Source organism: Eschrichtius robustus, chromosome 18, assembly GCF_028021215.1.
Source record: "Eschrichtius robustus isolate mEscRob2 chromosome 18, mEscRob2.pri, whole genome shotgun sequence".
Lineage (NCBI taxonomy): Eukaryota > Metazoa > Chordata > Mammalia > Artiodactyla > Eschrichtiidae > Eschrichtius > Eschrichtius robustus.
In genome coordinates, this window is record NC_090841.1 from 79,917,048 (window position 1) to 79,976,421 (window position 59,374).

The following is a 59,374-nucleotide window of genomic DNA, read 5'->3' on the forward strand; positions in this document are numbered from 1 at the left end:
TGTGGTCTTTTATGAAAATAAGCATGCAGGGATAATACTGTTAGCTGACAGCACTTTATACCTCCCCCTACCCCCAAGAGAGATCCAGTGAGACAATGTGTTCATAAAATTAGAGCATGTGAACAAACCAAAAGCGGTGAAAAGGACTACATGGGAGGATGAGAAGAGTAAATGGAATCTTACAAGCAAAATGAAAGGCAGCAGTAGAAGTCTACGCCTCCAGTTCCTCCCACGGACCACCCTCACACAGGGAAGCATACCCAGAGACACAGCGGGTGTGAGCGTTTGTTTATTCCATGTGTAAAGGACAATTTAAAAACAAAATGTTAGTAACACTCTGAGAACATTGGTTTTGTTCATCTGACACATCCTCTATCTTCACCAATTTTTATTACAAAAATCAGAAAAGTAAAAATTCATGACAATATCTGCACAGTGTAACCACTAGTTGCCTAAACAAAAGCTAATTTCTATAAAACCATAAACTTAATGCAGCTTTATTAAGAGAGATTCAAAAGTCCCTCAGTTAAATGGATATACATAGTGGTATATATTTTAAAGCAGAAAACCCCAAAAAACAAAAACAAGGAAAAAAGAAAATATAAGTCAAAAGAGTCAGTTAAATATTTTGACCTGACAGTCCCTACAAAGAGTAACTTCCACTACGTATAAGGGAAGCCATTATCTGTGGTAAAAATCCTAGAGTCCAAGTAGGAAATGTGGCATAAAAACACATCAAATCAGAAGCCAGTCCCAGGCTGCAGGTGCTTTCAGTGAAATCCAGGGCAGTGAGCTACACCATTAAAGAAGGGACCACTCATGTCCCCAAACCAATACGTGTGTCTACAAGTAAGACCTTCACCACACGGCACGTAGCAAAGTTTCAGTGAAAAGACTTTGAAAAAGACAAACGTTCTTTTCTTCATACAAATCACTGCAAGAAATCTTTGTAAGGCTGTACCTTGCATAGGGAAAGAGTTGTCTTTTGTCAAAAATTCTACTGGAAAGAGTAAAAGCAAGCTCTTCAAAATGATGCCCGTGTGCAAAGGGGTAAATTACCAGACACCTCATTTACTGTCTGCAATTTATCCTGGTCAGATACAATTTAATTTGAGGGAAGGAAAAATGGCAATCTATGGTGATGGTATTCAAAAGAAAATATTGAGATTGGCAGCAGAAAAATTAAATTTCAAAAGTGCATCCTGAAAGAGGCCCACTATCCCACGGAGAGACACCTGTGCGCTAAATAAGCCTACTTGTACTCATGCTAGGACTCAACGAGAACCTGCCAAATAAGAGTGCACTTTTTCAGAAAGCTGAAGTATAAAAAAATAGTACAAGTCGTGGCATTCCTTCAGGGTGATGCTACACTAGTATTCGGAGTTGGTTAGCAGGAGGCCTGATGTGTCCAGGAGGCGGCCTCGGCCCTAAGAGCCGTGGAACAGGTGCATGGTGCCCAGGACGGCGCTGTCGTACCCCTCCTCCACCTTCACGGAGTTGGAGTGCTCTATCACGCTGTTCAGCTCAGGGATGCTTTCGGCAGTGTCCCCAAACCCGTGGTAGTGTCCGTAGTGCAGGTTCTCCCCGATGTCTTCCGCCCAGGAAGGCCTGCTGGCTACGCAGCTACTCGGACTCCCGTTCAGGTGCAGAGAGCCGCACATCTCGGGGTTAACGCTCATGCCCTTTTCTGGCTCCTCAGTCCCATTAACACAGGGAGAACCCTGGCTGCTCGGAAACGGCGGTCCTGGAACTAGTCCACCGCCAATTCCATTAGGTCCTGTTAAGCACTGGCCACTCCTGCTCTCCATCCCACTGAGCTGTGTCGTGGAGGGGAAGTCCAAATGTCCATTGATGAGACATCCATTTGTCAGTGTATTCGATACGGAGCTACTGTTTTTCGTATCTGCATTAAGAAATACACCTGTCACCAAAATTCAGAACCAGAGGGGAGGAGACAGTATAAAATGCTTCATTCCTGCTACTGTTTTAAAGGATTTATTTAGTTTCCTTTCTTTAAACAAACCAGTTCCTCTTGCAAGGCAAAAAACGGTGCATAAGTGATTTAAAAGGAAAACACAACAGAAGCATTTGCCTGGTAAGATAGGAAACATTTATAAATTTCATTAGTGTTGGGGAACCAAATGAAAGGACTTCAGCTGACAAACATGCTGCATGAAAAATACCAACAGCACTGAACTGTTCTCAGTTTAAGACTACTTTGGAAAGCAGTTTTAAAAATCATCAGCTGTGAAACAGTCCATCAGAACTGAACATGTTCCCACAAAGGGCTAAAATAAACCACAAACTTCTCCAGCTTCTAAGAAATCAAAAAAAAAAAAAAGGAAAAGCAGTTGGTGAAGCATGTGAATTAAGGAGGCTCCCGGGACAAAGTCTGACAGCGCCACGGGAGGCTCCGCAGAGCGCTTCCTCCAAGCCCGGGACGCGCACACAGGCAGAGGAACAGGGAGCGTTCTCCTCAGCAACACTCGCATGACACAGCGCTTCTGCAGAGCGCCACAGGGCAGCGCTGGCCGACTGCAGGAAGGGCCGTGAATCCTAATGATTCCATGCACACAGTCCTGGGCCAAGAGCACAGTTCTGAAGAGCTTCTTCTGAGTTCAGCAATTACAGTGACTACGATCTCCAAGCTTCCACTTTCAAAAACCATAATCTGCACATATAGACATCTGTTAAGAGGGAGATGTCTTATGGGAAAAAAATGTCAATCACAAAACGTTTGGACACATGGGAATAGGCAATTACAAGGTATTTTCTGTATAGTGAAACTCAAGGATTAATAGTCACGTTCACAGGAATTCACAGAACAGTACAGAGAATGATCTCAAATTATGACGTGCTTAACGATGTTAAAATTTACCCCAATGTTCTGCACTATTCAAGTAAAGTGTGACATTAAATACAGAAGCACTGACTCTGTAACCTCTAGAATGAGGACGCACAGGTGTGTGTCCCATGACCCTAACACCCCGCACACTATGACCCCCGACTGGCACCCGGACATAGGTTTCTGTGTGTCCTGACAATCTTTCTGATGACAAAAAAAATCACATCTTGTTCAGTGAACAAAAACATCTTCGAAACATTCTATTAATCATCAATTTTCTGGCAGTTTAAGCGACACAGTTTAACAGCCGCTGTAAATTCTTCAGCGGATTATGGATTATTTCTTTTCAAATTGAACGACAGATTTTCTATTTCGTTAAACTTAAGGCTGGAGGACAAGTATTTCAAGAACTAAACATGAGGTAAAATTAAAAATAAAACAAGTTATTCCCAGGGAGATATTTATTTATTTTCCCAAAAATAAACAGCTTTTCCTGGGTAATAAAACTCATGAGTAGGATGTTGACCTCGACAGTTATTAAGACAACTATACTACTACTAACAAAGATAGAAATTATATTTTTAGGTGACTGGGCCTCAGAAATCCGAGTTAACTAGACTGATGTTTTTTTGTTTAACGTTCACTGCGTGTGTATCATTTTTCTCTGGTGCCCAGCTAAAGTAAATTAGCTCCCTTACGCATTCTCAAAAATCAAGGCTAGTTGTAACCCCCTGTCATTATGGAACATCTAGTAAAACTGAGCATGAAAGCAGCAAACCTCCCAGAGACTGGCTAAGACCTAACGCTGCTTGGCCAGCCCCGCACCTGCCGACGGTCTACAGGACCGCCCAGGGCCGCCCGTACACCGTGTTCCAACGTACCTTCCAGGACTCGCCTCCTCCACCCCATCCCCTCGCCCACCTACTGCAAGTAATCTCTAGCAATTTCATACCTTTTGTTTATTCAGTCAGAGAGTGTTATAAACGAAGTGATGAAAAACATGGGGAATGCTTACTTGGCACCTATTACATGGGATGAGTTGAGTTTAAACAATGGCCTTTTCAACGTTAGGTTCAAGAGCGGCATTAAATTTAACCTGAAAACCGAGGGAATTAATGTTTGAAGATTAAAGAGTGATTACTTCTGCCTTTTTAAAAGCATGTAGCAATGCCATTTTTTAAAAAGCTGGCTTTGAGTTCTGTTATTTATCTTTAGCCAAGATCTTTAAATGTATTATCCAATCAGAATTTCCCTTGGAAAATCTACCCATTTCATTTAAGTATTTGGCAAAATGGTGACTCCATCCGTAACAATTCTGTAGCTTCCAGAAAGATGTACACACTTTCTTTTCATCTTAGTGAACAAAAATGAATTTTTCATGTACCTCTGGGAAACAAAATATATAATCTTTTATCCCCAGTAAAGAATTTAGCATACAGATATAATAATAAAACTTTTAAAAAACCAGTATCTATTCCCAAATATATTAACACTTTAAAAGAATGGCTAAAATGTTTTCATGGTCACCTAGATAAAAGAGTGGTAGAAAAAAGCATTAGCTAAATGGCTAAATCTTTACTCTAAATAGTAAAAGAAACAAAGCCCTTACCTTTTAAAAACCAAAAATGACTATCAACTGTTTTAATATACTCAAAATTTTAGTGAGAAAATGTGTTTTGTGAGACAGCGTGCTCAGCATCTTAGTAGATTCAGAGTGAGCGCCACACAAACCAGAGCAACCGGGAATGCTGAGTTAGAGGTTTCACAGTGGCCTGACTGGTTACGAGTCAAAACCACAACATCTACTAGTTCTCAGTGTTGTTTACAGCCAGACATTCCTTTTGCTGCTTATCGCTTCGAAATTACTAGCAATAGATGTCCGTTTGGTATAGTCACCACAAGGTCCTATGTCAGAAAATGAAAAATGTGAGACCTCATTAAAATTAAACAAGGCACATTAAGCAAAAGCCTCAAATCAAAATAGGAAGATTGCACTTATATATTTCATATCCATAAAATGCACCAAAACACTTCTCCTTAGAGCTACAAACTTGTCCAAGATATGCAAATTATAGCATAACATTCTCTAAAACACTGGACAAAGTGCAAAAACTGCTTGAGCGAACGCATGTTAGAAATAACACGCATACTGGTTCTTGCAACGGCAGGGGGTCTGCATTGCTGAAACAGTATAGATTTCTATTTCTTTCGGTCCAACGGAACCACCCTCCTGCTGTTTGGTGTCTTCGACCATTGGACCGCTGCTGCGGCTAACAGGAAACCGTCCACTCCCACCTGTTACAAACTCTCTATCGATGTGCATGATGTCAGCATCGTCTTCCGCCTCGCCATTCACGAGCGGCATGGGGTCATCCGAGCTTTGAGCTGCACAGAAAACAAAGGCAAGTTTAGGTTCCCTACACCGAAGCAGAGGACTTTTAAACACAGATGCTTCTCATTCCTTGTTGTCAGAGCACTGGACGCTCCAAAACTGTCAGATAACTTTACAATCTACGGATCATTAATGGACTTGGCACACTACCGAAAAACTTACTTTCCCCAATAGAAAACAATTCCTCAAATGTGCAGTTTCGATGAAAAGTCATGGCATTTCAGACGCCTACTTGAGATTGACTTGTCGGCATAAATTTTCATTTAGGGCTGTTATTTGGACAATGTATAGCAGTTATACAACTCAGAGACATTTCTAAATAGTTTTAAAGATTCAGGACACTCTGTTACGCCCCCAAATGTTCCTTCAGTTGTTTTTCATAAAGAAACGACAATTCTTGAACAACATAAAAACCATTAAAACGGTCCTCAAATTTTAAAAAAAGTTAACTTATTTCATTAACAGAAAATAAAGTAAAAGCCAAGATCAAGACAGGTTTGTCCAGTACCACCCGAGAGCAGCTCTGGCCCTCTGCACCAAGATGCAACGCCACTGGAAACACCCACTAAACGTCCGGGTTCCAAGACATTTGGGAAGGACGCTACGCACGCACCTTTCTTATGAGACTCCCACTCCCACGTCTTGGAGAGCAGCACACTTGGCCACTCCTCCAGGGGTCACACACTCTGTGCAGCAATACCTCCTGCAACCCCCGGGCAGCCTACTTCTCGGGAGCAGCCACTCGCACGCAGCATATGGCTGGCTCTCCAGTCTTAAGGAGCACGCGTTTTTACAAAATTGAATCCAAAAATCACTTTCATGCCTCGCCTTTATTCATTTACCATGGCATGAATGCATCCCATCAACTAAATTCAAAAGGATCTTTCAAGTTGAATAATAACCCACTGGATGGCTGGATTACAGTTCACCCACCACCCAGCTCCCCACTGCGGCGTGGGTGGGTCCTTTTCTTTCCTATCATGAATATACCATAACTAACATCCCTACAAATGCACCTTTGCATACACTTCTGGTTCTTTCCCAAGATAAACTAGAATGATTTCTGGGTCAGAGGGTATATACAACAAATAAGTAACAACTTTCAGTGTAATTTCTTTCAAATAAACATTTAAAAACAGAGAAACCTGAACTGTGCAGCTTCAATTACTTCTAATTTTAGACACACACGAGTCATTTTCAGTATAGGAATGAGCATATCAGTTCCAGAGTATTCGCCAAACTGTTGAAACAGTTTTAAATGAAAAAAAGTCTTAATAAAAGATTAACACAAATTCTCAACGATCAGTATATGGAAGAAACAGAAACAGAGCCGTGTGATTTGCGCAGTTGACAAAAGATCTGCACAGGTATGAAGCCAAAAGCACCCTACAAAATAGAGGTGATTTAAAGCCAGAGGCAACAAACTGAGGACTTCAGTCTTTTGTGAAGCTTTTCTTAATCCTCCACAGGCCCCAAATCAGTGATAGGCTAGGCTCCATCTTCGCTTTGAAACAAGGTACTCTCAAAAATTGAGTCAGTGGTAAACAGGACATCTTAGAAAATGGGGGATTGGGGGGCTGGGAGAGGGACGTTCCAGGTACCAGTTGACAAAAGTCTCACAACCTTCAGGAGTTCTCGGCCAGTCACCGCAGAGATGAGGGGCCTGCAGTAGCAAGGCCCACGTTTGATGAGCCAGATCAGGCAGTTTACTGAGAACCAGTGCAGGTTATCCGGGCAAAGCCACAAACGTCCTCGTACAAAAGGTCAGACTTCACTGGGGATACAGTGCAGACAGCTTTATGTAGCCATACTCTCAATGCCTGGTTTTGTTCTGGAATTCAGGGCCAGTGTTCCTTGGGGAAAGTGACATCTAGGTTACAGCGGCAATTTCAGATCTCTGAAAAGCAGGTTTTAAAAAGAAAGCTGACAGGTGAGACACGAGGACCCCCCTCCTCCCCCAGAAGTGCAACAAGGAAACAGCTTCATGAAGGCAGGGAATGTGTCTCTTCACTCCCTAAGCCCAGTGCCTGGCAGTGTTCCATCGATGAATGATGCCCAGGCTCTAGCCAGAGAAGGCACACACACAGAAAGCAAGCAAAACTATTAAGAGTAACGAGAGGAGTCATCTCAGGTCAGACTAGCTATAAAATGAAAAAGGACAGGAGGGCAGACCTGCCACTAGGGGGCCAGACGAGCTGGTGGCAATGGCAGGGGATGCTGAAAATAAAAGCGGGCACAGAGGAGCGGGCACAATACCACCTTAAAGCAGAGACTGATCCCTTAACCAGAGGCCCATGCAGTGCACTAGGGACGCTATCCTTTCACACGTGTCTTTTGTTCATGCAGGTCGTTGCTCACCAACAGAGCGGGATAAAAATGAAACAGACCAAAGCTTTCAGATTCTAGTAAAGAAAACTCTTGAACGTGGGAGGCACATGCTAATACAGACAGCCTAGAATTTAATTACTCTCTCCGTAGATACGCAGTCTTTGCAAGGCGTTTTTCCCATACAGGCTCCATCTGCCAGGATATGCAGCCAGCCGGCTGCTAACCTAGCTGCCTAGAACCCTGGGTGATGTATTTTATACCGACGCCTTCACGTCTTCATTTCTAGCACCTGGAAACAGGAAGGGCTCAAACAGCTCAATGGGAGCACTGAGGTTGTAATCGTTTACCTTTTAAAACTGCACTATAAGCCGTGAAATTAAAATTGGCCTTTCAGAATTTTGAAGGACACTGCATCTGGACTCGACTCCTTTCTCCACAGCCACGGAGCACGCCACCTGCGGCATTTTCTCCCAACACACCTATCGCCATTGCCAAAGGAACTACCGAAATACTCCACACCGCGTCTGAGAAAAGTGGCTTGTAGACATTTCAGAAAAAACCATTTTCTTCCAAAAGTATCCATTTTGATTCTATTTGTTTTAGAAAAGAAGCACATTCCCTTCCCATCTTCCTATTCCAGTTAAAAGGAAAAATTACCGAACATTTGTAAAAAGCGTCCTTGTCTTTTACTTCGACTGCCAAAGCAGGTATTTGTTGACTAGACATGACTCCAATGCATGTGAGACGATGCGTATTTATGACAGAAAATCACCTAGGATTGGCTCAAAATAAACCCTCCCAGTTTTCTATCCCCAGAGGTGGAGTCACGACCAGGTGTGACCACTGCCTAAGAAGCCCCTCATCCTTGACCTTGCGGCCAGTAGAGATGTTCCATTCGGGAAGGTGCCCAGGGCAACACACAAATCCGCATCTGAATTTTCATCTAAGACTTGAGAGCTGAAAAAAACTCCTAAAGCCAGACATCAGTGAGATTCTAAAACGACATAAACTATTTCTGATCAAGGAGTTTTAAAACATCGGAAAAGCCTTCCTTAACTTTTAAAGACAGGGAGGGGTCTGCAGCATTACAGAAACTGTGCCATCGAGGAAGCTGATTTTTGCGCTGGCTAGGTCAACTTCGGAAGATGTGCCTTTACTGTGCAAGTGGCACCCCCCTCATCCCAAGATGCAGAACATGCACACAACAGGATTTTGATCGCCAGGCACATTTACAACACACATCTAGGGCTTATGAGAAACACCTCATCAGACTTGTTTTTTTTCATCAGACTTATTTTAAGGCAAGGAAATCTCTTACTAGGCAAAAACCAGTCTACACAGTCCTGTGCTTTAAGATGTGAACACTTAGGTAACAGGGCGCCACTCCCTAGACACAACCCACACAGCTGACACCGTGCGATGTGCGAACACTGTCAAGCACTTTCACTCAGCGGGTCAAGTGCAGTCTGGGGCGAGGGGACCAACTAGTTGTTCACCGTCCTCTGCGCCTCTTGAGGGGGCCAGCGTGGGAAATCCTAGGTGCTGACCCACAACCAAGGTTACCTCACACCCCTCTGGCCTTCCCACTGAACTGGGAGCTCTGACCATTGGGGAACCCTGTTCCCCATGAAAGGAACCAGGAAGGAAATGTTTCCTTAGTGGTTTCCCTGCATTACTAATTACAACTGTTCTCTTCTACTACGCGGTACACTTTACCCAGATAACTACCTTTGCAAAGAAAGGTCCTGTTAAAATCACAACAGCACATAAAGCCAGCAGGAAGGCGGTTCTACCACACGGTGACCTTTCGTGGGACTCCTGCCAGGGCCTCAACTGCAGCAGACTGGGGGTGGGGAAATTCAAGAAGGCAGGTTAGTGACGATACCAAGGACACGGAGAAGCAGTGACAGTTGTGGAAACACTAACGAGGGATCTGGGGTTCTGTTAAAAGAACACGGAAGGGAAGGTGCATGTGACGCAGACCACCCGGAACAAAGCGTGCCAGGACCTGGCCCTGGCTGATTCCCGCTGCAGCTGCCACAATGCGCAGAGGATGAAGTGCATGAGGTTTGCTGAGCTCAAGACTAAAACAGAAAATCACTTGGTTCTTAAATGTCATTCATTCAGATTGTACTTATAAAATGCTATGTCTTTGGGGATTGAGATAACACAATCATTTGTTACTGCAACGCAATTAGGAATGTTCTCTGGTCAAATTTTTAAAAGCAAATACGGCCATTTACTGCAAGTGTGAGAACACTAAAGATACACCAGAAGTTATTAAAGTCTTTTGTGTATGTCACATACATGGAACTACATTACCAATTTGATTTCTGTCATCTGAAGTTTTAAGTCATTAGCTAACCTGTACCACTTAACAAGCTCATTAAGCCAAACCCATCCTCCTTTCTCCTTGTCTTTTTAAGCCTGGTCAAAACGAACAATTCAGAGCAGAAAGTGGAGGGAGATTCTCTATGTTAAATTCATCTTGGGGATCATGTGCTGAGCAACTTCCTACTGCTGACTTTAAGCTAAGTCATGATGTATTTTTCCTAAACGGTGTTTTATGTTAAATACCTAACACGTGACATATGAGATGCTAAGCTCAGTAATACATCTATTTGACTAACACAAAACCACGAAGTCAACTTAACACGTGAGGTCTGGTACCACCACAGCCTCCTACTGATGGCAACTGTTAACCCAAAATAAAACTGTAGGTTCCTGGGTCAGTTTGTAACTCACACTGCCTCTCCCCAGTGAACACTCTGGAGCTGCACCCCAACAATTATGGATTAAAAACAAGATGAAAAGTTTCTCTCATGGATGGGAGTGGCATTCTTCTCTATTCTGGATCATGGATAATTTGGACAAGTTTTCCAGGAATACATTTGTGAATAATTGCAGTTACTCCTGAAGATTAACTAGAATGCTAAACAGACCTAACACAAATTTTACTGAGCAGCTGCAGCTGAAGTCCCGAGGTCCACCTGTCATTCCATCCTGAGCAAACGGTTGGTAAACGGGGAGGAAAAGAAAACCCAACCAACCCAAACCTAGTTATATATACTGATACTTCCTTGCACCATCCTAAATGAACAAAATCCATACCGGGGAAAATATTACCCCAAAGTACTTTTCATTTATATCAACCACCCACATAGCTTTGGATTTTATTTCACCTTCGAGAGGTCGTGGCCACAACTATCACATCTGTGTTCTGACCAGAGTGCATTCTGATACTGGTGTGAATGACCGCATGAAAGGCATTTAAAGTATCAATGTCTGTAGTACAACTTGCTTCCAAGGATAGTCTGTATTTGAGCAGAACAAATTATCACTGCATTACGTTCTCTTACATCAATAAGGTTGCCATGGGAAAAATTACTCCGATTACCTTAAAATATCTGAAAACAGTTTATTAAGAGGGAGATCCTACTCGCTATGGAGAAGAGTAGGTAACTTTCACATTCGTGATTCCAAACTTAAAAAAAAAAGTTAAGAGTCAATTTTACAGGACACATACGTCTTTAAGAGTTGGCTTGGCCAGAAATATTTCTGGAAGTTAATTGCTTTTGTGAATATATATTCCACACTAAAAACATCAATATGTGTAGTTATTAAATTCTAGTAAGACAGAATAGACTAAGTTTATTGGTAAGGTCCACGCTATGCATTTATGTAGCCAAGATAGTATTAACGGCATCTATTTTTAAAACAGCAAACTTAAATTGCCCCCCCAAAAGATTTACAATTTCTCTAAATACTTTTACATGTGAAGTTACTCAAAGATGTTATTTTATATGCATATGTTACACAATGGGGTAAACATATTTTTTTACTCTGGCATGACAACTAAAAACTTATCTACAAAATGAGTAATTCAGAACGAGCAAAACCTCAAGCTCATACATTTATATAGCAAATCAAAACAAGATGTCAGAAATTAAATGAAAATGAACTAAAGCAACATACAAAAAAATAAATAAAACCCACCCACACACAAAAACACCCCAGTCACAGAATGTGAATAACTATACAGCTATTGAGGCCAACTATTATTTCACTTAGAAAATTCAGGCAGTTGGGAAGAAAAACCTTGTTTTAGTAATTGGAGAATTACTGCCCCAATACCCCATTCACCGTGAGTATGTTATGGTAAAAAGAAAAAAGAGAAAGCTTCTCCCAGAGAAAAGAAAAAGGAGTGCAGGGGCAAGGGTGGGACGAAGGCCCGTCTGTTCTACATGCGCATTCACACACATGCACAATCCTGAGTGACACGTGGGCTGAACCTCAGGGGCCAGTAGCCAAGTGAGGGCCCGGAAACAGGAGCTGAGAAGTCAGGTGCACGAGCTGAGGGTGAGAAGACCCCCTCTCTCCACGTGCACTGGAGCAGCACTCTGGCTTAGGTGTGCGTAATCAGCACCTGCGAACTCAAACGCCAGGCTCCAACCCCATTTTCTTCTCAACTGGCATCCTCGACCTGAGCACCAGGAATGGGCACTTTGGGGAAGCTGCACTGTGAGTTTAATGTGCAAAACACCAGCCTCTAACCCAGTCAGCCAAGATGAATCCCTGTCTAGAGGAGGAAGATAAAGTCTCCCAAATGCCTGCGTGATTATTCAAACCCAAATTGTGCACCCCCGGGGTCTAGGAAACAAGTTCTTAAGTTTTAGGAATCCTTGGAAAGGCTTGAAAGAGATACTTCAATAAGAATATACTGGCCAATTCAACCGAACTTAAAACCTGATGAGACAAGTTTAAAACTCTTTAGGTACATTTGAGTCTTCTTAGAATGTTAAGTGACATCCTTTTTAAAAAACTAAACAGAATTTAAGATTTATCCTATACACTAACATGACGTGGACACCCGTCCCAATTCTTGCATGAGGTCGTAGAGTGAAGCTAACAATACCATCCCAAATTAAGCAGGCATTAAACAAAACAAGGAATATTTTTTGAAGTTTAGACATACCTTCAGGTTGTGCATATGATTTTTATACCTTTCTAAAAACTATTAGGCCCGTAACTTACAAAAGCTATGAATTTGAGAAACGATTACTTTTAAGTTCATACATTCATTTCTATAGAAAAGTCACATAATCACAAGTTTTTATACTGACCAACATTTTAAAAGTTGTGAAGGAGATGATACAATTTTATTGACTCTGTAGGAAAAATGTTTTTGTTTGGATAGACTCCAGTTACACACAAGAGGCACAGCACTGGAAAGAGGATAAAGCTGACACATTAAAGTCAACTGAAACTAGCCACTCAGGTTTTTCTCAGACTATACTTGTATAGTTGGTTTTTTTTTTTAAAGCCAAAGGGCACAACTTTGTATTTATCTTCGGCAAATCTTATCTGAGCGCATAATTTCACCATGATTACTTTTCACCGTCATCTCTAAACTTCCTTTTCCATGTAAGTGTGCTAAATATTCCTGCCAAGCTAGTAATTCTTAATTTTTTTCCCCCTAAATGAAAGGGAGATTTTTTTTCCTCAACAGTAAAGAGTGACTAGCTGACTCTGCTTATTTACAAACCCCGAAACTATCTAAAGATAAAAAGGTGGAAGAACACTTAAATCTAAAATAACTTACCTTAGAGACTTAAGTCCTCAATGTCAAAGTGGCACACCGGGCCTTGCTGTGACAAACACACACACCACACTGTGTCCAATGCAAACATCTACCTTCCCAGATGTGAAACTGTATTTTACTATCACACCAACAATTGTTGTAAGCCCAGGAAAATTCACAGGAAAAAAAAAATGAGGCACAGGGGCAGATTTTTTTTTTAATAGTTGTATTTCAAACAGGTACAACAAACGAGAAAAATCTAATTCATGGCAGGTAAACCTGGGTGTGCAGAAAGTTATATACACACATTTACACTTCAGCTGTCAACACTGCCCTCTCATATCCTCCCCTTTCGTTAAATGGCCAATCTTCAAAGTGGCAACACAGGAAAAACTCCTCCATCACTGCACCAGAGTCCTCCGGGCACAGTACCCCTTACGTGAAGGAGTCATCTCGAAGGCGCTTTCAGCCATAAAAAAGAAAACACGTTAAAGAAAGGAAACACATTTGCTCCTTCCCACCCACAAAGTGGTCTCACCTGTGGTTCTAGCTTTCTTTGCTCCAAAGGGTTCCGACTCTTCCAAGCATCTCTTGCGATTTGTTCCCACACTAGTGTGATTAGGAAATACATTCGGATGGCCCCCATTTAAGGGGCCACTGTTATAGAAAGGATTCAGATGACAATTCTGGAGGTTCAAGAGAAACTGGGTACACTCTTGGAAACCCTGGGTTTGAGCAATGTCTGCTGCCGTCAGGCCACTGGCATTTCTCAGGCTGTACGACACAAAAACACTGAATTACATCCCATTACCATTTTCATCTGGTCTCTGCTCCTGCTGAACTGACTAACTATCTGAAGGTGATATGAAAGAGCATACAGATTTACAGCAAGTCTGAATTAAAGAAGGAGTTACTCATCCTAGCTCTGTAACTAACTTCTCTCTTATGCACATTTGATTACTAAGCAAGATTTGGGAGACAGTAATTTAAAAATCAATATACTAAACTTTAAAAAAAAGGCATCTTCCTATTTAACTTCTCAAAATCATTTTTTATGTTAGTCTGAAGAATGTAAATTTATGCTAACTTCAGACTTAACCTGAAACTGAATTCTATATTATCTGCACTTAATTTTAATAATCCATTCCTTTAGCTCGAGTAAAATCATAACAAACAAACATGTACTGAATTGTCCATGGCATTTATAACAACTGGCTTCCTAAAAACAAAGCCAACTGGCTTAATGACAAGCCAGAATTTGTGCTAACATGTGACACTATAAGTGGAAGTTTAGAAGGATGTCCTGAGACTAATTTATCATCAGACTGGAGATCTGAAAAGCTGAGGTTTTTTTGTGTTTCGTTTTTTTGGCCTTAGGAAAACTTGCAGAATTTCAGAGCATTTGAGTGGGTGTTTCCTTCTAATACTGTCCTAGGAACTCATCCCCCTAGGCTGAGTCCTACCATCAAAAAGAATCAACATCATCCTACGTGGCTAATAACATTAACAAGGTCCGATGTCCTCTGCATTAGCTAAGAGTCAGACTAAATCAGAAGTGGTGGCAGAATATAAATGAAAGCTCTAAATAAGATGAATACGAAAGAACCAGTTGAAATTGTAAATCTTAATTAGGAAACAAAACTGAGGGAACAAAAGCAACTCCACGTTGAAGTTCCCCTGGAAGACAAGAAAATACACTGCTCTGTGAAATAAATCTGTAAATAAGCAAGACAGGTTGTTAGCTGCAGGCCGATCCACTGAAACTGGAGAAGCACCGAAGGGCCGAGGCAGCACCACGCCTCCCAGCGAGCTCTGCCGCAGAGTGCAGTTGTGACCAAACACAGGCCTCGTCTTGTTCCCGAAAGAACAGGGCACAACCCTGGATGCTTTTTCCCTAGACTAACGTTAATGGGAAAAAAAAGCCATTTCAGAGAGAAAACTACAGAATCAGGGACAAATAAGGATTTTCCATTTTAAAGATAACAATAAGCCCTGTATTCCTATTTCCAGCCATCATACTCAGAAGGTTCCAAACTCAGAAACGAAAACTCTATATACTTTTGGACAATCACTAAATATGTCTCCACTTTTAAAAGCATGAGATAAAGAAATGTATCCTACATTTTGAAGAAAGGCAAAAGCCCAAACTCAATCTGATCAAATATAAAAGAGACAAGACTTGAAAATCCCCAAAACCAACAATATTTTCTTAAAAATGTAAGGCAGCTGTGTGCAGGGCTACTGGGAACTAAAACTGACATTTTTATTTGATTTCATGGCTATGATTTCTGATAAACATTATTCTAAAATTTCACAATATTTTGATATATGAATTAAATAGAGAGGAAATATCAAAGTCTGGGTAGAGTGAATTACATTAGTTACGTGTACAGAAAATGATCACATACTTGATTTTTAATATCAACATGTTATAGAAATTTAACATTCAACCAAGTGTAAAACGGGATAATTTTTTTAAATGGTGTATTTCATTTTCAGAAGATATGAGTGAATGGTCCACAAAGGTCCACTCTATCAAGAATGTGAACAGAATAAGTAGCCGCATTAAAATTAAAAAAAAAAAAAAATTAACTCTACGTAATTTGAAAAGACAAAGACCCAGAACATAAGCAAAGTTTATAAAATGATCATTTCTATAGATAAATATGAACTTGCTCTCCAAATATTAAAGAATACAGAAATGAGAAGCTGCTGCTTAAAATCAGGACAAATAACGCTGACAGTAAAGATTACTCCTCAGTGGATGATAAAATAAAGAACAGCACACAGATTTTTAAAATGGCATTTACCACCCTAAACGCCAATTCACTGAAGAAAGCTGAGATGCTCAGGGAGGATGTCAACTTTTCTAAGTCATGGAAAACAAGAACATCCAAACTACACTCAATTCCTTTACTCTTAATTCAGAAACTGAACAGTAGACTGAATCTGAGTTAGAATAGCAAGTTTACTGTTCTTCCAAGGAAATATAGCCTTAAAGAAAAAGAGTAAGTGCACGCCAGTATCCGGAGACTGTAAATGTCCGAGTGGGAGCGCCTGCCTGCACCTGAGAGAAAACAGGCAGCGTCTCCTGCCCTGTGTCCCACTACCACGAGTGGTCCCAACACTTGCACATCACTGGGCTTGGACGAAGCCAATCAGATTTCCAGGTGGTATGAGGTATTATCTTCAAAACTCGAAAGAACAGTCACTAGAGTCAACTCATGCTATGTACCCCTCATGTGTGGACCAAGCAAGTAAGAACAATCACAAGCCGAACTGAACTTCAACTGGTTCCTCATATAAGTCTGAGGGATCCAAAGAGTGATCCAAAGGGGAGTTCAAAACATTCCAGCAAATGTATGGACAGATATCAGAATCTGGGACATAAGGTAACTGGAAAAATTAATTGGGAGATTATAATTTTGGCACTATCCCTACAGTAGTAGTATTAGAAACAGGGACATACAGTACCCCTTCTCCACTTCTGGTGAAACTACAGAAGTTTTCAACTATATTATTTCTCAGTTACTAAGGACTGAATGTAACATTCAGTTTAATAGTGTTTATGTTCCTCTAAAGCAAAAAGATCCGTCAATACCTGACTCTGGTACAGGACAGCAGAACCTCCCATTTCCCTCTCCTACCTCCAAATGTTTTCCTTCCCATCTCCTTTCCTACGTACCCACATTCATCCCTCCTTTCTTTATTTGTAGTTTAACATGCTAATTCTGCCCTGCTCATATTTAAAAACTTGCAAGTGGCTCTGCAATCGTATGGTGCACAAAAACTGGGTGGAAAGGAATGACTGGGGTCACCAATCCAGGGCAGGCACTTCTTCTGCAAAGGGCTGGACAGCAGCTCTACAGGCCACAGTCTCTATTATCTCGTTGCAGCCTGAAAGCAGCCTTAGATGATGTGTGAACACAGCACTGGCTATGTTCTAATAAACCTTTAGTTACAGGCACTGAAATTTGAATTTCATATATTTTTACATGTCATGAAATATTATCCTTTTGATTTTTTCAACCCTTTAAAAACATAAAAATCATTCTTAGTTTATGGGCCATACAAAACCAAACAATGGGCTGGACCAATTGAGTAACATTTAACCAACAGATGATACTGGTAACTAGTCCTCTACTCTTTTTAAAAAAATTTTATTTTATAGAAGTATGTTGATTTACAATGTTAATTTCTGCTGTACAGCAAAGTGATTCAGTTATACATACATACATATATATATATATATATACACACACACACACACACACACACACACACATACATATTCTTTTTGTCACAGGATGCTGAATATAGTTCCCTGTGCTATACAGTAGGACCTTGTCGTTTATCCATTCTATACGTAACAGTTTCAACTGCTAACCCCAAACTCCCAATCCTTCCCTCCCGTTCCCCCTCGCCCTTGGCAACCACAAGTCTGATCTCTATGTCTGTGGGTCTGTTCCTGTTTCGTAAAAGTTCATGTGTCATATTTTAGATGCCACATATAAATGATATCACATGGTATTTGTCTTTCTCTTTCTGACTAGTCCTCTACTCTAAATAACAGATGCCTATGGGTTCCTGAAAACTGTCTCTCTGGTAATTTTATGCACAGTTCAATTCAAACAAAAAAATAACTTTTTAAAAGTTGCTGAATCTGTTAAATCACAAAATGTTAAATATCAAGAGACTATCTAAAGGTAAACTTTAGAAGAATGTAAAATAAAAGACTTTGAGAGAGCATGCATGCAGAAGAAATAATCATTCCTACTCCATCTGAGTGTTTTCTGTTAAAAGTTCTAAGTGTCTTACGACTGAATTAGGCGACATGCTTAATATGAATGAGGCGGAAACTGTCTTTACAGGTCTGAATTCCTCGTCGCCTCAATACTTAATAAGTAGAAAGGGTTTTCAAACGTATTACACAGAGGCTGAAAATCACGTGGATTTCTAGGTGAAGAGCAGCATAAAGAATAATCAAGCAGTATAGTTCTTAAAACACTTTAACAAAAGAGGCTCAGGTCTTTAAATGCATTCTTAAATATATGCTCTCCTATTTGTTAATAAGCATGTTTCAATTTTAACGTTTTAAGAGTTGAAACAGTTATCCTGGTTAAAATGTATGATCAATTTATTAAGCCTTCAGCTCTATTTAGTGCTACAAGTTTAAGCAGGTATTAAACCTAAGCTACCCTCCATGATTTTCCTAAAATCCAATGGGAGCTGGGCACATGAATGTGATTTAGGATTTACAGGTTCTATGATAATTTCACATTTGAATGTGGTCTTTCTTCTGTTACACTACTTTTTAAACAGTCAAGCCTTCGCTCTTCAATCCCGAGGCATTCACTGCGGGCGTGATATGGCCACACTGCACTCACTGCTGGCTCCTCCTACCAACCCCAAGTGAGGGGCTGCTAAAGACAAAGTTAATCTGAACTGTGGTCTTCACACACTAGTCCAAATGGAAATTTTCAGTATCTGGAAGATACTGTTCAAAATTACTCTCAAAAACTGCATTTTGCATGAAAATTGGGGTAGTAATGAAAGTGTACACAATATTTTTAGACTAAATCTTTAAAAAACACACACGTGAATTTCGTGTCTTTGGTTTACTGCACTTGGGCAGATGATGCCTGATCTAAAATGTACCTCTGTCCATTTCTGACAGCAAGAAGCCCCATGGGGGACGTGCTGTGAGGTTGTTCTAAAGCTCCAGTTCACCTTTCTGGTCCCCTCTGGTATCCGTTTGAAAAATCTTTGAAAATGGGCAGAGATTTTAAAAAATCAGACACCAGTCAACTTGATGTCCAAATTGGGTCTAGTTTGTTGAAGTTTTAAAGCTGACTTTCTTTAAAAGTTGACACGATCAGATTCTTAGACTAGTAAAAATCAAATTGCTACAATCTGTTACGGAAGCTATGACAACTTTCACTGAGACTACGAAAAGTCATTTTTTGGGCAGGCTACCCATTTTCTCCCAGTAGTTCCTAGTGTTCTTTCAAAATTGTAATATGAAAACATGGGAAGACATAGGTTAATATTTACTGTGAATTATTTATTCTGCTGAATAACTGGCAAAATAAACTTTTTAAAAACTTTACTAAAGTTAAAACATAAAGGCTCATATACTATATTTTCTGTAATAAAATTCTGAATAGAATATTAAGACTCATTATACCTAAGAATGTCTCCCCAAAGAACTTTAAAACTAAACTCCACTCTGCTGCCAGCTAATCCCCCATCTATTTTCCACTTATAGTGTCACAACATCAGAATATGAGAAGCCGTTCTAATAAGTTTTTCTTTTTTTTTTTTTTAATTTGCAAAACCACGGATCAGGAATTATCTGAAATATACTTTTCAGAATCTGAGTTGTCACATCACCTTCAGGATGTTTTCTTTTTTGTTAATGCCATGTGACAATAAAAGATAACCACAATTTTTATATAAATAATATTTCTGTTAAAATTCTGATCTCAACTTAACTATTGTTAGTTTACAAGTAAATAGGTAGATATCATAAATTAGGGTAAGCAAAGCATGCAAATCTAAAGAATCTATATCTGAACTCCTAGATTAGCATTAAAACCAATCACCGCAACAAATACCTCAACAGTATGCCTCGAGTGGAGAAAGGAAGCCATACTGAACATTCAATGCCACAACTGTAAGGTTTTCGGAGAAGCACCTGTGGCAGTTTCAGCAGTTTCTATATGGAATGCTCCCCCTTTCTAGGATTACTTGAAAAAATCAAGTCAATTCGAATTACGTAGCTGTAAAACATTGACATGTGTAGTTTTTACAGATTCAGAATCTTCTGTGTGATTTAAAACGGGCAATGGTTCATAAAACAGGAAACTTAAATAATAAGGGATCACATATTTGCAGGCAACATTTTGATTAAAAATACATATACATACATGAGGTGCAGAAGCACATTTACTGAGCGTAAGCCATTGTCATGTGACCACCTTGACCAAGAGCTATTGCTCTAAAACACTGCCTTTTCAATTACTTCTAGTAATTTTTAGCATGAAGCCAATTTAATTATGTCAGTTATTTCAACAAAAGTTTAACAGTATGGACTAAAAACCATTAACTCACGATTCTGGTTACTTTAAAATTTGGTATGCTGTATCTCAAATACATTAGTAACTATTCCTAGATGGAAATAAGCAAATACATGGAATCATTAAAAAAAAAAAAAAAAAAAGATAAAAAAACATTACTAAATGTCCATTTGTACAGACAAAACATTACAAACATCTAAAATTTCTTCAGTAAAAGGAAAACGTGTATTTTTAACCCTTTGGTATCCAAACTCTTAAATACGTAATTATGAAGACTTTCTTAAATATATTCTTCAGGTAACAATAGGAAGAAACTATTTTTTAAAGTTTCTACTTGAATAAATTTGGTGCCAAGTTTTCAATTCAAGTTCAACATTACTGAGGATAGTTTTATGTTGCAACTGAACCCCAGTTATGTTTGCATACATTAAAAATATAACAGCATCATTCAAAGAGTCTGATGAAATATTTAACCTGCTCCCACTGTAATTTAGCAAAGGAAAAGACATTTGAATTTAGAAATCATTGGTTTTACTTGAAAGCACTATATAAAAGCAGTGCTTAAACAAATATTAAAACCTATATATTATTCAAGCTGTCATGAAAAACAATCAAAATTCTAAACTGAATTTGTCAGCAACTCTAGAATACTGTCAGCCTGCCATCTATCTGCTCCTTTCCAGCAGGCAGAACTTCATCAGCTATCTCGGGAAGTAATTCCTCCACCTTGCCTGCAACAGTTTAATAAAAGGAAAAAAGAGCCAGGAAATTGCAAGATCAGACAAGACTGCTGTAGTGACAAGCAGGTCAGGGAGGGAACGCTAGGTCAGGACTGGAACGCACAGGACCCAAGATCAGAAACCACTAATCCAGAGTTACACTGCTAATAAATTTCATGGTTGGACTGTTATTCTGAAGGGCAAACAGGTGAACAGATGAAAAGAAACCACAAACTTCAAACATGAATAAATGTCTAATGAAGTTTGCCAAGGGCAAAAGCTGCAAACCAACTTCCGACACTAATATTAAATATGCTCATCACATGATTTGCCCTAATGAAAATTTTGCTTCTAGACAGAGCTCTACGGGTAAGCAAATAAAGGTGGGTCATAAACATGGACCACACTAAACCAACTCCATTTCAATTAAGAATTTTTAAAAGTTCAGCAAAATACTTTTTTCTGCAACATTCAAAAAAGTCTATTATGATCACATTTTAAGACTTTTGTTACTAAAGCCAACTGTGTCTATTTTCTAAATTAGGCAAGAAAGATTTTTTCAGAGTGCATCACTGAACTTGCTTATATAAGGTTATAGATGCTTCTCCAGCTATCTGATGATCATAGTTAAGTTCCTCTTGGGATGAAAAGAATTAAGTTAAAATATATGTAACCCACTGGAAGATCTGGTTACCACAGAATCAATGGCTTCTACAGAAATGCCCTCCTACAGAAAGCTATGGGACTTTGTCACAACGTAATTAAACACTGGCACCTGGTATAATGTAGTATTAAAATGGACTAGCAAATTGGCCTTAGATGCAAGCAATTCTGAATCTCTAAATCCCACTAAATCCCTTTATTTCTACTCTGAGGCATTAAAAAAAAAATCTACTTTTATATCTGGTTGATATGGAAACATTCTCCACTACATCTCTCAAGAAAATAAAGACAAAAATAACCAAAATCAGTCAGTGCCAAAATGCTGAAAGGAAAGATAATTCAAGGCTAGAAATGTGTACTTTACAAAGTTGTTTGTAAAAGGTCTTTTAAAAAAAATTTATATATATATATATATAAATATAAATATATATATATATAAATATAAATATATATATATATATATAAAATTTTTCTTTTGTAAAAGTAAATGCAACACATAAACATTCAGGATTGATCCCAATCTTTTGGAGTCAAGGAGGAAATGTTTGATTGAATCACCATGCAGGTTACATTCATCTTCCACTGGCATGACTAGAGCCCCCAAGTCACCTGAACAAAACAGTGCCCAGCTGGCCTGTGGGAACACAAATTGGCTCTCTTGCTTCTCCTCATTGGTCACATAAAAGGTGGTCTTAATTATCAGCAGACAGCAAATTTTCAAGAGTCCTTCTCTGAAATCACATTAAAACTTAATTTTATATTGTTACTTATTTGATCATCCAAAAGAAAAATAAGGCAACGACTTATCCATGTTACTATATGTCCTTCTTCCAATCAAAAACCCTGTGTGTGTAGCAAGTAGCATTCAAATCTTGGCTGCAGTGAAGAACTGAACTGCCATATAAGCAAAGTTAAGGATGATGACAGTTTAACTTACTTAATGAAAACTCCCTACTTGAGAAAAAATGAGAGTGAGAAGCGTCTGTAGAGGTTTAGATCATTTAAAGTATACAAACATTTAGTCTGGTCACAGAACTGACACTTAATCCTGTGTGTTTTTTTATTTTTAGATGTAAACAGTGGCAAATAACAATGACAATCATATAAGGAGAAACAAAACCTCACATGAAAAAGAAAACTTGGCACCAAAACTCAAGATGTAAAATAAGAGAAGAAAAAGAAAGTCCATCAACATACTCACGTGTGGTGCTAGAAAATGTGCTACGATGCACAGCAGCTGACATGCGTTATCTTACAGATGCAGCCTACATTGACAAGTAGGTTATGTAACAAACCATTCTAGCCACAGATGCCTGGTACGCTTGCCCTCACCATTACCTACCCCATGACCAAAAAAGCAGCAACTTCAGATTTTGGCCACTTTACGTAGCAAATATATAAAAAGCAAAGTAGGAATTAGCAACAAAATTATTAATTACCACCAAGTGTGATAAAATACTGATACAAGACAGCTTTTAATCTGGTCACATAAAAAGGAAAAATTTCCACCAACTCCTAAACACTATAGCATGTAATATTAAAATTAATAATCTGGCTCACTTTGAACTGGAAACAAAATAAGTTAACTTTAAGTAAGTAAGTTAATTCTGTGCCCCTTGATGACCTTAAAAGAAAAAGGCATTTTATTGGCTAGGACTACACTTTACCATACGAGCAGCATAACAGGAAACAAATAAAAGAGATCTAAGTACCATAATTTGGGGGAACCAAACTATTATTTGTTGGTAGACTAAAAGTGTTAAACTATAAAAATGTGCAGAATAGATATTAAAAAGCAATGTACAATTCAGCTTACTGGCGAAACTGACATTTTATCTAGGTGTTAAAACTAAATAACCACATATACAATAGCAATAAATAATGATTACTTGTGCTCTATCTCCAGGCCAAAGACATATAATTTTAAAAATTGCTTTTGGCTAGGTGGCTCAGGCTAAATATTTCTTCCAAAAAATTTCTGAAAGTTCAGTCAAGGGAAATCACCATATGCAGGGTCTTGAGGGAGTGGCTCTTATACTGAGAAGGAAAAACAAACTGGCACTCGAGGCCATGCTCAGTCACACTTGGTGGGAAAGAGACACTCGAGGGTCCTGTAACAAGGACAGAATTGTAAATAAAATGATCTCATTTTAAAAAGACACCTATTAAAAAAGGACATAGCGCAAGAAAGATATTTATTGGTTCAAAGGATTAAGCTATCCATTAAAGTGAATAAAACTAACATCTTAGTAATAAAATGCTCAGGCCCCATTAGAGTATTGTTTAGAAAAATAAGTCACTGAAAAGATCAACTTCTAATTATTCATTATTTCAATAAATGACAGTTAAGGAATCGAATCAATTATTTTACGACTCTGTATTTTATAATCAAAGCTTCTGTTATTAAAATTAAAGATTTAAGTTTTAAATCTAAAAAACAGCTAAGAAAACTGCATCTACAACTTTGCTTTAAAGCAATGCAATGAGAATCATCTTGATGTTTTCTAAACTGTGTAAAATATATTCATATTATCAATTGTTTTTACATTACCTTAAGTTATAACTACGTATGAAGCCACAAGGCTCCCTGCAATGTAACAGTTAACACAGGTCATATTTATAACACTAAATGGCTACATAAGTAAATGATCCAAGCCCAAACTAACGTCTAATCTTAACAATAATACTTAATGAAACAGAAGCTAAGATACTAAGAGCCTAATGATAGCCCTTGGTATCAGACAAGCCTTTCATTAACCTATATGGTTCTGCTGTCCAGGATCTGTTTTCAATATTTATTATAATACAGAGTCAAAACAATGAAGTGGAAACCAAAGGGTTAAACTAAGTCAGTTTTGTGGGTTTTATTTCTCCCAAAGGCTAAATTTTCACATTTCCAATTAGAATAAAGTGGTTTGTAATTAATTTTTATGAAATATTCAAGACACTCAAGGTAAAACAAAAAAGCTGATATTATCATAGTTATTTTGGTTATTACAGCTCTATAGCTTACACTCAATATTTAAGGGTGAAAACCGCATCCATTTTGTTAATGCTGTGAACTGCAGAAGAAAAATTTTTACAATGAATCTTCAAGAGAAAGTTAATACAAATGAATTAAATACTGAAATAAATGTATAATGCCATGGCTAGCTAATGATTTGCATACAAGATCACATTTAAAAATTAATACACTTAAATGTTAATACTGTTCTCTCAAGCTAGAAATAAGCCAGTTGACGTAGACTGGGCCAGAACAAGGATATTCCAAAATAATGCCATCAGTATCAAAAACGCAGAGTGAGTTTTTAAGTCTTTAATGTGTACAGTTCCATTTTACAAGGCATTATAAAATCATTAAAGAATCATAATAGGTTTTAAAACATAAGATGTTCTCATATCTGCTAAAAGATGAGGAAACCATCTTTTTAGCAAAATTAAGAAAAGCTAACTGTCTGCAGGAATTTTTTTGAGCCAGAGAGGCCTGAAAAGATATTCTAATCCAATTCGAGGCACTCATTCTGAAATTAAGACTTGGCAAAGTTTGAAGACTTGCCCACGGTGACACAACTAGTTAATGGTAAAGTCAACAATGCCAGGCTCCAAATTTAATGAGTTAACTGTTCTTTCCACCCTAATATGCTCTCTCTCTCACGGCAAGAACGCTGAGGCCGCTGGGATTCAGCCCCTTCTGCTAGTGGTCAACTCAACTCACACAACAACGTGCTCACTAATGCCAACTGATCTAAAAAGCAAAACTCTATTACCAATATTGAAAACAAAGCTCAGCACTTTTGCTTGCTCTAAGTCCTGTCTCTAAACACGACACCCTTGACCACATCTTTGGTTGGCAAGAATAAACGAAGATGCTTACTCGGCATGAGCCCCGTTAGCCACCAGGGCACTAATGCAGTCCAGGCTCCCAGAGCGAGCCGCCTTGTGAATAGGAGTCTCGCCCTCACAGTCCTGAAACGACAGAAAGGCAAGCATTCAGATCCATACAAGACTTCCACATTCTAAAGGAATTAACAAAGGCCATGTACCATCTCATTCCTCTGAAATAGAATACGGAGAGCCAAACTGGAAGCAGAACACAAAGAAATGTCGATGTGAAGAGAAAATAAAAGCAGACCAAGGAAGGAGCAGTTTCTCCTGAATTCGTAGGTCAAGAACAACAAAATCAAGGGGCCTCTCCAACCATGACAGCACGTACACTCCAGGTAGCAATGTAGAAATAAGTTTTATGATGGAACACAGCACAGATGCATATAACACCCCAAACTATTATCCTCAGACAGGAAAATAGTCATCAAGGCCTAATAGCTAATGTCTGGTCTAGTCGACCCATGTTCATCTACGTCCACCCCAGGAGAGCCTGAGTCGAGACACGCCAGTGCCTCCCCTGGATTTTTTATCTCGAGCCTGAATTAGGGCTATACTTTGGACAAGACAGCTAAGGTTAAAGGGTCAAGAAAAAAATGGGAAGGGAGAACATAGGGTCAAACACAGGCGGCTCTCTATACAACTCAGGCTGTCTGTGATGGGGGATTTTGTTCAAGGACTTTTAGAAAGGATGCATTAGAACCTGACTGACCCTTCAGGAAACAATGTTGAAGGAGGCATAGGAAATGAGCAGACTCGGGGAAATGACTCTGAAGACTCATACGGGAATCAGAAAAAAAAAAAAAAAGAATTACTTTACACTGTATGAATGGACCAAAAAAAAAAGTGAAACACAATTTCATTCATAGGCTCTCAGGTAAAAAAAAGGTAAAGAAAGATACAGCGATTAAGAGAAGGAAGTTGTTTCCATTAGAAAAACTGATTTAGGACTTTCTGCCTCAGAAGTGCCAACTGACTAAGCAGCAACAGTTCCTGAATCACTCACATCCCATCACCACTGAATGCGAACTTGGCAGTAGAGAACTACACATAATTAAGGGATAAAGAGATAAAGCAGGAGTGGGGCAATGGTGCACAGTGCATGGCACTTGGAAACATTAACTCACGGGGGGAAAACTGAGGTGAGGACTAAACTAGAAAGAAGGAGTGGTAGAGCATCTCACAGAAAAAATATGAAAGACTCAACTGCTTACTGGAGGGAAAAGTCAGGTATAAGCTCAAAAGTGATGTAAAGTTCCAAACAGGACAGTCCCAATTTTGAAGAAAGAAACAAAATCATGAGGCTATACAGGGAACTATCCAGTGAAATCAGACTTAAAAAACAAAACAAAAACCTACCCTATTGTCTGAAAAGGGGAGGGAAGGGAGAGAGGAGGTACATAATAAGGACAAATAAAAATTACGTACACGTATTGCCAGGAAAAGTAGAACTAAGATTTAGGTGAGATTCTGCCATACGCCACAAAAACTCAAGAAAACCACAAAGGATTTTAAAAGCTATCTTTGGTACAAGAGGAAAAAGGTTTTCTATACTACTTTGAGAACAGGGTGGGATAGCAATAGATGCCAGAGAAAAAAGCAAAACTACCCTGCTCCTGGTTTAGCGCTATACGAGGAGACTACTTAAGCTGGGAAGGGCAGAATAAACACTATTTAAAGAAAACTGCAACCAAGAGAATGAGAGTAAAGAGCCATTTTAAGGTTGCTCACATCTCAAGTTCAGACCAGTCATATTTCAAAAATACCAAAGAGTCTGTAATATGATTCTAGAACTACTGCTGGCAAACTCTGAGTCATAAAGGACAGTGGGAGAGGTGCCAGAAATCTGAAGACGGACAAGTCACCTTGAATGTTAATTAAGAAAATCTTGCTTCTAATCTAGTTACAAGAAACTAAAGGCAATATCAAATGCCAGCACCATTCTAGAAGGGGTATTAAAGAGATGACTTACAAAAAGTGACACCCATGGGTAGCCACTATGGACTTACAAAAATAAACCACTTAAAAACTAACTTCACTTCCTCTTTGGGTAAACTTAGAACGCTGAGCCTCCAGACGGCACATCTGAGCTTCAGTAACCCCTCATGCCAACCTTAGACATGGCACAGCAAGTCTCTATTGAACTTAGAATGGTTAGAAACTAACATGCCAAAAGAAGAAAAGGTATGCTAAGGTTCAAAAAATTACAGGCACACCAAGAATAAGAAAAACCTGCACCTAGTTGTATAAGTTTATGTGGGAAATGAGAAAAACTGTCTACCTTGAGATGAGCCAACAGAAAGCCTACCGGGGCCTCAGGGTCACTGGGTGCCTGTCGCAGCAGCCCAAACCGACAGCCGGGACTCGGACGGGCCGAAGCTCCGCACGTGAGACCACAGCCAACCAAGGCCCTTCCGGGAGCAGGGCCGAGACACTTAAGAAACCCAAGCGACAGCCTCGTACATGGGAGGACGTGGGGATGCTGAGCCAGGTGGGCTGTTTAAACGCAAGAGGAGAGCTGTAAGGAGGGCAGGATCTGGGGACTCTTGCCCTGGGAGCAGAGCTGAGGAGGGATTCCCACGTAGTGCTGTCTAGAGCAGCTGGCGGGGGTGGCGGGGAAGGAGGAGAGTCTCAAACCTTTTATCTGTGGGGAATACTGAGCTGCTATAAATCATTACAGGAAAAGGGGGCTTCTGGGTTTAAAAAGATTTGAAAAGCAGCGTTAGACAATTTCTTTAGATCTCTCTAAATGTTATGTAACAATTTAATGAAAATCATATAGAAAATTTATACTTAAAACTCCACATGAATACTAATATTAATTACTGCTATTCATGGGCTATCCGTATTTTATTGACAGGGAGATTGAGTTACAACCAGTAAACCACGTGCCCAAGGCCAGAGAGATGAGGAAGCAGGGTGTGCCCTTTCTACCAGGAGAAAAGGGGGGGCGGGGGGGGGGGGGAGAATCCACGAGCAGGAAGGAGACTAGTGGGGACAGGCGACGCCTAGCACCACAATGGAACACAGTCGCCCACTTGTAACTCCTGAATTCACGGACCAAAGCAACAACGCAGTAGAGGAGCACGCGTGAAAGAAGAAGAGTGGAGGGCAGCAGGGGACCCAAAGAGCTGTCCCACATCCAGCTTCCAGCTTAGTAACAGGAACAGGCCTAAGATCCAGGGTTCTCCCCATGCGCCCTTCCCACCCAGTCTCTTAAAGAGAACAAACTGCCCCCTTATCCCTCACCCCCTCCCCTTTCTCACTGACCCTCGTTTCAAACCACTGCTGAAACACCTTTCCTCAATTCGGTGTCCAGGCGTCACTGCCTACAGGACACCTGGCTACCTCTCTGCGTCTCATCATCACCTCCAACCCGCAGCTGAAGCGACAACTCGTGCCGGTCAACCTGCTAACGCTAACTGAACCACACAGATGACTGCAGATGACTTAACTGCCGTTCTCTTGCTGGGAACAGATGTGTTCTCACCATTATCTGTGGAAATGGAGCTAAGGCAGCTGTGAGCAGAGGAGCCAGGAAACCTAGGCTTAAGGCCAGGCTCCTTCAGTCACCAGCTGTGACCTTGGGCAACTCACTGTGGATCACAGTAAGTCACATAACAGGCAAAAGCACTCTGAACACAAGGCATTGCTATGTGACGGGCCAATTACCCACAAATAACTTCATAAACCTAAGTTCCAGTTAGCCCACAAGTAAAGATATCAAACTCTAATTAACGCCTCAATTTAAAACTCAACACCACGTAATTAGAACTGGAAGAAGAAAACAAAAACCAACCACGTCCATCACGGGCACTCCCTTACCGGTTTGTTAATGCTGGCTCCTGCTTGGATCAACCAGACGAGGCACTGAGGATGTCCCCCAAAGGCGGCGATGTGGGCCGGGGTCTGTGCGTAACGGGTGGTGGAGACATCCAGTGTGGCTCCAGCTCTCACTAACTGTATTAAGCACTCCAACTTGGAGAACGGCAGGAGGGGGGATGAAACAGGCATAAACGTCAGTACACTATTAAACGTTACACAGATATTCTAAATTCTGTAATGGAGATGAGTGGCATTTTTTGTTAAATTTTTTTCTGTTTAAGAAAACAAAGTTAAGTCATTCCTTCCCAGTATCATACAAATTTTAAAAGGCTTATTTAAAGGAACATTTTCCCTCGTCCTTGTAAAAGAAAGTTGGTACACAGGAATAGGAAATCGAAACAATGGACACTATACAAGTTTAAATATTTTGTTTTTCCTACAACTGAAAAACCCCAAATCAATATAATACTGTAAATCAACTATACCTCAGTGTTTAAAAAAGCCGAAGTCAGAAAAGACTAGATTGCATATTCACAGACTTTTGTCAGAACTGAGCTTTGCCACTTGCACGCGCTATTCTAAAGAAGAAAAACGTTGCAGCGATTGGTCGGTCAACCCTTCACGGTCAAAGACCATTTTCTGCAGCCTGCACTGGCCGCGCTGGCTGAATACTCGGTCGAGGCCCAGCTCCAGGTTAGCTCCTTAGGGAAAACACGCGTGGAGCAGGTGAGAGGGCAGCGCTCCGTCTTTTCACACTGTTTGTACAGAACCACCCCCCCCCCATCAAAGATAAAAAGGCCTAGAGCACAGCTGAGCTCTGCCCCTAGCAGGTGACTAAAACAAAAAGCCACAGGAGGCAGGACAAGACTTTGCAGCCAGGCATCGGTGTCATACTCGCTTCTGGAAGAAGAACCAGCACACTCCACAAATATTTAGCAAGTGCCTCCCGTGTGCCAAGCATGGCGGGAGCAGACCTGCTGTCCTCAAAGGTTTACACTGCTCCGCCCAGCGTGTCCTCGGGTCCCGTTTCCCTCCCGAAGCACAATGCAGCTCGCAAAGAAAAAGCTCTCAGTGCCACCAGTTCTCCTCCTGAGAACAGACCTCAAGCGAAGAGCAGCTACACGCGGGTCTCACCCCGTGTCTCTTACCCGCTTCCAGCAATGTAAGCCCTTCCCTGTAAAGGACAGATCACTGCCATCAACGGTTGTGCGAGGTGAACACTCACAGGTGGTGGCACACTGATTTTTAACACATGACCTGTCTTCCAGGAGTCTGAATCTGAGGGTAATGGCTGATAAAGAGGTACCACTTCGGTATATTTTTATCTATCGCCTTTATCAATGCACTGAGCGAACAATGCCGGCCAATACCAGTGATAAGAGGAGCAGGTCTGGAGCCCAACCAAACGAAACAAGGATGAAAACCGCCTGGTACGCCAGAAGCGGTCAGCCTTCACATCACCTGAGAGCTCGCTGCACGTCAAGTCTGTTACCTGTGGGCTGGATGTGGAAAACCCGGTTTGGAATTCTGTAAAGATGCCGTTCAATAGAACAGCTCGTAGAGGCAAGGCGTAATCAGAGCTCCTGAATAACGGTCAGTCCTCTGGGAGCGGACAAGCCTCATAAACAGGTCAGGACCCTGTGCGGAGCGGCCCGCCTCTAGGAACGCGGCCTGAGGGCTGGGAGGGGTTCACCGCACGCGCCACGCCCGCCCGGCTGCCTCGCGCGCAGGCTGAGCACAGCGAACGCGTCCGGGCACACAGACGGAGGGAAGCTGCGGGCAGGGCGCGGGGGGACAGGTCAGGGGTGCGGCCCGGACGGCCTTTTCGCACACACTGAACGTTACTTTCTGCGGCCCCTTCCGTATCCAAGACTCTGCGGTCACTGTGATTAAAGACAACTGAAAACCCCGAAGTAAATGCCTCTGGCTGCAGCTTTTGGTCTAAGAGGTTCACCTGCCGCTCGCGTTCTACGGAAGCAGACACTCCGTGAACTCTTACCGTGAAATACACAGGCGTGAAATCGACCGCCCTAAGCGCTTACGGCTACTGTTAATCCCCAGAGATGCCCGAAGCAGCCTCGGACTGGGAGACAGTCTGAGTAACCGCTTGTAACGAGGCCGACCATTTCACAGGACGCACCGGGTGGTCCTACTGGGCGTCCGTCTCAACCAGGGTTGGGAGGATCGGAATCCCGAGGGGAGCCGTCTCCCAAAAAGCTGTGCCTCTGTCTCTTACAAGGGCGCCTGTCCCCACAGCACAAAAGCACAGGCGATGCTGGGAAGCAACGCTTTGAGCGCTCCCTGCAGCTTACGGTACAAGTGCACAAGGCGCCCTCGGCGGGGAGATCACCCCCCAGCCTGGGGAAGCCTGCGTTCACGGGCAGAGGGCGAAGGGCGGGAAGGAGGGCGCTTTCCCCAGGGCGCTCGCTCTCGGCGCCGGTACCCGAGGGCAGCAGCGCTGCGGGGCGCGCCGCGGGCTGTCGCCCAGCCCCGGCCTCACCCCTGCCGCCACGACTCCCCGCCTCCCTTCGCTAACGTAAACCTGCTTCCCTCTGCGAGCGCGCTCGGCCCCTGCGTCCCCGCAGTTCTCCCTGCACTGCGAACGCAGCACCTCGAGCAACGCGAAGCGGCTGCGTCAGGTGCAAGAAGGTAACTAACCACAACACAACAATTTCACCCCAAGCCGGGAACACGTTTCACCATCATCCTGCCTGTGTCTCTGCAAAACCGTTTCCTGACTTCAACCCAACCCCACCCTGTCAGGGCGAAACGTCTTCAGAAGGCCCCGAACGGGGGTCTCCGCCTCTTCGTCACGAAAGCCACTCTCGACAACAGCACCGTGCACCTGCCTCTGCGGCCACCTCTCCCGGCACACAACCCCCTTTACCGCACCGATGAGGAAGACGCCGCCGCAGCTCTTCAGAATTCAGAGCAGCACGCTGCCCTTCCGATCTCGTGACACTTCAGACACCACAGGTGTGCCTAAGCCGGGCGAGCCGAGTCCCAAGCGCCCGGACGACATTCCACACGGAGGCCCCCAGCAGCTCGGTCCGAGCGTCACCTTCCCCCGACGGGCTGACCACGGAAACCCTCTAACGCGACCTTCGGGCCGCGGCGGCCTCCCGCCCGGGCGTCCCCGTCGGAGGCGCGTCAGGAGGCCCCGCGGCCTTCCTCACAGAGGTTTTCCTCAGAGAGGCTCCGGACTCTCGCGCGCCGCCCCGGGGACCGCGTCTCCGCACCTCGACCCGAGCCGGCCGCCGCGGGAGGCCCGGCCCTCAGCACCGCCGGCGGCCAGGAACCCTCACCCGCCCGGGCGGCGCCTCCGCGAAGCCGCCCGCGTTCGAAGCTAGCGCCGCCGCACATGCGCCCCGGGCCCCTCCGGGCGCCGCCGCCGCCGCCGCCGCCGGGCCCGCTTCCGCCCGCGCTCCCGGCACTCCCCGCGCGCCCCTCGGGGCCCAGACCGCCCGCACCGCCGCACATGCGCCCCGGCCCCTCGGGGCGCCTTGGCGGCCGCCCCCGCTGGCGCCCCGCGTTCCCGACACGCCCCGCGCCCCCCACGCCTCGGCCCCCGCCTTCTCCGACCCCCCACGGCAAAACCGCGGAAGATGGCGCCTTAAAGCGCCCGCGCCCACCTTGCCGAAGTGCGCGGCCCAGTGCACGGGCGTCCACCCGTAGAAGGAGTCCTCGGCGGCCAGATGGGCGCGCGGCGTGTGCTGCAGCAGCGAGCAGAGCGCGGCCAGGTCCCCGTCGCGGCAGGCGCGGTGCAGCGGGAAGCGGAGCGACAGCAGCTCCTCGCTGGAGAAGCCCGCCTCCACGCCCGCGCCCGCTCCCGCCGCCGACATGGTCCGTCACCGGAGAGCGCGGGCTGGCGAGCAGAGAAGACGCGCCAGTGAGGACCCGAGAGGCCGCCGCCGCCGTCCGAGCACAAAGGAGCGAAGGCAAAACCACCACCGCGTCCCGCCGGCTGCCGAGCAGAGCGCGCACAGGGGCGGGGCGGGGCGGGGCCTGCGGCGCCAGGACTGGGGCTGGCGCCGGGAGACGCCGGGCCAGGAGGCGGGGCCTGGACCGTCGGGGGCGGAGGCCGGGGGCCGTGGGGCGGGGCCTACTCCTGGAGCGGCGGGGAGGGGGAAGAGGGCGGGGCCAGGAGCAGGGGGCGGGGCAGGGCGTGGTGAAGGGCAGGGGACGGTGCCAGGCCACTCCCGGGGCCCTGCAGGCGGCGTGGGCTCTGCGCCGCGCCTCCTGTCCAGACCCCAGGCCCGACAGTGTCCCGACCCCCCTTGATGAAAAGCTCCGGGAGGCGCAGGTTTGGGGTTTGGGCCCGGCCCTCTGAGGTTTTGGCGGCGCAGCTCTAATTCGCTCAATTAATCAGGCGGGGCGTCTGCGGGGACCTGAGGGCAGTTCCCGCGCTTTCTGTCCTGCTTGTCTGGCGAGGTGGGCTGCACGTTTTCGAGAACCCATGGCAAAAACACTGAGAAACATGGCAGCATGCAAGGAAATACTAAATTCTCTTTCAATGATCGAGGATCACAGATTTTTTAAAAGATATTCTTTTCTGATTATGAGTAATACGTCAAAATCATCAATAATTTCACTGTCAAGGGATAACCACTATTAACATTTATGGCTATTTCCTTACAGTACTTTTGTAACCTTATGGTCTGTTTCACTTGTATATATTCGTTTTCCTTGTGTATATTGCTTTCCTTTTTTCTTCTACAAAATTCTAAATCACTGTAATTCGGCTTTAAGTAGGTAACCAGATGTCTGGGAAGATATTGATGCATACGGTAGCACATTGCAGCATTAGTTAATAAAACAAGAAATTAGAAACCTAACGCCTAGCAAAGGGAAATTGTTAATTTATGGTATAAATATGCAACACGGTCATCTACGCATCACACAACAAACGTGGGTTGAGTACAATAGTGGATGAAACGCTGGGAAATGCTCCAGACACAGCAAAGGAGACAACATAGCGGGGATCTCACCTTAGTGAGCGAGTACTCATGGATGGGAAGTGTGAACGAGACTTAGAATCTGTCTCCCATCAGTTAGATGAGGCAAGAAAGGAAATTTCAGTAATTCGAGCAATACTTTTTTGTTTGGACCGAAAAGGTAGAAGTATGCTATAAACCCATTTCGAGCTTGGTCCACTCCAGAATTCAATTATTTTTCTTTGTAAACACCATGATGCTTTTAATCTAATTATCTCTTTAAGATGTATACCTGGGACTTCCCTGGTGGCGCAAGTGGTTAAGAATCCGCCTGCCAATGCGGGGGACACGGGCCCGAGCCCTGGTTGGGGAAGATCCCACATGCCGCAGAGCAACTAAGCCCGTGCACCACAATTACCGAAGCCTGCGCACCCTAGAGCCCGTGCGCCGCAACTACTGAGCCCGTATGCTGCAACTATTGAAGCACCGGCACCTAGAGCCCACGCTTGGCAAGGAGAAGGCACCGCAATGAGAAGCCCGCGCACTGCAACGAAGAGTAGCCCCCGCTCACCACAACTATAGAGAAAGCTTGCGCACAGCAACGAAGACCCAACGCAGCCAAAAAAAAATTTTTTTAAATAATAAATAAATAAAATTTTAAAATTAAGAAAAAAAGATATATACCTGGGCGATGACTTCCACCCTTCCTAGGAAAGAGGCAGCCCATTTTGCAGAAGGACATAAGCACACCTTGTCATCCGTAATAATGAGAGGGGAGTAATCTTCCTTACCCTACCTTCTGCGAATGATGAAGCCGAGGCAGAGATAGGCCAAGGAACTTGCTCAGGGACAAGCTGCCTGCCTGTGGCAGAGCTTAGAATAATATCCAGACCAGTTTCCAACCCACAGTTAGACTTTTTTTAACCTTGATATTTATTTTGCATAGAGTCCTAAGGCCTCGGAAAACAAAGCAGGTTACAGTGATAGGGTGCTTAGAGTTCGTCCTTCCTCGGCTAAGATGACTTTCCAGTTTCTCGGGGCTACTCGGACCATATACATACTGGAGTAGCTGTCTAGAAATAGATTAATATGATGATGGACCCCTAAAATATGCTGCATGGTAATTGTGGGTATGAGACTGATAAAGCACAGTCTAGGGAGTACTGCTAAAGTCAACAGTCCAATTGCTTGGTCCCAGGTTTTATCCAACTCTTACAATTATTACTAATTACAGATTTTTCTTTAGGACTGTTGTTTTTAAAAAGCTCTAGGGAAAAAGAGTGCCTTCATGACTCACATCCTTTGTTGTTGGTTTTTTTAAATTTATTTATTTTTGGCTGTGTTGGGTCTTCGTTTCTGCGAGGACTTTCTCTAGTTGCGGCAAGCGGGGGCCACTCTTCATCGCGGTGCGCGGGCCTCTCACTGTCGCGGCCTCTCTTGTTGCAGAGCACAGGCTCCAGACGCGCAAGCTCAGTAGTTGTGGCTCACGGGCCCAGTTGCTCCGCGGCATGTGGGATCTTCCCAGACCAGGGCTCAAACCCGTGTTCCCTGCATTAGCAGGCAGATTCTCAACCACTGCGCCACCAGGGAAGCCCACATCCTTTGTTTTTTATTTGATAAAGCAACCATAAATAAATGACAAAGATTCTCTCCTTGACCGAACTCTACTCAGGATCCCCTGAATTTCAACGAGGCCTCAACTTTTGGACTTGAGTGTTCATCTCAGCATTGTCCAATTCTAGCAAGAATCCTGCCAAGTTGGTTTGGCTAGAATCCCCTGGCCCCCATCTCTGATAACCCTCCAAATCTAATTGGGTTCTTCGCCCTCCCACTACCCCCAGATGACCGCTCACCCTGGCTTGCCTTCAGCAAGAGTCCTCTTAGGTCGGTTTAGCCAGAACCCCGGATGTTTAGTTGACCCTGATGGCTCCTCTTAGTAACTCTCCATCCACCGACACCCACCCTGCTCCTTGGCTCTGAGTTCCCGCTTGCCCATGTGGCATTCAGAGTTCAGTCTGAGCTCTTTCCTCGAATGCAAGAAAAAAACAAGGTCTCACCAGTCCCATTGCAGGGGTCCCTACACCCATATGAAGGCCCCCCCCCCTTGGATCAAGTCTGCCTTTCCATGCTTTAACAAGTGTCTTTGAATAATGTCTTCTTTAACAGCTTGAAATAATTTTTTTCTTTAACATAAGCAAACTTGGGTATTTGAAGATATGATTCAAATACATGATGGAAAAGAGAAAGATTCAAAACTCAATATATGTATTAGAAACAAAACCCAACTCAAGCCTGCCTTTATGATTGGCATTGTGTTTTCCAAAAAAGGATTGTGTGGTGAGGAATTGCTCACATAGGCAGCACTCAGTGGAAGGAAGCTCCCGTGGGAAATGCACAGAGGGGCCCACACACTTGGTAGATGGCGGCGGGACTCTTCTGAGCGCTGCTGTCACCCTAGGAACGGGTCACGGTGAACAGTGTGTAATGGGAGAAGAGAATGGAGAGCAAGGCAGGCCCGCACTGTCTGCCACAGCTGGAGCTTCTGTAATTCCTGGAAGTGCCAGCCAGTGAGGGCTTTGCTGTGTTGGGTGAGGGAGGGGCGGGGCGCAGAGGGAGAACCAGCTGGTGGGCGTGCAGCTCGCTGGGGCGGGGAGGAGGGTCCACTCTGATGGCGCCCTCAGCCTGGCCTAAAGGCGGTACCAGAGCCCAACTGTTCTGTTCTCTCTGCTGCCTCTTCTCCCCGCCCCTCCATCTCCCACCACGCTGCCGGATCCATCTGTGAAGAAGGCAAATCTGCTTAAAATTGGATGTGAGAGTCTGGGTCCACTTGGGCCACCGTCAAAAGTACTGCAGACCGGATGGCTCAAACAACAGAAACGTGTTTCTCCCAGCTCTGGAAGTCCGTGGTCAGGGGGCCAGCTCTGTGGGTTCCGGGGAGTCAAACAACAGAAACGTGTTTCTCCCAGCTCTGGAAGTCCGTGGTCGGGGGGCCAGCTCTGTGGGTTCCGGGGAGTCAAACAACAGAAACGTGTTTCTCCCAGCTCTGGAAGTCCGTGGTCAGGGGGCCAGCTCTGTGGGTTCCGGGGAGGCCTGTCCTCCTGGATCACAGTTGCCTTCTCTTGTCCTCACGCTATGGACAGGGGGCCCCGTTAAACCCTCAGTACAAATTTGCTGAGTGATGATGTGCAATGCACACTAGACTCAGATCCGTTGGCCACTGCTTTTCAGAAAGAGAGACACGCCCTGGACCAGGGATCTTGGCTATAACCAACATTAAGGTTCTGGAATCTTACTGCTTGTCCTGTCTTACTTAAATCTTGTTAGAAAAGTGATTAGCACAGACGTTCTTAAAATGAAATAGAAACAGAAGGTCTGTGCTCCCTTTAGAAGCAGACTGTGAAAGCAGAACCATGGGGACGGAAGGTGAAGGTTTGCAGAAGGGAAAGGAAACAGCGGGCTGGCCGGCCGGCGCCCAGAGATGGGGGCAGCCGGGTTGGGCTGCTCCTGAGCAGGGTCCTGCTGGCCACTGAGGATGACCGCACGCGCCTCCTGACCCCTTGACCTTTAACTTGGCAACCACACAGTCTGTTAAAATGTTTTAGCTGATTCCTTAACTTCCCAGTGTTATCACTGGAGAGAAAAGCCCCAGCGAGTCATGACTAGTATTAAACATGCCCGGCTGGCCCCGTGGGTGGGGTTGGTGGCCCCTCCGTGGAGCAGGTTGGGAAGTCCCTGCGTGGCCACCCTGAGGCCGGCCTTCCAGGCAGAACCACAGTCTTTGGGCGGAAGCTGCTGACAGCTGCTCACTGGACCAGACCCAGGCACCTGGTGCGATGGGTGTTTGTCACGCCTTCCTCGCCCATCCTGACACTCCCACTGTTGGATTTATTCTTTAAGAATGTTCCAGAAACAAAAGCATGTAGCCAGACAGGAATCTCTGTTACCGAGGAGAGTATAATCCTAGCCCCCTGAGGAAATAACAGGAGTTAGGTTGTCAAATTAAAAGTACTCTTGCCCAGGAGGCCCGGTGGGAGAAAAAGCTCTGGTCACTTGGTCCCAAGGTGGTCTTTACCTGGAAGACCAACACGTGGGTGCCTTTTTCATCCCACTTCCCTGGAGCCCTGCACCCCGTTCCTGGGAGCATGGGGTGGAGGAGGAGGGAGGCCCGAGCAGCGGTGGCCCAGGGCACTGTGGCTGGTACTCCAGCCCTGCACCCTTTCTCTGTTTCTGTGGGCGAGGACGCGTGAAGAAAGTATATTAACGGGTCTCCTTGCTGGGGGAGCATTTCTCAGCCTGTTGGCTTAATCTCCTCATTCATTAAAGAAGATAAACATTACCCTGGCTCCGCAAAAGTGTCTTTGTCAGGGTCAGTGGAGGTTGTGGTTGTGAAAACGTTTTCAGATTGAGAAGATCTAGGTTACTAACTGTTCTCCAAAGTACCTTTATTATCTTCCCCACCGCCAGCAATTTATAAACATTTCAGTTACCAAGTCTTCCTGGTATATTACCTACTGCTAGATGTTTTGTTTCTCTTGAAGACTAAATGACAGTGTCCAGGCCCCCGGGGGTCTTGTTGTCAGAAACTGGAGTCACTCAGGACGTGTGCCAGCTGCCCTGAGTGTCCCCTTGGAGCTTGCCTGTCTCCCGGGCACCGCTGTCCTAGGGCTGCTGGTGTGACAGCGCACTGACCTGTGGCTGAGAGACACTGCCCTTCCCTGGCCCCTCCATCCCAAATGTAGGGTGGACCCTTCCTCTTAGTTCCTCAAGGCACAGCAGAGAACAGGCTGTCACTGTGGGCAGCACTTGCTGAAGGTTTGGGGACACCAGCAAGCGCTTGCTGCCCTCCTGAGAGTAGCTGGAGACCAAGGACTGTTGTCACTGTCGTTCATGTGACCGGCCCCGCTCCACTCCCTGCCTGCCTCAGTGGATGAGGGGCGAGAAGAGGGGTGAACCAAAGAGCTCATACCACACTCAAACATCTAGTTCCTGTGGATTAGACAGAAATGTGAAAGCAAAAGTGAAAATGGTTCAGAAGGAAACAGCTGACCATCTTTATGGTGTTAGAGTAGTGAAGGATTTCTTAACAAGACTCATGAAGCAACCCATAAAAAAAAAAGGACAGCTCTGACTATATTATAATTGATAATTTCATTTTGACAAAAGGCACCGGAAACTAAGTGAACGATAAGTGGCAGACCAAAGGAAATAGTTTGCAAGTCTTTCAACAAATAAAGCATTCGTATTCAGCATAAAGAGTCTACAAATAAACAAGAAAAGGTGAACAACAAAAGAAAGCAGGCAAAGGACGTGAAAAGGCAGCTCACTGAAAGGAAGTGTACATATCCAGTAAGCAAGTGAGCAGGGGTTTCTCCGGCCCTGCTGCATGGGTCAGCACCATGAACAGGTGAGTTGGCTCGGTAACGCTAGCGTGATGCTCTGCGTTGCAACGACAGCTCTCTTTCCCATGCGTACCTTTTCAGCCACTGCTCGTCCCTCTGTTTCCTTTCATAACCTAACTTCAAAGAATTTGCAGAGTTATTGCTTCATGTTCCCTCCTCAGCCCATTCCAGCTGGGTGTCAGCCCCCAGGACCCCCCTGGAAGAGCCCTGGTCAAGCTCAGCACAGACCTTCCTGTTGGCCAAGCCTGTGATCAATCCTTCATCCTAAGCTTACCTACTTGGGCGCTCAGCGGGTTGGCCCTCAGCGCCTTTTCCAATCGCCCTGATCTCCTGGCTTCCGTGACTCTCCAGCTCTTCTGTCCCACCTCCAGAGATTCAACAACCCCAGGCCTGGGTCCTAGACCTTTTGTTCCTCTCCACACTTCCTTCCTAGGCAATGTCGTCCCATCTCACGCCTTCCTATGCTGTTTATGTGCTGATGCTCTGGAAGTTCACATCTCCAGCCCTGCGCTCTCCCTCAGCCCCGTCTTATAAATTCAGTTCCCATCTGCATCTGGATCTCTGCTAGGCGTCTCCACGGATGCCCCAGATGAGATGCTCGGGTCGCCCCAGACCTGCTACCCACACTCACCCCCACTGGGTTCTCTGCAGTGGCTCACGTCCAGCACCGGGGTCAACACTCTCCACTCCCACACATGCCCTCACGTGGGTCCTGGTGGCCCTGCCTCCAGGGGACCCCCTTCCTTCCTCCTCCCCTCCTACCACCCAAGCCACACTCTCTCACTTAAACCAGCGTGACAGCCTCTCCGCTTTTCCTGCCCAGCAGCCAGAGGATCTTTTCAAGATGTAAATCTAACAACAGCACTGCCTTAAAACCGGCCAATACCTTTTCCTTGAATTTAAAATCCAAATGGCACAGACTTGGAATGTTAAATTGTATTTAATTTTAACTTATTTAAATTTGAAATCTTAAACTTGATTCAGTTATTGGGGAAATGCTGAGTATTTTTAAACAACCTGAAAACGACTTGGTTACGGGTAGCTTCTCTTTCGACTACAACTATCCTGAAATCTAAATGCAGATCAGATATTCCCAGTGAAAATCAAATTCTACGACTGAGATGTGCTGCTAATGCAAAGTGCACCTTGAACTGTAAAAACTTAGTAAAAGAATATAAAATATCTCACTAATAACTTAATATTGGGTACATATTAAAGTTATACTATTTTGGATACATCGGGTTAAATAAAATAGATTATTCAAGCTGGTTTCACCTGTTTATTTTAGTGTGGCTAGTGGAAAATTTTAAACTACATATATGTACCCTGTATTTTGTGTCCGTTGGTCAGCTCTGGCAGGTTGGAAGCTAATACATCATCTAGCAATAAATCAGCGGAACTAGCTGAGGATTTTTTTCTACTGAGAGAAGACTACAGGTTCCTTTGATTGAGCACCAGTCTTGACCGAAGGCCCATTTTCTTCTTTGGAAAACTGTCTATTCAGAGCCTTTGCCCATTTTTACTGGGTTATTTGTCTTTCTATTATTGAGCTGTAATAGATCTTTTTATTTATTTATTTTTAAATTTTTAATTTTATATTGGAGTATAGTTGATTAACAATATTGTGTTAGTTTCAGGTGTACAGCAAAGTGATTCAGTTATACGTATACAAGTATCTATTCTTTTTCAAATTCCTTTCCCATTTAGGTTATTACAGAATACTGAGCAGAGTTCTTTGTGCTATACAGTAGGTCCTTGTTGGTCATCTATTTTAAATATAGTAGTGTGTATATGTTAAGCCCAATCTTCCAATTTATCCCTCCCCTGCAATAGATCTTGTATATTCTAGATACAAGTCCCTTATCAGATATATGATTAAAACAAATTTCTTCTATTCTGTGGGTTCTCTTATTTTCTTCATGATGTAGCTGTAGATATACATTTTAAGGCATTCTTTTTTTTTTTTTTATTGTGGTTAGAAAAACCATAACATTGAATTTACCATCTTAACCATTTTTAAGTGTACATCTCCGTAGTGTTAAACATATTTATGTTGTTGGACAGCAGATCTCCAGAGAACGGGAGCTCAGCTCTCTGCCTGGGACCCAATGCACTGACTCAGCTGTTTTGGATACTGTCACTTAGATTGGGGACATTTTTGTGTGGTCAAAATATTAAATCATTACACTTTCAGGATTTGGAAACTGCTGTACTTAGAGGAATTATAAGGTTCAGAGGTGGACCAGGGGAAGGTCAAAGTCAAGCATCTCTTTAACCTACAGAAGGTCATGAAAAGGACTTGTAATATCTCGTCTTACCTGGGGGCAGCAGGGCTGTGTAAACTGATTACATCTATACATCCTGATTGGCAAAGAGTGATGGTCATGATTTTAGAACATTTAGTGAGAAGACCCTGGCCTCTGGTTTAGAAGGCCTGCTGGGGTATTGGGTCCACCACAGGCCATGTGATGGTGTGGCAATGAGAAAGTCACTTAACGTCTCTGAGTGGAGGTGACACCTCCCTCCCAAGCACTGTGGTGAGGGTTCAATGGCATTGTGTGCATGGAAACAATTCACAAATCACAAAATACTCTAAAAATGTTGGCGAGGCATTCTGGGCAGAACTGTGTCCCCTCGAAATTCACACGCTGAAGCCCTAACACCCAGGAACTCAGAATGTGGTTATATCCGAAGATGGGCTCGTAAAAGGATGGGTATGTTAAAAATGAGGCCATTAGGGTGGGCCCTAATCCATTCTGACTGGTGTCCTCTAAGAAGAGATTTGGACACACACAGAGGAAACACCTTGTGAGGACACAGGGAGAAGATGGCTGTCTGCACGCCAAGGAGAGAGGCCTCAGGAGGAACCAATGCTGCCCTTGACCTTGGACTTCCAGACTGCAGGCTGGGAGACAAAAAATTTCTGCGGTTTAAGCCACCCCATCAGTGGTACATTGTTATGGCAGCCCGAGCAAACTAATACTAGAGTCAAGTAGGAAAAAACCCCAGAAGTAATGACTCTGAAACATCCATTTATTGATAGGGAGCTGCAGAATGATGCCATAGAAATAAGAGAGGCTGGAAATCAGAGCTATTTGCTTCCTGCTCGGCCACCGAGTTACTTGGTGACTCGCGAGTCTTAGGACCTCTCTGTGCCTCAGCTTCCTCGTCTGGGGTCTTGGTGTTGGATTAAAGCCCTCATTCTCTGATTCCAATCCCCCAGTCCTCTATTTTACAGTCATATTGGTGACATCAGGGAATGAGGGGAGAAGGGTTTTGTCTGTCCTGAGAAGAGTGCACAGCTGGCAATTACAAATAAGATGGTTTAGTTTGATCCAATCTCCAGCTGCCTTTATAAGTGGGCTTTTAGAACAAACACCAATCCATTGCCAAGTCTGCACCACAGAACAAAAGTTCTCTCTCCTTGGTTGTTTCTAAAGCAGGATTCACGACCTTCTCCAGACCCACCTCTCCGGAGAAATGGGAGCACTCTCACAGGCCTGTTCCAGCCTGTTCACCTCAATGTGCTGAGCTTATCCACAACCAGAACCAGTTTGGATAAGAAGCCATGGAAGACACGCTGACAGTTGCTGAACGAAATTTTTCATCTTCTCCCAGAAAACGCTGGTGGGCCAAATCCTCTGTAGCTAAAACACTGATGGTGCAAAGTCGGGGCCAGCTCCTAGAACATGTCCATCTCTCTGTGCCGCAGCCAACGTCATTCTGATAAACCAGAATTCCAGTGCAGTGAAAATTACTTGAAATTGGGTCATTCCTGGGGATTGGAAAGCTTTCTTCTCTGTAGAGATCTTGGTTTCACTCAGGGATCAGATGCAAAATACTTAAGCACCCTCGGGGTCTGACAGTGGCTACATGGCCACGGGGAGGTAGGATGTCAGCCCCCCCCCCCCCGCCCCGTGAGGGTCAAACCACGTGGCTCCCTGGAAAGCTGGTTCATCTCCTCACGACAGAAACCCAGCGTGTGCTTTCTGAGCCTTCACAAAGCAATGGAACATACTCTGTGTGTCTGCATACTCTGTACACGTGCTTGTGCACCTTGCACGATGCTGCAGCAGGAGGGGGGCATGGAAAGGATGGCTGTCAGGACTTCATAGGCTCTGGTTCTTCACGGACAGATTGGACAGATGTGATGGTTAATTTTATGTGTCAGCTTGACTGGACCACGGGGTGCCCAGATACTTGGTCAAACATTATTCTGGGTGTTTCTATGAGGTTGTTTCTGGATGAGAGTCACATTTAAATCAGTGGACTGAGTAAAGCAGATTGCCCTCCCCGATGTAGGTGGGCCTGATCTGAGCAGTTGAAGGCCTGAACAGAACAAAAGTCTGACCCTTCCCCGAGTAAGAGGGAATTCCTCTTGCCAGATGTCCTTCCAACTGGGACATCAGCCTTTTCCTGCCTTTGGACTTGAACTGAAACATCAGGTCTTCCTTGGTCTCCAGACTGTCAGGCTTCAGACTCAGACTGGAACCACACCATCTGTTCTCTTGGGCCCAGCTGGCCAATTGCAGCTCTCGGGACTGGTTAGCCTCCCTAATCACGTGATACAATTCTTCACAATTATTGTACAGTCACTCTTTCTATATTTATATGCACATCCTGTTGGTTCTATTTCTCTGGAGGACACTGACGACTGCACAGCCTCTGACGTTATGTTTTTCTCAGAGCTCATCCTGGTAGACAATAGAAGCTTTGGACACTTATTTTTCAGGCTCAATTAGATTTTCATTTCTTTTTTTGTTTAAGGAAAAAAACCACACTGCCTCTAACTTAATACTTAAATAAGTTCATTTTATTTGGCACTCCTTGAATAAAACGATTCTCCTTTACACAGAATGGTTAGTAATTCTATTTTGTTTTTCTTCCTAGAGGCGGGGGGTGAGTGGGCAGTCCTGGTTTCTCAGGCTAGGTTCTGTGTCCCCTTGTGGTTTTTGCCTCCCTTGAACAAACTTTTATACTTCTTTCTTCTTTGCTTGAGAGAATTTCCTGTTTGGAAAGAGGAGATTTTCTTGAGAAATTCTAGGTGTTCCTATGAGCCTGCGTTGCAGACCCTCCCACGGTTCACTCACCCCTGTGAGCCCCAGTGAGGCTGGGGAGTGCGGGACCAGGGGCAGCGCTGGATCCCTTCTTTTGTGGTCCTTGACCCAGAACAAACGCCTTCCTGGGGTCGCGTGAGGTGCGACCCTCCCACAGGTCCGGGTGGGCGGGTATGTGTGCAGACCACGGGCTCAGCACTCAGCAAGCATCGCCTCGTTCAACCCCCTGCACCCCAATGAGACGGGTGCTCTGAATACCTCACTTTGAGGACGAAGATGCTGAGCCTTAGGATGTGCTGTCACTTGCCCAAGGTTACCCCAAGGTCACACAACCCACTGGGGGCCCGATGGGGATTTGAACCCAGCTTGGGGCGCTCTAAATCCTGCACTCTCAACTGTTACCCAGCCCCACCAGCTGGGAGTCAGAGCAGCACCTTAGTGAGTCCTTCTCGGTTTCCCCAGAGGAGCCCGGGGGCTGGAAGGACACGGGAGAGGCGGGCGTCCAGCGGGGGACGGAGGCCGGCCGGGCGTTCTGAGTTTAAGGTGCTGGGCGTCACCCCGGTCGGGCTCAGAGGATGTTAAAGATGCAGGACAGAACCCCAGGCGACCCGGGTGTGTTTGGACGGAGGGAAAGTGGGGAGCGTGGGTTGAGGGGAGATGGTCAGTGAGCGAGGAGGGGAGAGAGCCGGCAGCTCTGGGGGAAGAAGAGGCCTCGGCCAAGGTCGGGGAGGAGCCGGCAGGGAGGTGGGGGGAGCCGCCGGACCAGCTCCGGCCCCAAAGTCCAAGGCGGGGAGGCCCCACTTCAGAGCAGCTGGGCCTGTGCCTGACGACACCTTGAACCCCTGGGAAGTCCCGGTGCCGAGCCTGGAACCCCGTCCTCGGGGGCGTTGAGCCAAGGACGGGATGGAGGCCCTGCCGTATGAGATGGTGGGGGCCCGGAGGAGCAGCCGGTAGGAAGCGTCAGGACCCAGAAGCTCCCCCAGGCTGGGCCGCTGAGGCCCCCTGAGCCTCCCCGAGGGCCTGGGACGTGCGCTCCGCGAGGGCGGGGCCCTGGGTCGGGGCTGGAGGCGGTAAATGCCGGGAACTGAGACACTGCCTGGCGTGAGGCAGGTGCTCGGGGCTCGTCAGGTGAGGCCGAACGCGGGTGGCAGGTGCGCTGGAGGAGTTGCCTGGAGCCTCCACGCGGCTGCCAAGTCTACCTCGGCGAGGCCGGGAGGACAGGAGGCCAGCCTAGGGAAGAGGCTCAGAGGAAGGTCCCGGTGACAAGCGTGGGCCCAGGGCAGAAGGCGCGGGGGAATGCGGGGACCGACTTCAGCGGTGAGGAGGCCTTGGGGGGGGGCGGGGAAGCGGGGTCCCAGGCGGGGTGGGGGGCGCCTGCAGAGGAGGGCGCATCCCACAGGCCGCGCGGGACCTCCCTGGGCCCGGTCACGGGGGCAGGAGACCGCCACACGTGGCTGTGTCACGGGGCCCCGCGTCCCCGTTATTCCTGGGAAAGAGGCACGGCCTCGCTCGGTCCAGCGGGAAGGGAGGCGACGCCCGCAGGTGGCCCGGGACTCCTGCAACGTGCACGTGCTGGGCCAGGAGACCCCTGTGCGCCCACGCTGGTCCCCCCGGAATGGCGCCCCCTGCTCCTCCGGAGCTGCTCTCAGGGCACGCGGGGCCCTTGAGTGGACGCCTTACGTCCCTTCTCACCAGGTAAAAGAATCCCAGCACAAGCACCCGTCCTCCACACTTATCGATTGCCGGGTGGCCCCCAGTTCCCTTTACCTAAAGCTTTCTGAAGACTTTCAGTGATTTTTTCCAGAGCTGCTAGGCTTTTAATCTGATAAAGTATTTCTTGGTCCTCTTCTGTAGGAAAAGTTAAGCACAATGATCTAGATTTGACACACAGTTGTGGTGTAATTCCAAACTTGTGCTTTTCCTCTCTCCAGGCCATCTGGTGCTCCACCCAGGCTCTTAGTCTCTGCACCGTCTCCAGAGGCCCCATGTCCCACCATAAGCCCTTCAGGCCCCTTGCTAATGGTTCAGAAAGGTGCCCAGAGCATCAGCTGGTCTTCCTTTGTCAGCACAAACTCTGTCTATTCATCAACAGTTCCCACCCCCTTTTCTTATCTTCCGCCCCCAGGCCATGTGACATCCATCAGAGTAAGACAGGTATCATTAAGAAACCAGATATAAAACACTATGTTAAAAAAAGATCAAATGCCAGGAAAAGGAATAATTTCACTGTAAATTCCACCACGCCCCTTGTGGTGAGGAACCTCTTGCAGCCCAGGAAGGAGAGTGAGAGCAGCTCCCCTGCCGCGGAGCCTGGAGTCCACGTCACAGAGTCACCCCTGGGAGCCCTCCTTTAGAACCTCTCTGCCACGTGACTCCCAGGTCTGGATCATGAGGACGATGTTACGAGGCCTGTACGTTTGTGTCTCTGGGGGGGTCAGTGGTGGGTTCAGAGTAGCCCCGAACAGTGAGTCCAGGAAACGTGGGATCGCTCCGCTCGTGGAAGAAATGAACGCACCCCCAGCGGGTGTGAGGCAGCCTGTGTGCTGGGGGTTGTGTGTCTGTCTGGAGGGGAGGCCGTTGAGCAAAGGGGAGGCTCTGCTTGTGGTGACAGGGGCAGGAGGCCTGGCATCTGCTCAGCAGAGTGTGGGCGCCCAGGGGACCGAGGATGGAGAGAGGAGGGCGCGCCTCCCTGCGGGGACCCCGAGGGGCGGGAGCCCCCCTGGGGCAGGGGCCTGGAAGGCACCAGGGATGGGGTGGGGCCAGTGACGCTCCGGGTATTGGACCATGTTTGATCTGCACAAACAGGGATTTCCAACGACTCAGCCTACCCCGTGGTCCCCAGGAGGTGTTCTGACGTGGGGAGGTGGGAGGCGGCTGTGACGGGCGCTCCTGGACAGGCCACCTGGTGCAGCAGGTCCCGGCCTGAGGCTGAGGGAGGCCGCCTGCGGTGGAGTCCACTGTGAAAGCGTTGTAACTCAGGCGGCCACATCCCGGCCCAGGACCCCTCAGCCTGCTGTCCCCCGAGCCCCGGGAACCTGGAGGGTAAAGGATGCCCCTGCCCTGGGCAGCCACGGCGGCAAGGCAGAAGCGGGACCCGGCCCAGGCCCCTCCCCGCCCCCCTTTTCCCACTCAGTGCTTCCCAAACCACACGCCTGAGCAGAGGGCAGGGCAGCGCGGTGACCTGCAAGAGCCTGTCTGTGCAGACGGTACTGCGGCGATCGGGGGCGACGTTCAGAGCAGCCCCTTCCTCTGGCTTCCAGGGCAGAGGTGGCCCTTCCCCTCTCCCACCCGCAGCCTCAGCCTCCCCTGCCCAGGACCCACTGCCGCTGTGCTTCTCTCTGCTGTGGTTCCCTTCTGTCTATTGGTCACCAAATTCTTAACAACCCTTCCTACAAGATGCAAAAGCAAAACAGGTGTATTTTGATGTTAGTAATACGTGGGGTCCCCTGAAACGGGGAGCTGGGTCTGAGGGTGCCGCTGGTCCCGAGCTGGCAGAGGGCCTCAGCTCTGCTCCTGGACCGTGAGGTGGATTCTGGGTACTCAGGCTGAGCTCAGGGTGTAGCCAACGGGCCCCTGGGGTTGGTTCGTTTCCTAAGAAAGCGTGGGTGGCTGTGCATTGCAAAGCACCTGTGAAATGTGGGCAGAGAACCTGAGAAAGTCAGCCCCACCCAAGTCCAACACCCATCCCAGCCATCTGCCCAAATGGCTGAGGTCCCACCAGTAGAGATCCATTCCTTTGAAAGATTTTCCTAGTCAAGATTTCCCTGCTAGAAAGGCAATACTCACCAGCAGAACAGCACTTCAACCGTAGCCCTCTGACATATCAGGGGTTGATGGGCAGCGGTCCCAGGCCCAGGAAGTGGGACCCACCACTGACCTAAGGACATGGACTTGAACCTACTCTGTGTATCCTGCCTCCCTGGGATGAGGCCACTTGAATATTTAACTGTCTAAATGAGGTTGTTGGTTGGAAGAGAAAATGGAAAAAGGAGGAATCCAAGGAAAGGATGGAACACACGTGAAAATGGACTTTAAAGCCATTGTTAAAGTTATCCTAGAGCAAAGGGTAGATTTTGGGAGGTGGGCACGCCAGGGACCCTGCAGCCGGAGTCTGAACAAAGGCTCTCACCTGTTCCACCTCCATCTACCCCTTAATGTCCAGGAGCCAAACTAGGTTGGGGGCGTCTAACACTTCAGCCAGGTTTTCCTAAATTAAAAAGCTGACTCGGGCTGTGGGAGGAAGTAGGAGGTGGTCAAGCAGTACCTGCAGGTAAAAGGTCCCCAGGGGAGGTCACACTATGTAGCTCAGGCTCCATTTTGTTAGCACTTTCTCATGGGTGAAAGGTCTGCATTTCATGAAACTTCAAAAAAGCTCAAGTGGGAATCGGGTGTCCTCTTGGTGCTCTAAGTCCTATGTAAGGTCTGTGTCATCTCTCCCAACGATCACAACCGAAACCTCTGCAGAGTTCACAGAGGAACGACCTGAGGCTTTGGAGAAGAGAGCAGGTGTGGAAACATTACCCATGAGGGGATGAATTTCATGTGTCTGTGTTTATTTCTCTCCTGGCTTTGCCCCAAGGCTCAGCCTCAGTGGTGGTGAGATGCTGTGTCATGAGAACCAAAACTCAGATAGAAATCCATCTTCCTGGCCGTAGGAAACAGGCTAGGAGTCCCTGGGAGCAGAGAGTGCCTGAGGGAATTCAGGAGGGGAGAATGCAGGAAAAGTGGATTTCCTAATTCTATGTACGGAACCCCGCAAGTCCCAGCCTCACCCTGGAACTTGTATATACACAAGACACTCAAACCAGCAGAGCAAACACTTTAAGAAGTGAAAGATTTGTGGGAATTCCCTGGTGGTCCAATGGTTGAGACTCCGAGCTTCCACTGCAGGGAGCACGGGTTCCATCCCTGGTCAGGGACCCAAGATCCCGCAGGCTACGCGGCCAAAAAAATTAAAAAGTGACAGATTGAACCACCACCCACGCATGGCAGGACAAAATATACCATGTGAACCTAATCAGGTGGAATGATGGCTAAAATAAAAACATCAATGGTTCTCCAGAGGATTAAATCAAAACAACATAATATTTACAATGTCTAGGATTTGATACCCAACATATAGGGAACCAGGAAAATATCACCTTGTTATCACAAACAGCACATTGTTAGGATGGGAGCAATGTTCTTGGTAGCTTTCTGTATCCTAAAAGTAAGAAAAAGTTCTGAAGCACGCTTATTCTACACTGTGAAATTGTTCCATTATCTGAGTTTCCTGTCTAAACCTGCTATTTTTATTCTCCCCCGTGGTGCACTGCCTCTTTACATGTTTTGTATGTGAATTATAAGCTCATGTCTGGCAGTGCTTTTGACTGAGGAAATCATGTGTAGCTTGGTTGAGGCTGTTTCTTCAAAGTAGTTTTGCATTTGTTTCTACCAAGTGTCTCAGCAGTGTCAATGCCAGGGCTCTAAAGCTATGTTTCCCAGCTTGGCCAGAACATGCTGAAAGGACCAATTCAAACCATAACCCCCCCACAAGCCTGTGTTTATAAACTTTCAGGCAACATCAAAAGACAATTGACCAACTGGGAGAAAATATTTGCAATGTACATCACAGACAGAGACCAATATCCCTCATATATAAAGAATTCTTAAAAATGAAGGTATAAAAGAATGAGAAAAAGATGTCAACGGATAATTCACAAAAATATATAAAAATGACCCATGAACATGAGATGTTCCAACTCATTTATACTTAGAGAAATGTGAATTTAAACAACTCCACAATACCATTTCTCACCTGTCAGGTTGGCAAAGATGGAAATGTCTGATGATTTACTTTGCAGCCCAGGCTGTGGGGAAATAGGTTCTCGCATATGTTGCTGGTGGGGACACAAACTGGCACAGCCTCCTGTGGGCTGTTTGGTGGTTCACACACAACCACACACGCACTACACTCATCTTTTGACTCAGCGATCCACTGTAGCTATCTATCCTGAAGATACCATTCCAACAAAATGAAAACACACACGCTTAAGTTACCCATCTCGGCACTGTTTGCAAAATATTGGAAATAAGCTGAAAGCCCATGCATAGTGCGGTGGTTGAATAAACTATATTAGGTCCACACAGTGGAGAACTATGCAACTGTAAAAAAAAATAATGAGGAAGCTTTCTACAAACTAACATGAGTGCTTTACAGTATATATTGTTAGGTTAAAAGAAGGAAAGTACAAAATATCTACAGCATGCTACCTTTCATGTAAGAAAGGAGAGGTTATGAGAAAACATACATGATCATAGCTCAATAAAGTGGCTTAAAAAACACTGGATAAGAAGACATACACTATGACGGTATTATGCTAAGTGAAATAAGTCAGACTGAGAAAGACAAGTACTTTATGATCTCATTTATATGTCGAATCTAAAAAACAAAACAAACAAACATAACAGAATGAAAATAGACTCATAGATACAGAGGACAAATGAGGGGTTGCCAGAGGAGAGGGGTGTGGAGGATGGCAAAATAGGGGATTAAGAGGTACAAACCTCTCGTTATAAAATAAATAAGCCATAGGGCTGTAATATACAGCATAAGGAATATGGTCAGTAATACTGTAATAACTGTTTAGGGACAGATGGTTAATAGACTTATCCTGATGATCGTTTCATGATGTATTCAAATGTCAAATCACTATGTAGTACACTTGAAACTAACATAATATTGTGTGCCAACTATATTTCAATTAAAAGAGAAAACATACAATATAAAACAATAAACAGAATAATCTTGTACCCAAAAAGGAGCATTTGCATGTACCTGCTCATTTGTGTCCAAGACAATACAGGAAGGACAAGCCAGGAAGTAGTGAGGCTGGTTAACTACGGGACCGGGAGGGGACAGGTGGAAAGCAGGGGGGTGGGGTGGAGTGAGGCTTCCCAGTGTACCACGTTTTCTGTTAGAACCAGGGTCACGTTTCACACACTCCAAAATAAATAAGTGAGATCAACCATGATGGACAGGGACCCAAAACGGAATACAAACCCCAGATGGAACGTTATAGGTAAATAAGAGAACCCCATGGAAGGGGATGGGGAGAAAAGAATCAGTAAGGAACTTTGGAAAGCAGTAGACGGCGGTATACTGTAAGGCTGAGAACAAAAGTCTGTACACAGCTCTTGTCTGATAGCAAATTTGTTTTTCACAGGGGTGGGTGTACGCTAGGAAGTCAGCAACTATTTCCTGTGATTCTAGGACTGAGCAAGGGGGTCAGCTCTTGTGACGTCTGAGAGCCAGGTTTCTCACAGTTAAAAGGAGAGGGGGAGGCTCAGAATTGCCCGGTGGTACAGGCCTGGGGTCAGCGGGCTCATCTGAACAGGTAGATGTAGAATAGATGCATCTGTACGCACACAGATCTTCCTGGCTCTGTCCGTTGGAAGGGCCTGCAAACAATGACACGCCAGGAGCCGTGAACACTCCCAGCCCCAGATCTTGACTTCTAACTACCATTCTCCAATACAAGAGACCAGGGCTCTTTGGAGACATGGCTGGTCCCAGGGCTGGGCCAGGGAAAGTGAGGGAGGGGCCTGGAGTTTCTTGTGTTGCCAGAAAGCTAGAAAGTACTCAGAAGCAATGGCAGCATGCCAAGCCCCCAAGAACCATATCTGAGAGTCTGAGAGACTAAATATTAGTGGTTTGTTACCCACTATCAGTATCAACTATCAGTAAGTTCACACTGATGTAAACGCATAATGGAATAAACAAGTAAATAAAGGGAGGAGAAAAAACAGTTCTTCCTTACAGTAGAATTCTAACCAATAAATGTAGAAGGAGAGATGGAAATAGAAAATCACCTTTTGGCAAATACTACAGTGATAATTTTTGCAGGTAAGAAGCAAAGGATGCTAAATAGGTGAAAATACGATGAGAAATAAGATATTTTCACAGTCTGAAAGTATCTCGCCACAAGATACTATTTATTTACAAACGCAAAAAGTATTAATTTGATTATGGAGAAAACTGCTATTCGCCACCTTAAACAAGTGATGAAGTAAACATCCCTGGTAATGAGATATGGCTGCATCACATCTTTAACATTCTTGCCCAAAATGTGTAACCTGGATCTAGTCATGGGGAAATTTCAGACAGACTCAAATTGAAAGAGATTCTATGAAGGAACTAGTCAGTTCTCTTCAAGGTCATGAAGGACAAAGATAGACTCGGGAACTTCCCAGATTGGAGGAGGCTAAAGGGACATGAGAGGTAAATGCAATGTGAAATCCTGGATGGATCCTGGAGCAGTAAAAAAAAAAAAAAAATTTAGTAAGATAATTGGCAAAATTTGCATCAGGTCTGTAGGTTATTTGATAGTATCACATTGACGGTAATGTCCTGGTTTTCGTGACTGTACTTGAGTTGCTTAAGATGTTCACAGCAGGGGAACGCCATGTAAAGGGAGCGCAGGAAGCTCTTTGTACGCATTTGCAGGTTTTTTTATGTCTAAAATGATTTCACAATGGAAACCGTTTTAAATGCTCACATTGTCCTTGTTTTACCCATGCTATTGTTCCCCAGACACGCCGCCCCTCACGCCTGTACACTCGGGATTACGGGCGCACACACAGCAGCAACCCACTCCCATTTATAAATAGCCGGAGACAATCTGCCTATCGCCGAGAGCATTCTGCAAATAAATATCTTTGTTCAGATGCACCATCGTAATCTCTGCTGAGGGTGACAGCCCTCCATCCTGCTCAGCGATTTCCTTCTGTTTCCGCTCCTGCCAGGGGGCTCTTCCAAGAGCCTCGGAGACCTCACCTGCACCCAAGGGTCACCCACACCTCCTGCCCGGGGTCACCCCGCCCTTCTCGGAGCTGTCCAACCAGGCTTCTATTGTGACCAAACTAAAATGCTAATAAGGCTTTTATCTCCTCTTGCAAACCTCCAACTACCTCTTTGCACCATCTCCTGTCCTGTCTGGGGGCCAGCTCCCCATCTACCTCTACCCGCTATGGATACAGGGTGATCCCTCACTGAGCAGTGCCTCCTCTTCTCCACCTGAAAAATTCAGGATACAACTGAATAATTTTATTCTCTAGCTGGGAGAGGCACAGTCTACTTTCGCCACACCCAAGATCTTGCTAACGTAGGAGACCTTCACTAGCTGAATCGTGCTCAAAATAGTCTAAAAGATTAAGATGAAAATGACGCCACGAACACAATGTTTGGGCAACTTTGGTGCTTCATCTGATCTGCCCTCCACCAATGCAGGACTTTGCTCTCGTGACACCTTTCCTCATGTCCTGCAGCTTTGGGCAGGGGGGCAGGACATGGCTTACAAAGAGGAGGGGCAGCGGATAAGAGATGGGTCTGCCTGTGTGCTTCTAAATCCATCACCTGCACCTTGCGAGTGGCCACTACATGCATGCGCTGTTTGCTCACTCCAAGAAAGCCCTCGTGCCGTGGACACGGGTCCTCTGAAGAGCACGAGCTACAGGCCTTTCCAAAGACCAAGGGATGGACCCCTTTGCCATCCAGTCCAAGCAAAAGCATTTCCAGTGTGCAAGGCGGGGCAGGCTGTTGACCCCGAGGTGCCTGGCTTGCGGTCCCCTGGCCCGAGCATTCTTTTAGGAGCCAGAACGACAACGGTCTAGGTACCCAGCCTTGTAACACGAGGAGGCTGTTCAAAGCCAGTGTCTCAGAACCAGACACGCCACGGCAGCTCTGCTGGTGACAACATCACTCACTGGAACCTGGCAGAGGGACACGGCAGGAGGGGGGCGCTGGGTCTGGCCCCCTTCCATCTGTCGTACATGGCTGTCTGTCTCACGTACACGTCACGGCTGGCCCGGGCTTGTGCCAGTGAGCAGTCCCTGACTCTCACGGGACAGTGGCCATTTGTCAAGAAACTGGTGGACCCAACAGATCAGTGGGTCACCAGCTGCCCCTGCTCACGGGGAAACACCTGAAGGGCAGCTTCAGGGTCTTTGCACAGCAAAGTAAGCAGCCCTGAAGGCGCCCCTCTCAGAGCTGCTGCTGGGATGGATGGCCGCCTCCCGCGGTGTCCTGGGTCCTGGTTCCATCGGGAGTCACATGGCAGGACAGAGTGGAACGGCTTCTTCACAGTGTCGGCCCAGGGCCCTGCTCTCTGCCCCCACATTCCCTCCTAGGCCGGCCTTGGCCCGCCCCGCCCCAAACTCATAACTTACCTCCGTCTTCCCTTGGTCGGTCACGCTTGGTGGTTAGGAGCAAAACAATTCCATTAACAGATCCGCTGGCGGTAAAGCCTGGCACCCGCCTCAGGGTCTGGATGAATCTACCATGGTCCCAGCAGCTCAGGGAGCTGCACAGGGAGGAGGGCCCCCCAGGCCCTCAGGTCAGTCTCAGGATTGAGGGACGACCGGGGACGAACACAGCGGGGGTGTGGTCCCCTCTGCAGCTGTCCGCGCCGCACGACGGGTTTGGGAATTTCATGGTCCCTCTGAGGACCCTGGTGGGCCGGCGCTTCCTCTGATGCAGGCTCGCCTCACCCCGTCCTCTCTCCCTCACTCCTGACCCCCGACTCAACCCCTCCCTGTGGCTTGCTCTCAGCCTGTCCCGGGACGTTAGGTCCATCCTCACTTCCTCCCACTTCTTCAATGAATTCGATGCGTGTGATGCAGAGACGCTGTGTCCCCAGGCCAGTCCGGCTCGCGGCCGGACCTGACTCACCCTGTAACCTCTCCTAGTGTGGGCCCACCACCAAAGACATCAGCTATATTTAATTTATAACCATCAGGCTCTTTGCAGAAGTCAAGGAGCGGGACGCGTCCAGAGGTGTTAGGAATATTAGCTGGAACTGGAACCCTATTCCTGCTCGATCTTCCCAACACCAGAGGCTGGCTCACTGGAGAGACGGGGAACAGTCTGAAACGCAGGCTCCCGGGCCCTGCCTACGGAGAAGCTCGGGGGGGCCCGGGAATGAGAATCTGAGCCGGCGCCCCTCACCCGTGACCTGGCCTTGCCTCTACGGCCCAGCTCGGGTCCCAGCCGGGAGCCCCAGGAGCTGTGCGGTGTCCCCTTTCCTGTGCTTGGTCTTTAGGGCAAAGGGAAGCTCTGTTATCCCGCAGGATGCTGGCTCTGCAGCCTCAGAGCCTTGGCTCCCTGATCTTTAATCCAGCAAGTTCATTGGTTGGGGAGACGCTTTTCCCATTCCTTGGGGGCACCCCTGGGGGACACTCTGGGCTCTCCCTGTCCCGCCCACTCCAGGGAGGAGCAATGACCTGAGTAAAAGACTGGGAAGGAATGGGCAGAACCACAACGCCCTCCTCGGCTGGGGCGTCCACCTGCTTGCGGGACAGTATGTCTGTCCAGTGGTCCTGGGTCAGACCCACAGGCGGGAGGTGGAGGCTTGGGTCCCTGAGCCCCGACAGAGGCGGGAAATCTGCCCGACCCAGGGGAAGCAACCTCGCTCTCCGACCACGTGTTCATCCCCAGTGAGGGAGGCGTATCTGCCTGCATCCTCCCGTCCTCCCACCTCGTCTGAGCTCGGGCTGGGACCTGCCAGGCTGCATTTACCATTATTGAGAATTTTGTCCTCAGGGTCCGGAGATAATGATGAAGTATCTGAGAGCTCATGGTAACCCTCAGGACCACCAACTTGATAGTTCTCATCAAGGCCGGCATCTTTGAGGAAGAGCATGGAAAAAAATGATGGAAAACATAAATGTACACTCCCGTGAACGTTTCGATCCATACTGTACTTTAAAACATTAGCTTGGGATGCTAACACAATTTTCAACTTCTACCGAAAATGTGCTCTGGCAACTTAGTATGTAAACAGTCAGGCATCATCTGACCTCCCTGAACCCAGCTGTTTGGCAGATGTTCCATGAGCTAACGCTAGGAATTGGAACTTACATCTGGATGTAAAATTTCAAGAAAATGCTGAACTTCCCTGCTGCTGAATACATTTTCACGCGCTGCGCCTAGATTTCTGCCATGCCGCTCTCTCCTTAGCAAGGATCAAATGTTCCGTCTTGGGTCTCAGGGTGCTATTTTACTTATCTGTATGCATTTGGACCACATGAAGCTGCAGTTTGGGAAAGCACATTGTTTTGTTCACTACTAGCTCTGGGGCCTTGGGCCAGTCCTCTTCCAGGCCTTAGTTTTATCCCGTCGGATGGGGTCATAGTCACCGCCCTGCTCTCAGAAGGTTTAGGTGAGCATCAAACGTGCTGGGTGGTCAGAAGCTCCTATTTCCGTGCCCCCCGGGTTCCTGCAGTGGCTAAACCCCACCTGCATCCCAAGCACAAGGCCTTTCTTGCACGTGCACCCAGAGACCAGCCAGGATAAAGGAACTTGTCTCTGCCTGTCTAGGTGTGACCTCCCCAGTCTCAGGAAGATTATAGCAGATGTTGGGGACTACTGTTTCATCCACTTCTCTATCTGCTTTTGCCCCAGAAGTAGCTAGCCTCAAAGAATGCTACCACGATGGGATTGTGCATATATACCACAGACCTCTAGGAACACATGCAATTAGGCTTTAAAAAACGTGTACTTGCTTTTTTCCTTGAATAATCTTGTTGATAACGCTCTTCCACTCTTTTGCATTTTCGACAACGCTGATTTATTTGGCTCCAACATCTCTTGGACTAGAATTTCATCTTGGGAAAAGCACACAAGGACAGTTAAACCAGCGATGCAAGACCTACACCCTTCTGCTCTACGCAGACCTAAGGCAGGTGGCGAATGCAGGGCTGGACACAGGGACTCAAGGAGCTCCGTGGAGACGGACCCGGTTTCTAAAGAACCTTGTCTCGGCGGGAGACCACTGCCTCCCTAAATGACTTCTGAAAACCTGAGATCATCCAGGTACCCTGGACAAGAAACATGCCCCCAGAGACACGATGCTGGAAACCCGGCCCGGGCGTCGTCGTAATTCTCCTTCCTGCCCCTGCTGCCGTTCTGTCCCCTCTCTGAGACTTCCCCCTCTAGCTGTCCCCCGGCAGGCAGGCACGAGCATCTTCCCTGATTTCTACCTAGTGCGGCAGGGTTTCCTTCCTGTACATCCTCTGACCTCTGCCAGGGAGCTGCTAACATGGGCGTCCTGGGCTGTGTGTCGGGCAGCCCCGGACCACACTCTGGTTCTGCTTTCACTGGCTGTGCTCTTACACACGTTTCTCTTGAACCTCGGGTCTTCACGTCTGTAAAATGGGGTCAGTGCTTATCTCATCGGGATTTTTACGAGGTTCAAATGAAGCAGGGCATGTAGGAAGCACTTAACATAGACTGGGATGGGGTTGAGGCTAAATGAATACACGGCAGCGCTGAGCCCCAGCTGTGAGCCCGGTGGTCATGTGACCGGCCATCCCCACGCCAGGTTTGTATTGACTCGAGCCCTGATTTTCCTGGTTCAGCATGAAAGTCCCAAGTCCCGGGAGCCCCTCAGTCCCAGCGAAGTTGAAGCGGTCGGCTGGTCCCCCGGTTCCAGCTCACGTGGAGACACACGGAAAGGGGAGAAGCCCGCAAGCATCACAGGAAGCAGAGACTTCGCCCCCCACACGGGGCCAGGCTCTCCCAGCTCTGCGGCTCCCTCCCCACAGAGCCTGAGCCTGGCCAGGGCATGGCTGTGTGCACCCAGGGGCGCTCTGAGACCCCTGCAGCCGGGGTGGGGGGTACAGGGTGTGCAGAGCGTCTGGACCTGCAGCCCTGCTTCTTTCTGACGACCTGGTGGCGGCCCTGACGTCTGGAGCTGTGGACGCCCCCCCGGGACCCCGGGGCTCAAGCTGGAGGGCCGGCCAGGGTGACCTCAGGGGTGCGGCCTCCTGGTGGGGCTGCTGGGGACACAGGACAGGACCCCGCGGGGCGGGGCTGCCCCCCCCCGGGCTCTGCGCGTGCGGCCGGTGCAGCCAGAGCCAGTGCAGCTGCTCCTGCAGCACCTCCTCCACCTCGAGCCGACCTCGGCCCCTTTTCTGGGAGCTACTGTGCAGAAGGACCACCGCTAAGTCCCTAAAACGTCATGGTGTCAGGTTAGAGTGGGGGCCACGGGGAAGAGTGGACACTCATGGGAACCACAAGCACTTACTGAGTACCTACTGTGTACCCGACGCGGTCCAGGTGCTGGAGGGTCAGGGACGGCCCAGCCCTGGTGCCTGGTCTCTGTCGCGAGGCGTCCAGCCGTGTGTGAGGGCAGGACGAGGCGTGCGCAGCCCTCCAGCTGTCACAGGGCCCCCACCCGGGGCTGGCGCGGCGGCCAGGCAGGGGACAGGGCTCGGCCTCCTGGGGTCAGTGTGACGCGCAGCACGCTGGGGTGGCCTCTGGGACCCCCCCGCGCCGTGACCTGCAGGCATCCTGAGAGGTCCCCGGAGCGGGTGGTGACAGCCCAGCTGCAGCAGGACACCTTGCCTGCTGGCGGGCAGGGACAGCATCGGGTGAGAGGGTCCGAAGTCACCCTCAGGACTGGGGGCTGGGGACGCCCCAAAGGTGGGCAAACCGAAACCAAAAGCTGCCGGAAACTTCCACACCTCCGTATGTTGTGCGTATAATCGTAGCTGGAAAAACCCTCAGGTAGACATGAGCCGACCAGGTGTGCAAGGTGAGAAAGCTCTGTGCTTTTAAACCTTGTCCTTTTTCTACTTAAAATTTTCCTTTTTGAGAAATGAGACGTTGCACGTGCAAACGGACAATGACCT

At 46.3% G+C, this 59,374-nt stretch overlaps 1 protein-coding gene across 2 annotated transcripts; it reads right to left on the minus strand.

The window, feature by feature from the left end:
• Positions 1-282: 282 nt before the first annotated feature.
• On the minus strand, positions 283-33,278 carry ANKRD10 (ankyrin repeat domain 10). 2 transcript variants are annotated; one of them, XM_068527073.1, is made up of 6 exons: positions 32,947-33,278; positions 29,315-29,467; positions 25,482-25,573; positions 13,685-13,920; positions 5,141-5,230; positions 283-1,903 (listed from the first exon to the last, which is right to left on the minus strand). In XM_068527073.1, exons 1-6 carry the CDS (start codon positions 33,154-33,156, stop codon positions 1,428-1,430), a joined length of 1,257 nt encoding a protein of 418 aa, XP_068383174.1. In that variant the 5' UTR covers positions 33,157-33,278; the 3' UTR covers positions 283-1,427. The 2 variants fall into 2 exon arrangements, with proteins under 2 accessions (XP_068383174.1, XP_068383175.1); XM_068527074.1 differs by lacking the exon at positions 283-1,903 and adding an exon at positions 4,455-4,750.
• Positions 33,279-59,374: the final 26,096 nt, after the last annotated feature.

Coding starts and splice junctions, on each gene's coding strand:
- ANKRD10 (XM_068527073.1), bottom strand. CDS start 33,156: ATGTCGGCGGCGGGAGCGGGCGCGGGCGTGGAGGCGGGCTTCTCCAGC. Junction 25,574..29,314: donor GAGCCAGCATTAACAAACCG/GTAAGGGAGTGC, acceptor CTGTCGTTTCAG/GACTGTGAGGGCGAGACTCC. Junction 13,921..25,481: donor GCTAACGGGGCTCATGCCGA/GTAAGCATCTTC, acceptor TGTGTCGTACAG/CCTGAGAAATGCCAGTGGCC.